The sequence below is a fragment of the Lolium perenne genome, chromosome 5 (assembly GCF_019359855.2).
Source record: "Lolium perenne isolate Kyuss_39 chromosome 5, Kyuss_2.0, whole genome shotgun sequence".
NCBI lineage: Eukaryota > Viridiplantae > Streptophyta > Magnoliopsida > Poales > Poaceae > Lolium > Lolium perenne.
Window position 1 is genome coordinate 232,353,913 of NC_067248.2, and position 60,948 is coordinate 232,414,860.

Genomic DNA, 60,948 nt, shown 5'->3' on the forward strand with positions numbered 1-60,948 from the left:
GCGGCGAGAAGGGAGCGTCCGTGCCAGGCGACGTTTGTCCATTCGGAGCTCAATCCATGGCGAATAAGGAGGCCGCGGATCTGGGCCCGTCGGCGTGCCCCCCCTGGACCGCTCTCCTGCTCCGGGCCATGAGCAAGCGCCAGCGCGTGGAAGCAGCGGGGCCGCTGTCACCTTCGTCTTCTCCAATCAGAACAACGAAAGAAAGAGATGAGTCTTTCTCTATGCTCTGTATTGCCAAATCTTGCTTATCTTGTTTGTGAGACAATCTGTGGTTGTTCTGTATTTGATCTTCATGCTTCCGATTGCTTCATGTAGTTTCTGTATTTTCCTGTGTGTACAATGAGGTTGGACTCTATCAAATTATACAATTACAATTTCATACCGAAAGTAGAGGAAGAGGTTGCCTTGTACTCCACCAGAATGCGTGATGGGGATAGTTTTTGTGAAGGGGTAGTTTTCATAAAACCGATACTCCACCGTAGTTATGAACTTATATACTCCACGAGTTTTCATAAAACTGTACAATTACAATTTCATACCGAAAGATACTCCTTCAAGTATGTGGAGTAGAGCATATAATTAGAAGTGGATTGTGTGAATTCAGTTTTTTTCCTAATGTCTACGATAAAGAAGTTAGTCCTTCAAGATGTGGAGTATGCAGAAGTTACTCCTTCAAGATGTGCAAAACAGTTAACTGAATTTGTGAAAATTACAGTCCATGGGAGAGTTGTTTTTGCAATGGTTTCATCGATGAATCATGTCCTTGCAAGCTTCTATTTCTATCTTGTGTGCTTTATGTGAAAAAGACATACTGAATTCTAACCAAATTTCTTTATCTATTTCTTTCCTCTAGGATCGTAAAGAAAGATACAGTTGGTGACACTTGAATTCATGTCGGATTGGTGGTCGCGGTGATTGGCGGTGAGCACCTCTTACCGTTCTCACAAAGCCCGGATCATTACTCTTCTCGCAGTGGCCGGACTTGCCTGGGAGGTAGCCACTTGTTGGTTTCTAACTGCCACTTCGATCTGCACTAATATGCCACTTGTTGGTTTCACTAAATTAATCCGGTCTTGAAAGTTTAAACTACATGAGCAAAATTAATCTAAAGGATTATATGAGCTGCAGAAATTTATACTGAAATTTCCAATACTGAACATTACTCAAATTTGCTCTAGCGCCTCCTGGCGAAGCCCTGGATGAGCTTTTGGCTAGAAGACGGCGGCCGGCTTCCAGAACCGCAGCACTGGCGAGCCGGGCGACGCACACCGATGATCAACCTGGAGGTGAACGAGCTCGATGGATCTATCGGACCCGGAGTGCACTGGGCGACAACATCTCCCGCATCGGGGACAACAAGCAGGCCTCCTGTGCATGGAATAGCGGACCCTTCGGGTATGCTTCCTCCCAACTCTCTCCCACTAGTCAATGCCAATCTTGCGTCGAGCTGTAATTTGCAATCTAAGCTTTAGTACTGAAATTGCTACCGATAATGTTCATTATTCTAGTTCTAGAACAAAGTGTAATGTGTTTACAACCTCAGATCTTATTTTGTCAACTACTGTATATAGATATAAGACGTATCCATGGTAACAAAACGTGTCCTAGTTTGATGATTATTTGTATCTACAGTTTGTGTTTACTTCTTTGAATTATGCTCTTCTAAACTCAAGTACTTTGTCTCATGGTAGGCTGGTAGTTCTGTGACATGAGTGGATTTTATTCAGACCTTTACTCTAGGTATTCTTATTCTAGTTCACGAGACTAACCTTGTATTCTGGTCCTCGCACTAGTATCATAGATGTTGTGACAATAAGTATAGGTCCTATACTGGAATATTTTTCTGGATTGTGTTGTGTTTTCTCCTGTCACTGTGTGTTTTGTATCAGAATATTCTGACTGGCACTACTGAAGTTCAATACTGCACATATGAGTTTTTCTCATGAATTATTCAGGCATGCTTGTGTACGACATTCATTAGCAGCAATCCATGCTTGTGCAGGACATGCGTGTTCATGTTTGTGTGTTGATTATCCAATCTGCTGGTGTTCACTGCAGATAACTTTATAGATAGTTCTACTCCTAACAACACTGCCGTTTCTTCCTCACAAGAACATGAACTACTGGAATTGCTTTCAATACTTGTTCACTTGCTGCTTGTTTACTTGCAGGATCACAGCGAGGCCCTCTCCAATGCTGCCGTCGACGCTCCCTGCCCTCACCCCGGACTCTGCTGCTCCCTACGTCCGCCTCTCCACTACGGCCTGGGAGACCTGGTGCTCCAGATCCGGTGTCTGCGAGATGTGACCTGGTGCAGCAGCATCCTTGAAGCTTGGTAACACCTACCTCGCTTGGTTGTTCTTGCATACCTGGTGGAGTGTGTGCTTGCAAATCGAAGCCATGGCACAAGATTCTCAGTGTTGTGCTCACAGGGAGAACAGGTTGCTGTGTCGTTGGTGGAGCGGAGAGATCCTGATGATGCAGCATTAAGAAGGCGACCTGGAGATTGGGTTAGTTATGACAGCCGAGTCAGGCTGTCTGGAATGGCATGCTTTGGTTCTTACGATTTGACTCAATAGATGTTGCGTGCTGTAATAGTCTTGCCGGTTTGTTTTCATTGTCTTTTGGATTCAGCTGCAGCCTCATCATTCCTGTATGTGTTTTTTGAAAAATACTGGAATAGACTTCATGTATTCATCTTTTGGCGTCTAAATATTATCAGATCGTGTGAAATAAATGCTGACAAGTGGGACCAATGGGAAATGGGACACGTGGGGTCTCTATATGTAATTGGCCAAAAAAAAAATAAGCTAAAAAGGCCGAGGTAATTGGGCCAGTTACGGGCCAAGGCCCAACAAAGCCGAAAAAAATAATCAGAACGTGGCCCCAACAAAGCTGAAAAAATAATCAGAACTAATGGGCTCAGCCCACATAAGGAGCTTAATGGACCGGGCTGAATTCAGATAAAGACGTTTCTAATTCGTCACAATTTTGCCACGTCGGATTGCCACGCTGGACTCGGGGGCAGGTGCCCATGACGTTTTGGGAACGTCATGCCGTCAGTGACATTTTAAAACGTCACAAAGCTCTACGACGTTTTCAAGTGGAACGTCTTAAGCAGTCACTGCTGACTCCCAGCTTTCGACGTTTTGAAAAGTGTCACCGTAACGTCACAAGTAGCCATTATTGACGTTTCAGTGACACCTTATTTTTGTCAACTTATGGCAGATTTCTTGTAGTTATTTAAATCATTAAAGTAGGATTTATTCTTAATTGTCTTCAAAAATTCTGTTTGGTATTTTATTCAAATAGAGAATTTTATGCTGATCCATTTTCATATTTTTAATTTATTTTTTGAGCTTCTAAGCATTTCTTATTAAATTTCAAAGTTTCAGCATATATATGAATTATGAAATACCTAAAATACCCTTGGGCCCCACCTGTCAGGTGGCCCAAAGGGTTGAGTCAAACCCGAGCCGCTCCAACCGGCTCGGTCGGACTCAGACGCGCTCCCCTCTCCTCGCACGCGAAACCCTAATCTCTCTCTCTCGCTCTAGCGACCAGAGTCGCCTCCGCCGTCGCCGATTTATCCCCGCCGCCCCAGGCCGTCGCCGGCGACGAGGTGCTGCGGATCTGGGTCGCCGTTCGACGGCGAACCAGATGGTCCGCGCCGATCTGTCGCGGGCGTCGCCGTTCGCTCGCCATCGTCGCTCCAGTGCGCCAGGCCGTTGGCGTCCGCCGCCGCCGCGCGTTGGAGAGGCCGCGGCCCTTCCTCCAGGCGCCTTCCCTGCGCGTGGTGCAGCGCTAGGTGCGGTGGTGATCGCCAGGCTTGGCTTGGCCAGGCCTGGTGCCGCCGTGCTCCGGCGCGCGCCGCCTTGGCCGCCATGACCGCGTCGGCCACCTCCTCCCTGGTGTGGTCGTCGCCTTCCCTTCTTCTTCTTCTTCCTCACCTCTTCTTCGTCTAGTTTGACCATGGCCTGCTTGTCCTCGTAGAGGTTCTGGCCGTGCTAGTTGTTGTCTTGTTTGTGTTCTTTGTTGTGCTACTGCCATGAATTCTTGCTACGGTGCTGCTCTATTCTGCCCATTAGCTATGCTTAATTCTTGCTATCTTGGTTGTGCACATTTCTGTGCATGTTCCAGAGCCTCATGCTTGTTTAATCTTGCATTTTTGGCTCGAATTCATCCCTGTGCCTCTGTTCTAGTTACTGTTCTTGCTAGACATTCATGTGTATTCAATTTGGCTGCCCTGGCTTGATTACCATGTGTATTCCTTGCAATTTGCAAGTTCCAGGGTAATGGTATGCTGTCTCTTGTGCTCAATTTCATGTGTATGCTTGATTGAGCATTACCGCCGGTTTATCTGTATGATTCAGTGATGAGCACCAAGTGCTTTACTTATTTATCTTGATCCAGTGGTTCATCCAGCCTTGGATGTGCTTCTGAATACAATCATTTGGTTAGCCATTTGGTTATCTGTGAAACACTTGTGGATTATCTGTGGCCAATTAAATACCTGGTCCATGCTCTGTTGCTTAGTGATGCTCTAGCATGCCCTAGCATGCTATGGCAAGCTCTGATGATCATGTGATCATCAGCAGCTGGTAATTGGCTTGCTTACCTGTGCCTGTGCATTGCTGTTACCTATCTATGTGTATGTGTGTGGCACAGATCAGTGCTAGTGCTTGCTCAAGCATCAGCTGACACTTGCAGTGATCCTTTGGATCATTAGCAAATGTTTATTTCAAGGTTTGCTTGTTGATATCAATTATCTATGTTGTTTTAATTGATGGAGTGGATAATTGATGTGAACTGTACAGTGATGATCATCACAATTGGTTGGATTAGGCTAGATGGATGCCCACAGTGGTTGGGAACCCTAGCCCTTCTTTGAACCCAATCAGGGTGATGATATTTGTATTTGGCTTGTTGGTTTGGCTGATCTAGGGTTTGAGGTGTCCCTGGCAGTATTCATATGCTGCCCTAGGGTAGCTCCCCTATTTGGTGGCTTTCTGTGATGGATAGATGCTTACTGGCTAGTCACTTAGTGAATTTCCAGTAGCCTAGATGTTGATAAACAGGATAGGCACATGTTGCCTGTCCATCTGATGGTTTAGCTAGGCTAATAGGTGCTTTGTAAATTTGGATGGCTACAAGGAGTAAATCCATGCTGGATTTCTCTGGTTTTGACACTGTGTTGTCAAAACCAGTGTTCCCTGGCTTAGTTTCCTTCTAGCCTTGTTTATACTTGCTGGCACCAATTGGTTTAGTAACCAAATGATGATACATCCAGGGTTTTCCTACCCTTCTGTGCTCCTGTGATGCAAGCATGCTTAAGTATGAGCAAGATATGATCTTGCTCGTGCTCTTGTGTGGTATACCTCACTCCAGCTCCTAGAAATAGGTGTTGGTGTAGAGGATTGCTTCTGTGATGCTTGGTTTGCTTGCCCTGCTCCTCCTTGCAAGCTTGTGGTGCTTTACTCCATCTGGTACTTGCTCACAGCTGACAGTTCTTGATGAATCTGTCCCTGGATGGTTTCTGGTGGCTTGTTGTTCTTCCTGTTCTAAGTGTTCTTGCTATTCTTGGTGAACTTACCCAGGAGCTTGTGTCGATGGAATGTTTAGGGTTTGGATGGAAAAAGATTTTATATCATCCTCTCTTTGCTCGCCTGGTCGACAGCTGAGCCTGGCACCATTTTGGTGACTCCCCTGGCTTGTGTGTGCTGTTGTGCATGCACATAGCCTGGTGAGCTGCCTGGTTGTGTGTGTGTGCAAGTGCTATGCACTTGGGCTTGATTCTATCTGTGGCATGGACCTGCTCGGCAGAAACTTGAGCATATCCATCTCATTTCATTGTTTGCTAACCTGCCAAGTGGCTATGCCACTTGGCATAACACTTGTTTTTATTTGCTTTGTGTTTGTGTGCAGGGAAACAACCTGATGCTCCAAGGATCAGGGAGATCATCAAGTACAAGGCTAAATGAAGACTAGATTGTAGTGTTAGGATAGAACATTAACTTGTACTTTTCTGTTCTTTTCATTTTCCATTTTGTCCAATTCTTGTAATATGTTGTAATATTCATTTGTTCCAATTTTGAATATTGTAAGTGACAATGTATCTTGTGTGATTATTAATAAAGCTCAAGTTTTCCTTAATGAGCTTTACTTTATTGTTGTGTGATTTATATTTCTTGATTAAGGCTAATTGTTTATTAAATTATCTTAAGTTTGAATAACGTGATATTCATTTGATGTTTGAATTTGAAATTCAAATTCAAACTTGGATTGAATTCAATCATACAACTTAATTTGGAATTCAATCATGCAACTTAAGTTTGTGATGCAAACTCTCGCCTCTCTTCTCAAAACCCTAGTTTAGTTGAATAAGGAACAGGTTTGTCGCACTCTCGAAACCCTAACCCTGTAAGGTGTCGAGAGAGAAACTTGTCCCCCTTCGATGCAGTTTTTGTTTAAAAGCGCGAAATTTCCCCAGAATTTGCAATGCAATGCACATCCCTTTCTAAAATCTACCCCTCGATCGTCTCTAAACCTGGGACATTACAGAGGGAGTCACCGGGATCGGTGTGGCGCCACCAAGCGGGGCGAGGGTTAGGGGTCGAGATGGTTAGCCCAGGAATTTTATATATGTGAAGCAATTATATATGCAAAGCTCTTCTTTATAGAGATGACTAGATGTAGCATACTAAGGTGAGTACTACTTGGTGTACTAAGAGCATCTCTAGCATAGCCCGTAAACAGGTAAACTGAAAACCCCGAGTTCAGTTCACCGAGCTCGTGTTTACGGGTCAAAAAATCGCTGGCGCAGAAGAGAGCCCATAAATATAAACTATAAATCAGAATATTCTATTTTACAGTTTTGCTTTACGGGCTCTATTCCACGAAAGCGGCTTCCTAACCCGTAAAGGCAGGCTTAAATGATCAAACTATCAAACACAAACAACTCATGCATAATTCATAGTTTTACATCAAATCACAGAATCATAGCAAACAGTTCATAGTTCATGGCAGAAAGTTGCTCAGTCTCCTCACCATCTCCTCTCACCACCGGCGTCAAATGGAGGTAGGATCATCGTGACCTTCATCGCCACCACCTCCATGCGTCACCAGTCCACCACCACCACTTGCCCCTTTATGAGCTAGTCTTCGACCTTATCATTTATCAAACTTGTCTCTCAACAATGCTACGTGGGCTTTCCAAACACGTCGCACAGGAGGATGCCTCTGCAGTAGTCGATCCAACACAGGCGGTCGCCAAAGGGGATGATGGCGTCTGTTTCCCAGCAGTTTCCCAGCAGCAGAGTTGCCAAGCATCATCAGGGTTGTCGCTGCTGAGGATTGATACACGCATGGAGTTCCATTTGTCGGCAGGTCCGGCTGTGCTGGAGCCCAACAAACAGATGTCAGCATAGGCCTTACATTGGGTGGGCTTGAAAAGCGTTAGCTCTGCCACCACGAACTCTTCACCGCCTCGGCACAAGACACCCATGGATGCGGTGTTCAGCAGACGCCGGTTGTTGGACTCCTCATTCTGGGCAGGGGGAGGACGGCGAGGCATGCGGCCATCACGGTGGGAACGGTCCATGTCCGGCTCGGTGCAAGGGGGAGCGCTTTGAGCGATGTAGGGTTGGTTGCAGAGTAGATGAAGAAGTCCTATACTAGTCCGACGCCGAGTTTCATGGTACCGACGCGCAGCAGGACGAGATGCCGGTGGGTCGACAGGATGGCTAAGGGCACCTGTTCCGTGGGAGGAGGAAATCCAGGCAGATGTGCGTAGATGCGGGAGATGGACGGGGATCGGCAAGGCAGAAACATAAGACGAAGGGGGCGTTCCACGAGGTGGTGCCGGACGCCCTGATGGGCGCTTTGCTGTCGTCTCGGAAAGTCTCGTCGTCGTCCCTGCGGAAGACGAAGCGGTCCAGCATCATCCAGTTGGGGAAGGCGGCGGCGGCAGGCATGGCCATCTACCTTGAGACAGACGGATTGGGAAACTAGAAGGATCTATGTGAGGAGGACGACGACAGACTTGTAGCAGCAGGTCACGCCGATCGATTGGTAATAATGCTCTTTCTGGGCACCGCTATAGTATTAAACCATGTGATTTGTTTTGTCTCCACCGTAGGATCGATGACCCAATAAAGTGTGGGCTAGCTGGTAACTTTTCTAGACGGAAACATGGGTTGTTAGACTAGCCACAATGGGAGTATCATAGGTAGTATCATGCATGCCATGTAGGCAAAAATCTGATGTGGCATATCAATTAATGAGGAGAGAAGTGAGAGTAGTATCATAGGTAGATACTGTATCATAGCACGTAAAACTAGAAATTTTAGTAGCAAATACATCATGTACACATATTTGCATTGAGATTCTACAAAACATTAAATATGATAGAACTATGATACTAATTCATGATACTATGCATTGTAGGTGTTGTATCATAAACTAGTATCATATGTATGATACTAGTCTATGATACTTCCCATTGTGACTAGTCTTAGTTAGCTTGAAACAAATTCCGTTAATCACGTTCTATCTAATTCTAATTAACTTCTCCAAATTATTAGGAAACTAATTCGGGAAGTTATGGAAACTAATAACTCCAGGAAAATCAGATTCCACGCCAAATAGTATGCTTCTTATGAACCGAATTGTGTTTACCTTGCTTAATTTGTATGGAGAAAAATATTTCTAGTCATGTAAAAAAACGTTTCCAGTTTTGGTAAACTTTATTTCCTGTGCAACTAAATTTTTGATTTCTACCAAGAATATTTGCTTCAAAGGCAGCCGGTGATTGATTTCCTAATTATTATTTCTGGCATTGAAAATATATCGTTTGAAAGATCAGAGAATTATTTCAGAGTAGCATCAATTTGCTTCCAAATGAAACAAATATTTGTCAGAAGTCGTTTGGAAGCCAGGCTTTCATTTCATTTGTAGAATTTTAAAATTTCATTTACATTGTAATTTCAGAAATAATTACTTGTTTGGTTGCCACAGGAATTGCAAATGACAGCAGAATTCAATATTGAATTTGTAAATGGCTTCCATAAAGAAATGCAAATGACATGTCTTAGCTCGGAATCGTGTTTACCCATGGCATCATTTTGCTGGATTTAATAAATGAAATGACGGTCCAATTCTGTGGCAACCAAACAGCCCACCTATGGAATTTCAAAATGAATTCCAGGATTCCGGGCCCAAATGATGGATACCAAACGACTTCTCAGTATTTATTGAAAACATAGAATGTACTTCAAAAGAAAATATTATTTACTTCCAACGAAACAAATACATGTTTCTATATCGTTGTTGATTAGTACAAAAAGAATCAAATTTGCATCCATAGTAAATAGTATTTGCCTCTAGCGACATCAGAATTTGCTTCCATATACAACAATGGTTCATAGAGAGGTCACGAATGACGTATGCTTGAACATGGGCACCGATGTGTAGAAAAATGTTTTAGAGAAGGAGCATCGACGAGACCATGCAACATCTGCGAGTAGCAAGGAAGGTGTCGACGAAGATCTGAGGGGGCTCATCAACGACCTGCAACTATCTCTTGGTAGAAAAAAAAATGGATGCATATATGAGGCAAGTGAGGCGTGGATGCTCGGACCCAAATATATGGTCCTGTCACAACATAAAGGAGACCTAGGAAGCATGGATTGTCGGAAGTAAAACTATGTAGCTATAACAACATGTATCATACTAACTGGAAGTATGAAGATTTGTATGTGCCAAACATTCCCACCATGGCTCGGCGAAACTTGTACGTGTACTTAATGGCAGTGGACTCACTCATGCGAAGGTAGTCGTATTGTGCATCGGCATGTGCTTCATATGCCAGCATCCTCATGATGGCGGCGGTGCATTTCTGGATCAACGAGAAGCCAACCGTGACAATGGCGGCATGCTTCGGCCTGAAGTAGGGCCGAACTCTCTCACGTCATGAAGGATATCCATGAACAAGTCCTTGCTCATCCTATAGTGCCGCCAACCGTCGGCATGTGTTGCAGTGTTGGAGAAGTAGTCGTTGTGCCACATAGCATGTCCCTCCAACCTTTGTTTGGGCTTTGACTTTCTTCTTGCCGGCCTTTAACCTCCACAGCTCGACCTCTTCTTCTTCTCCTCCTTGGCGTCATCAAGCATTTTTTGAAGGTAACCGATGATCGCCAAGTGCTCGCCAACGTCATCGTTGCAGGCTGTGTCATCATTGTCGCCGCTATCCATGTCTATGAGGCAAAATAAATAGTTATAAATCCATGGTGGCAATGGGACGGCGCTTACCCAACAAACGATCGAACACCTTCTATGTGCGGAGGAGGAGGGAGTGACCGCCACGTCCCCTATGTAGCGGGAATGGGCTCGGGGCCAAACACGCCGGATTAAAAAAAAAGGTTTGGGACGTATAGCTGGGAGAGATCAAGCTGGATGAATCCGTTCTGTAGATGAGCCTCGTCAGTCCGCTTGTTTAATTTTTTTGGTTGATTTATGATGTCCATTGGTCGAGGAGGAGCTGCAACCATGCAGGAGAAGGGTTGGGCTGACAGATTGGATTTGGGATGCAAAGCCGCTCTTGGCCTGTAGGTACCAGTAGTCACGGAGATGGTGAGCCACGGAGGAAAATTCGGCGTCCGGCGATTTCGCAGGTGCGAATGCGCGGTGTAGTGGTTGATCGGCCGGGGTGAATTTTCGTCAGTCCAGATGCTGTCTTGTGCCATTCAATCACGCGGACTTGTCACTGCCTGACCGCGCTGCGATCCAACGCCGGCGACCGGCGTGCGGCGAGGAGCCCGGACACGTACGCTTTCTTCAGGGACGCGTCGTCAATCGGGGGTCGTCATGTCAAACAAACCAAGCGACCTTCGATCGTTTCTACCGGCGCCGTGTACAAGTACGTCCGCGCACCCGCAACATTGACAATCATCACGGCACTTGGACACTTCCATTACCGGAGATAGATAATCTGTAGCCGGCAGCAGCACCTACTCTCGCATGTCTTCACCATCTTCTTCGAGGATAATGAGGGCCGTACAGTACCACAAATACGGCGGAGGAGCCGAGGGCCTCAAGCACGTGGAGGTGCCGGTGCCGTCTCCGAAGAAAGGCGAGCTGCTGGTTCGGGTGGAGGCCGCCAGCATCAACCCGCTGGACTGGAGGTTCCAGAAGGGCGTCGGGCGGCCCTTCCTGCCCAGCAAGTTCCCCTTCACCCCGGTCTGCGAGCTCGCTGGCGAGGTAGTGGAGTTGGGCGCTGGGGTGAGCGGCTTCAGGCCAGGCGATAAAATCATCGCCGTCAACTTTCCGGTAAGAAAACGCAAGCACGCGACGTGAGGCGCCTGCTCCGGTTTGGTTGGTTACTGATGTTTTTTTGGTGGTCTCAGGGTAGCGGCGGCCTGGCCGAGTACGCGGTGGTGTCGGCGTCGAACGCGGCGTTGAGGCCGCCGGAGGTGTCGGCAGTCGAAGGCGCGTGCATTCCTATCGCGGCGGCGACCGCGCTCATGGCGCTCAGGACGGCCGGGGTCGGCCTCGACGCCGGCGACGGCCCCGCAAAGAACGTGCTGGTCACCGCGGCCTCCGGCGGCGTTGGCACCTTCGCCGTGCAGCTAGCTAGCCTCGCGGGACAGCACCACGTCACGGCTACCTGAGATTGGTGGACATGGACGCACTGCTGGGATTGGTGGTGCAGGGGAAGATCCGGGCGGTGGTCGACTCGCGTTACCCGCTAAGCAGGGCGCACGAGGGCTGGGCCAAAAGCATGAGCGGCCATGCTATCAAAGTTATGATGATGCGTTACCCTAACCGGGCCGCCTGGGTTTATATTTATATAGCCAGAGATTACATACGGTTACAACACAGCATACAATACGTATACAATACAGACTCTATACGAGTCCTATACACAGCTAGGATATATCATCTAACTCTCCCCCTCAATCATAACTTATCCAAGTTAAGATTGCGTCTAAAAGATACTAGCTGTGCTGTAGACAGTGACTTAGTGAAACCATCAGCCACTTGATCTCTTGAAGGAACAAACCGTATGTCCAAAAGCTTCTTAGCAACTCTTTCACGAACAAAGTGATAATCCACCTCAATGTGCTTAGTCCTAGCATGGAACACTGGATTAGCAGACAAGTATGTAGCACCAATATTATCACACCATAAGCGTGCTGCACGAGGCTGAGGTACTCCCAGTTCTACAAGTAATGTTTGTACCCAGATAACTTCAGCTGTGGCATTTGCCAAGGCTTTATACTCTGCTTCTGTACTAGAGCGAGAGACTGTAGCCTGCTTTCTTGCACACCATGAGATCAAGTTTGACCCCAAAAACACAGCAAATCCCCCAGTGGACCTTCGATCATCCGGACAACCAGCCCAGTCAGCATCAGAGAATGCACTGACCAAAACAGAGGAGGACTTGCTCAATCTCAACTCGAGAGAGATTGTACCTTGCAGATAACGCAAGATACGCTTCACAGCTGACCAATGTACTGTAGTAGGCGAATGCAGAAACTGGCACACTTTGTTCACAGAAAATGAAATGTCCGGCCTGGTTAGAGTCATATACTGCAGAGCTCCAACAATACTCCTATAGCGAGTAGAATCCTCACTACTCAAAGGTTCACCATCAACTATTGACAGTTTTTCAGAAACCGAAAGAGGAGTATCAACAGGTTTGCATATAGCCATATTCACTCGTCTCAACAAATCATTAGCATATTTTTCCTGAGAGAGTATGATACCATCCTGTACCTTCTTTACCGCAATCCCAAGAAAATAATGCAAGTCACCCAGATCCTTGAGGGCAAAGTCAAGACCAAGATCATGAAGCAAAGCATCAATAGCCTTCTCTGACGAACTAGCAACAACAATGTCATCAACATAAATAAGCATAAATATGGTTACTCCCCCTTTGTTGTAGAAGAACAGAGAAGTATCAGCTTTGCTGGCAGAAAAACCAATGGCCTGTAGCTTAGTACTGAGTCGAGAATACCAAGCCCGAGGTGCTTGTTTGAGACCATAAATAGCTTTCTGCAGTTTGCAAACATAATGCCTGTGAGAGAGCTCCTCATATCCAGGAGGCTGACGCATATAGACCTCTTCTTCCAGAACACCATGTAAAAACGCGTTCTTCACATCTAGTTGACGAAGATGCCATCGCCGAGAAACAGCAAGAGACAGAACCAAACGAATAGTCGCCGCCTTGACAACAGGACTGAAAGTGTCCTCATAGTCAATACCATAACGCTGTTTGAACCCCTTTGCCACCAAGCGAGCTTTATAGCGATCAACAGTGCCATCAGCCTTCCGTTTGACCTTATACACCCATTTGCAGTCAATTACATTCCTGCCATGAGAACTAGGGACAAGACTCCAAGTATTGTTCTGAAGCAAAGCAGAGTACTCTTCATCCATAGCAATCTTCCACTGAGGATCCGAGAGTGCTTCATTAACAGTAGTAGGCTCCCCCGTACTACAAAAGTTACCAAACCGAATGCGATCATACCTGACTCGGCCATCTGTGACAATTTTGGGCTGAACAATACCATGTTGCGACCGTGTACATGGGCGCGTGATACGTCTCCGACGTATCGATAATTTCTTGTGTTCCATGCCACATTATTGATGATATCTACATGTTTTATGCACACTTTATGTCATATTCGTGCATTTTCTGGAACTAACCTATTAACAAGATGCCGAAGTGCAGGTTCTGTTTCTGCTGTTTTTGGTTTCAGAAATCCTAGTAACGAAATATTCTCGGAATTGGACGAAATCAACGTCCAGGTTCCTATTTTCACCGGAAGCATCCAGAACACACGAGAAGGACCAGAGGGGGGGCACTGGGCCCCCAGACCATAGGCCGGCGCGGCCCAGGCCCTGGCCACGCCGCCCTATGGTGTGGCCACCCCTTCAGCCCTCCTGCGCCGCCTCTTCGCCTATTTAAAGCCTCCGTCGTGAAAACCCTATTGCGTTCGACGAAACCCACAGAAACCTTCCAGAGCCGCCGCCATCGCGAAGCCAAGATCTGGGGGACAGGAGTCTCTGTTCCGGCACGCCGCCGGAACGGGGAAGTGCCCCCGGAAGGCTTCTCCATCATCACCACCGCCATCTTCATCACCGCTGCTGCTCCCATGAGGAGGGAGTAGTTCTCCATCGAGGCTCGGGGCTGTACCGGTAGCTATGTGGTTCATCTCTCTCCTATGTGCTTCAATACAATAATCTCATGAGCTGCTTTACATGATTGAGATTCATATGATGATGCTTGTAATCTAGATGTCGTTATGCTAGTCAAGTGAATTTTACTTATGTGATCTCCGGAGACTCCTTGTCCCACGTGTGTAAAGGTGACAGTGTGTGCACCGTGTGGGTCTCTTAGGCTATATTTCACAGAATACTTATTCACTGATGAATGGCATAGTGAGGTGCTTATTTATATCTCTTTATGATTGCAATGTATTTTGTATCACAATTTATCTATGTGCTACTCTAGCAATGTTATTAAAGTAGTTTTATTCCTCCTGCACGATGTAATGGTGACAGTGTGTGCATCCGTGTTAGTACTTGGTTTATCCTATGATCATGATCTCTTGTAGATTGCGAAGTTAACTATTGCTATGACAGTATTGATGTGATCTATTCCTCCTACATATGCATGAAGGTGACAGTGTGCATGCTATGTTAGTACTTGGTTTAGTCGAATTGATCTTTCATGCACTCTAAGGTTACTTAAATATGAACATTGAATTGTGGAGCTTGTTAACTCCGGCATTGAGGGTTCGTGTAATCCTACGCAATGTGTTCATCATCCAACAAGAGTGTAGAGTATGCATTTATCTATTCTGTTATGTGATCAATGTTGAGAGTGTCCACTAGTGAAAGTCTAATCCCTAGGCCTTGTTCCTAAATACTGCTGCGTTACTATCGCTTGTTTATCGTTTCACCGTGTTACTACCGTCGCAATACTACCACCATCAACTACACGCGACAAGCTATTTTCTGGCACCGTTGCTACTGCTCATATATATTCATACCACCTGTATTTCACTATCTCTTCGCCGAACTAGTGCACCTATTAGGTGTGTTGGGGACACAAGAGACTTCTTGCTTTGTGGTTGCAGGGTTGCATGAGAGGGATATCTTTGACCTCTTCCTCCATGAGTTCGATAAACCTTGGGTGATCCACTTAAGGGAAAACTTGCTGCTGTTCTACAAACCTCTGCTCTTGGAGGCCCAACACTGTCTACAGGAAAAGGAGGGGGAAGTAGACATCAAGCTATTTTCTGGCGCCGTTGCCGGGGAGGAAAGGTAAAAGGTACTCACACTCCGGATCTTGGCTACTAAGCTATTCTCGCCGTTGTAAGTACTCGAAGCTATTTCCTTTAGATCCTGCAATTGCAGCTTTTTGTTTCTTGTTTACACTAGTTTGGCATAATGGACAAGAATGATCTTCTTATTCTATTTCCTGATTTAAAACATGAATTGTTTGATGCGAAAATTAAAAAACCTATGGAATCTTATTTGCATGCTGGTAGTAATATTAGTATGAACGCTTTGAACACCATTGTTGATAATAATATAGAAAGTTCTAAGCTTGGGGAAGCTGGTTTTCATGATCTTTTTAGTCCCCCAAGCATTGAGGAGAAAATTTTCTTTGATGATACTTTGCCTCCTATTTATGATGATTATAATGATATTGGTCTTTTAGTGCCGCCTACTATGGAGAGTAATTTTTATGATGATAATACTATGCCTCCTACACTTGATGAGAATAATAATGATAGCTACTTTGTTGAATTTGCTCCTACTACAATTAATAAGAATAACAATGCTTATGTTGGGAGTAGTAATAATTTTATGCATGAGACTCATGATAAGAATGCTTTATGTGATAGTTATATTGTTGAGTTTGCTCATGACACTACTGAAAGTTATTATGAGAGAGGAAAATATGGTTGTAGAAATTTTCATGTTACTAAAACACCTCTCTATGTGCTGAAATTTTTGAAGCTATACTTGTTTTATCTTCCTATGCTTGTTACTTTGCTTTTCATGAACTTGTTTATTTACAAGATTCGTATGCATAGGAAGCATGTTAGACTTAAATGTGTTTTGAATTTGCCTCTTGATGCTCTCTTTTGCTTCAAATACTATTTCTTGCGAGTGCATCATTAAAACTGCTGAGCCCATCTTAATGGCTATAAAGAAAGAACTTCTTGGGAGATAACCCATGTGTTATTTTGCTACAGTACTTTGTTTTATATTTGTGTCTTGGAAGTTGTTTACTACTGTAGCAACCTCTCCTTATCTTAGTTTTGTGTTTTGTTGTGCCAAGTAAAGTCTTTGATAGTAAAGTCAATACTGGATTTGGATTACTGCGCAGAAACTGTTTTCTTGCTGTCACGAATCTGGGCCTAATTCTCTGTAGGTAACTGAGAAAATTATGCCAATTTACGTGACTGATCCTCAGATATGTACGCAACTTTCATTCAATTTGAGCATTTTCATCTGAGCAAGTCTGGTGCCATTTTAAAATTCGTCTTTACGGACTTTTCTGTTTTGACAGATTCTGCCTTTTATTTCGCATTGCTTCTTTCGCTGTGTTGGGTGGATTTCTTTGTTCCATTACCTTCCAGTAGCTTTGGGCAATGTCCAGAAGTGTTAAGAATGATTGTGTCACCTCTGAACATGTGAGTTTTTGATTATGCACTAACCCTCTAATGAGTTTGTTTCGAGTTTGGTGTGAAGGAAGTTTTCAAGGGTCAAGAGAGGAGGATGATACAATATGATCAAGAAGAGTGAAAAGTCTAAGCTTGGGGATGCCCCGGTGGTTCATCCCTGCATATTTCAAGAAGACTCAAGCATCTAAGCTTGGGGATGCCCAAGGCATCCCCTTCTTCATCGACAAATTATCAGGTTCCTTCTCTTGAAACTATATTTTTATTCGGTCACATCTTATGTACTTTACTTGGAGCGTCTGTTTGTTTGTTTCTATTTTTGTTTTTGTTTGAATAAATGCTTGTGTGGAAGAGAGACACGCTCCGCTGGTTCGTATGAACACATGTGTTCTTAGCTTTTAATTTTCATGGCGAAGGTTGAAACTGCTTCGTTAATTGTTATATGGTTGGAAACGGAAAATGCTACATGTAGTAATTGGTATGATGTCTTGAATAACTTGATATTTGGCAATTGTTGTGCTCTTGTTTAAGCTCTTGCATCATATACTTTGCACCTATTAGTGAAGAAATACATAGAGCTTGTTAAAATTTGGTTTGCATGAGTGGTTTCTCTAGAGTCTAGATATTTTCTAGTGAGGTGTTTGAACAACAAGGAAGACGATGTATAGTCTTATAATGTTTGTAATATGTCTTTTATGTGAGTTTTGCTGCACCGCTTCATCCTTGTGTTTGTTTCAAATAGCCTTGCTAGCCTAAACCTTGTATCGAGAGGGAATACTTCTCATGCATCCAAAATACTTGAGCCAACCACTATGCCATTTGTGTCCACCATACCTACCTACTACATGGTATTTCCTGCCATTCCAAAGTAAATTGCTTGAGTGCTACCTTTAAACAATTCAAAATTTATCACCTCTGATTTGTGTCAATATTTTATAGCTCATGAGGAAGTATGTGGTGTTTATCTTTCAATCTTGTTGGGCAACTTTCACCAATGGACTAGTGGCTTCATCCGCTTATCCAATAATTTTGCAAAAAGAGCTGGCAATGGGATTCCCAGTCCCAAATTAATTAACAAAAATAGACACTCCTCCATGGTATGTGATTGTTGGACGGCACCCGAAGGATTCGGTTAGCCATGGCTTGTGTAAGCAAAGGTTGGGAGGAGTGTCATCATAATAAAACTAAAATAAAAAGGCACTCCTTCATGGTATGAGATTGTTGGCAGGCACCCGAGGATTCGGTTAGCCATGGTTTGTGAAAGAAAGGTTGGAAGGAGTGCCATCCAAAAATAAAATAAAATGGGAGCCGCTCTTTGAAGGTTTGTCTGGCAAAGGGGTTAGAGTACCCGCTACCATTCGTTGACAACAACATACACCTCTCAAAACTTTATTTTTATGCTCTCTTTATGTTTGCAAAATAAAAGCTCTAGCACAAATATAGCAATCGATGCTTTTCCTCTATGAGGACCATTCTTTTACTTTCATTGTTGAGTCAGTTCACCTATTTCTCTCTACCTCAAGAAGCAAACACTTGTGTGAACTGTGCATTGATTCTTACATATTTGCATATTGCACTTGTTATATTACTCTATGTTGACAATTATCCATGAGATATACATGTTACAAGTTGAAAGCAACCGCTGAAACTTAATCTTCTTTTATGTTGCTTCAATACCTTTACTTTGAATTATTGCTTTATGAGTTAACCCTTATGCAAGACTTATTGATGCTTGTCTTGAAGTGCTATTCATGAAAAGTCTTTGCTATATGATTCACTTGTTTACTCATGTCATATACATTGTTTTGATCGCTGCATTCGCTACATATGCTTTACAAATAGTATGATCAAGGTTATGATGGCATGTCACTCCAGAAATTATCTTTGTTATCGTTTTACCTGCTCGGGACGAGCAGAACTAAGCTTGGGGATGCTGATACGTCTCCGACGTATCGATAATTTCTTGTGTTTCATGCCACATTATTGATGATATCTACATGTTTTATGCACACTTTATGTCATATTCGTGCATTTTCTGGAACTAACCTATTAACAAGATGCCGAAGTGCCAGTTCCTGTTTTCTGCTGTTTTTGGTTTCAGAAATCCTAGTAACGAAATATTCTCGGAATTGGACGAAATCAACGCCCAGGTTCCTATTTTCACCGGAAGCATCCAGAACACACGAGAAGGACCAGAGGGGGCACTGGGCCCCCAGACCATAGGCCGGCGCGGCCCAGGCCCTGGCCGCGCCGCCCTATGGTGTGGCCACCCCTTCAGCCCTCCTGCGCCACCTCTTCGCCTATTTAAAGCCTCCGCCGCGAAAACCCTATTGCGTTTGACGAAACCCACAGAAACCTTCCAGAGCCGCCGCCATCGCGAAGCCAAGATCTGGGGGACAGGAGTCTCTGTTCCGGCACGCCGCCGGAACGGGGAAGTGCCCCCGGAAGGCTTCTCCATCATCACCACCGCCATCTTCATCACCGCTGCTGCTCCCATGAGGAGGGAGTAGTTCTCCATCGAGGCTCGGGGCTGTACCGTTAGCTATGTGGTTCATCTCTCTCCTATGTGCTTCAATACAATAATCTCATGAGCTGCTTTACATGATTGAGATTCATATGATGATGCTTGTAATCTAGATGTCGTTATGCTAGTCAAGTGAATTTTACTTATGTGATCTCCGGAGACTCCTTGTCCCACGTGTGTAAAGGTGACAGTGTGTGCACCGTGTGGGTCTCTTAGGCTATATTTCACAGAATACTTATTCACTGATGAATGGCATAGTGAGGTGCTTATTTATATCTCTTTATGATTGCAATGTATTTTGTATCACAATTTATCTATGTGCTACTCTAGCAATGTTATTAAAGTAGTTTTATTCCTCCTGCACGATGTAATGGTGACAGTGTGTGCATCCGTGTTAGTACTTGGTTTATGCTATGATCATGATCTCTTGTAGATTGCGAAGTTAACTATTGCTATGACAGTATTGATGTGATCTATTCCTCCTACATATGCATGAAGGTGACAGTGTGCATGCTATGTTAGTACTTGGTTTAGTCGAATTGATCTTTCATGCACTCTAAGGTTACTTAAATATGAACATTGAATTGTGGAGCTTGTTAACTCCGGCATTGAGGGTTCGTGTAATCCTACGCAATGTGTTCATCATCCAACAAGAGTGTAGAGTATGCATTTATCTATTCTGTTATGTGATCAATGTTGAGAGTGTCCACTAGTGAAAGTCTAATCCCTAGGCCTTGTTCCTAAATACTGCTGCGTTACTACTGCTTGTTTAATCGTTTCACCGTGTTACTATCGCCGCAATACTACCACCATCAACTACACGCCAGCAAGCTATTTTCTGGCACCGTTGCTACTGCTCATATATATTCATACCACCTGTATTTCACTATCTCTTCGCCGAACTAGTGCACCTATTAGGTGTGTTGGGGACACAAGAGACTTCTTGCTTTGTGGTTGCAGGGTTGCATGAGAGGGATATCTTTGACCTCTTCCTCCCTGAGTTCGATAAACCTTGGGTGATCCACTTAAGGGAAAACTTGCTGCTGTTCTACAAACCTCTGCTCTTGGAGGCCCAACACTGTCTACAGGAAAAGGAGGGGGAAGTAGACATCAGCGCGCAGGAGCTGCCGTAGCAGTAGCTACAGGAACAATGGAGGCAGAAGATCTGGAGGAGCCCGGCACATCTGACGAGGCAGCTGCAGAGGATCCTGTGGCCTGAGAGGGAGCAGTACTAGAGGCCGCAGAAGATCTCGTGACTGTGGCAGAGGAATCAGTCGCTGCAGCCGAAGACGCCCCACTCCCACCCACTGGCGACGGAGGGAGCAGATCAAGAGACGCGCCACGGGGAAGGATGGCGGGTCCAGGCCGACCGGGCGCAATCCCGAAGCAGATTGCCCTGCCGATCCCGAGGAAGATGGCCTGGGGGAGTCTGGCGCCAATGATTGTGGAGAATCTGCCCCGGTATCTATGCCAGAAGCTGTAGACTCAGCAAAAGCATCATTTTGGGCAGAATTTTCACCTGTTTCCTGAACAAAAGACTCAGCTTGAACAGTATTAGTAGGATTAGCGTCAGGGTGCACTTGTAAATCGGTCGTGTTTATATCAAGGCATTTGTACCCTTTGTGAAGACCACTATACCCAAGAAAAGCACATTGCTTAGAACGGAATTGTAGCTTATGTTTGTTGTATGGACGAAGGTTGGGCCAACAGGCACAACCAAAAATCCGAAGAAGGGAATAGTCACCTCTATTGTCAAAAAGGCGTTGCATGGGAGTTTGAGACTGAATTACTTTGCTAGGGAGGCGATTAATCAAGTAGACAGCTGTAAGAAAAGCTTCGTCCCAAAACTTAAGAGGCATAGAGGCAAAAGCAAGAAGAGACAAGCCAACTTCTACAATATGCCTATGTTTGCGCTCAGCAGGGCCATTTTGTTGGTGGGCATGAGGACATGACACAAGATGAGATATACCAACACGTTGGAAGAAGGAATTTAATTTCTGATATTCACCTCCCCAATCAGTTTGCATAGCAATGATTTTCTTATTAAACAGTCTCTCAACATGATGTTGAAAATCATGAAACTTCTGAAACACATCAGATTTCTTTTTCAAAAGATACACCCAAGTGAACTTGCTATAATCATCAATAAAACTGACATAATATTTATATCTCCCAAAAGATTCAGAGGCAGGGCCCCAAACATCAGAAAATACAAGTTCAAGTGGAGAGGAAGACACACTGGTAGACTTGGGATAGGGAAGTTGGTGGCTCTTGGCCATTTGACATGCATCACACACAGACTCTTTATTTGACTCACTAAAAGAAATTTTATTGTCTTGAAGAACTTGATGAACCACAACCGAAGACGGATGACCTAGACGCCTATGCCAAAGCGAAGGGGAAGACTTGATCACACCATGAGCTTGAGGATTGGATGGAGAGGCCGAGGATGGTGGAATAGGGTAGAGGCCTCCCACACATCTACCTTGAAGAAGAACCTCCCTCGTGTCCTGATCCTTTATGAAGAAAGAGTTAGGCCAATACTCAACAAAGGCATGATTATCATGAGCTAGGCGACTAGTGGGAAGAAGACTTTTAGTGGCTTTAGGAACATGCAAAACATTTTTAAGATGCAGGTCATGACTAGGGGTACGAATAACAGAGTGACCAACATGACGAATATGATCCATACCTGCACCATTAGCTGTGTGAATTTGTTCGTTTCCATTGTAGCGATCCCTCACATGCAACTTGTCAAGTTCACTTGTGATATGATCCGTCGCTCCAGAATCAGAGTACCAGTTTGTATCAACTCCATATGATCCAACAGCTGCTCCTGCTGTCTTCTCCGGACCATGATAATTCTTCTGGAACCTTTTCCAGCAGTTCAGTGCTATATGTCCTTCTTTGCCGCAGACTTGGCAGACCGGCCTAGGACCTTGATTGCCACCGCCATAATTCTGCTGACGGTATCCTCCACGACCGCCATTGCCACGGTCGTTTCCGCGATGATCGTTGCCGCGATCGTATCCACTGCGCTGATCATAGCCACGTTGCTCGAAGTGACGCTGATCCTGGTAGTTGCCACGACCACCATTGCGCCCTCCACGATATCCACCACCACGGCCGCCCCGAGTGGCAGCATTGACCGACATATCTCCGCCGGTTGGACTCTGATCTTCAAGCCGAGCTTCATAGGTGACCAGCTGGGCATACAGGTCACTCAAACTGATTGTTTTCTCAGCTTTGATCAGGGCAGTGATGGCAGCGACAAAACCATTGTAGGTCTCATCATTCAATCCAGCCAGCACATATGATACAACGTCCTCATTGTCCAAGGGTTTTCCTGCGGTGGCCATCTCATCTGCCAGAGACTTGATCTCATTGAAATATACCGCTGCAGTTTTGTTTTCCTTCCTGGCCTTATTCAGCTGCGTGCGGAGCTGAACCACACGCGCCTTCGATTGCGAGGAGAACATCTCCGTAATCGCTGCCCAGGCGCCGGCAGCACTTGTCTGTCCAACCATCTGGGTCAACACCTCCCTAGACATATTCCGAAGGAGGTACCCTAGCACCGACTGATCACTTGCGATCCATCTGGCGTACTCTGGGTTCGGGACTTCAATCTCTTTCCCATCCGCATCCTTGCTGGTCAGAGTCTTCTCCGGCGCCGGCGATGATCCGTCCAGGAACCCGTACATCTGGGCGCCACGGATATCCGGCAGGACCTGTGCTTGCCAGAGAAGAAAGTTGTCCCGTGTGAGTTTTTCGGAAACCGACGCAGAGAGCGACGGCTTGTCCATCGACGAGGAAGACGATCCCAGCGACATTGTTGAGGATCAGACGCGACGGCGACGATCGATGTAGATCGATCAAGGGGATGGCGGCGGCGCTTCTCGGGACTAGATGTATTTTGGAAGAACCCGCTCTGATACCATATCAAAGTTATGATGATGCGTTACCCTAACCGGGCCGCCTGGGTTTATATTTATATTGCCAAAGATTACATACGGTTACAACACAGCATACAATACGTATACAATACAGACTCTATACGAGTCCTATACACAGCTAGGATATATCATCTAACACATGCCACCGGTAAGATCATGGTGGACATGGTAGAAGACGCCGAGTGATAATGATGTACCACGAGTAGTAAGATAGCCAGACTTTGCCATTTCTTTTGTGCCACTAGGCGGATGTGGGCCACCAAGCTCGCGGTAAGACTAACAGCCACCTGCGGCGCGCGCAACCTCGCCTTGGTCCAGGGCCTGGCCCAGGAGTCCGGACGGAGTAAACAGCTCGTTTTTCCATTTTTTAGCTTAGAAGAGTAAACAGCTGGTGGTCCACCAAGCACAAGACACGAACAAAGTGTCCACACCAAGCACATGCTCCGCTCCGCTCCGCTCGCTTTCGAGTCGCTAACAATTAAATCCTCAACCTCCTCGTATACATTAACATGGTTCGTACATACGCAGGAGTACAAAACATTGGTAATACTCGTACACGTTGGTATCGACGGAGGACACGAGGAGACGCGAGTCATGATTTTTCTTCTATTCTCTTCTTTTACCAGCTCGCATGACGACTTCTTTTTTTCCAGCTCCACATGCGTGCGTACAACAATTCCATGCGCTACTTAATCGGCAAAGTTCCATCATGCGTTCAAAGTTCAAACTGCTTCGCATTCTCGCGTACGCTCTTAAATAAATCCTCCTACCAAACAACGTTGCGCTGCAGCTCCGGATCGGTTACAAACTTGATTTCGATCACTTGCTTCACCTCCACCTGGTTTACCCATGTAGCTCAACCTAAAACTGAATTTTGGCATGTCCTTTCTGCCTTTTTTCTTAATTGGACATTATAATCACACAGCAAAATCATTCAGGTGCACAGAGTCTTACGCAACACACATATATAACCATCGGGTCTCATACACAGATTGAGCCAGCCAGCCACCCAGCCCAGCTTCTAAATTTGCAACCACTGCAAACAAAAAATCTACAGCAACGTACGGAATCAAGTCAAGGAACCCTCCTCAACGTAGTTTGGACCTTCCTCCATCACAAAAAGTCAAGGAATCAGGTTACCAAGTTTTCTCACCATGTCAAGCATACAGAACAAAGTGACCTCTGTTGCTGCGAAACAGGTTCAAATACACGTTACATGCAGTAGCATGAATCTAAATGCCAATCCAGGAAATTTACCTCTCGGATATGATGTTTCAGTGGTTTCGTTCATCATGCATACATCAATATTTCAGCGGACTGTAATGGAGGCATCATGACGATTAAGCAACAGCTGCTAATTAAGCCTAACGCTTACAGGAATCTAATTAAGCCTAGTGCTAAACAGGATTCAAATGGAGGCATAATGCAGAGGAACAAGAGCAAAAAAAAAAAAAAAAAAAATCGACCTTTGGATGTGACGAGGTCCTGAACGATTGAGGTGTCGAGGTAGCAGCGGTGGTGCTTGGGGGAGACCCCTGTGGACGACGTGGATGCGTCCTGCGCCCGGTCACTTGAGATCATGCGCGTCCACGGCCTAACGCAGAGACGCCGGGCGTCGGGAACTTCAGCGGTGGAGGATTCCGGTGAGCAGCGGCGTCCCGGGCGGAGACCACTGCCGTTCCCCTCAACCGAGGAGACGCCCGTCTTGCAGCGCGTCGCGTACGACGGGTCACCGCTGCCGGCGACTCCTGTTGGCCGGAGAAACCTCGCCGGCGTGGAGCACCACCCAACGGCCTCGGCCTGTGGACAGAGGTGAGGGCCTAACCTGAGGTAGGAGGCTGCAGGGAGGAACTCTCTCATCTTAGGGTTACAGAGATAGAAGCACCTTATATAGGTCAGGACTGGGCTGGGCCAAAAGGCCACAACAGAGAACAAGAAGACAGCCCAACAGATACACCAACAGTTGTCTAACACTCCCCCTCAAGATGGGTGATAAATGTCAATCATCCCCATCTTGGCACAGGCAAGATTACACTCCTTTGAGCCCAGTCCCTTTGTTAAACGATCCGCCACTGGTTGTCCCGATCTCACAGAAGCCAATGACATAATCCCCGCATCAATCTTTTCTTTAATAAAGAATCTGTCTATCTCCACATGTTTAGTTCGCTCATGCCGGATGTGGTTATTTGCTATGTTTATGGCAGACATATTATCACACCACACTTTCAAGCTTCCTTGCCTTAAAATTTTCAGCTCTCTTAGAAGGTTTCGTACCCACAACATTTCACCCAGGCCCTGTGACATAGCTCTGTACTCAGCTTCGGCTGTTGATTTTGAGACAACAGATTGTTTCTTACTTCTCCACGACACCAAATTTCCTCCAACAAAAACACAATACCCTGAGGTGGATCTTCGATCATCTAAGCAGCTAGCCCAATCCGCATCACAATATCCATCTACATTTAGGTGTCCATTACTTTTAAACAACACTCCTTTTCCCGGAGTGCCCTTCAAGTATCTCAAGATTCTTTGAGCTGCTTCCAGGTGTCCATCCCTCGGATCATGCATATAGCGACTCACTACACTTACTGCAAATGATATATCTGGTCTCGTGTGGCATAAGTATATTAGTCTCCCAACAAGTCTTTGATATTTCTCCTTGTTTATGGGTTCTCCAGACTCTGCTTTGTGATTTTAGTGTTACGGTCAATAGGTGTTGAAGCCACTCTTTGCACCCCAAAGATGCCCATATCATCTAAGAGATCCAATGTATACTTTCTTTGAGATAGTGATATCCCTTTTGACGATCTTGCAACTTCTATTCCAAGGAAGTATCTAAGTTTTCCCAAATCTTTCACCTCAAAGGCCCGACTCAAGCATCCTTTCGGTTTTGCGATTTCCACAACATCATCTCCCGTGATGATAATATCATCAACATACACAACAAGAATAGTGATTTTCTGCTCCGAATGTCTGTAAAATAAGGTATGGTCTCCATTGCATTGACCATAACCCATGCCACACACCACTTGTCTGAACCTGTCAAACCAGGCCCGTGGAGATTGTTTGAGACCATATAAAGATTTCTTGATCTACATACCTTCCCTTTAGTTTCAGGTCTAACAAATCCCGGTGGCATCTCCATATACACCTCCTCTTGAAGATCACCATGCGTAAATGCATTTTTGACATCAAGTTGATGCAAGGGCCATCCGAAATTGGTGCACAAGAGATCAAAATTCGACGGTGCTCATTTTTTGCCACTGGTTCAAATGTCTCATCATAGTCAATGCCATAAGTCCGACTATATCCTCTTGCCACAAGTCTTGCCTTATATCTCTCCACTTTTCCTTCGCATTTTGTTTCTGAGAATAGATCCACTTACCCTCATCGTATTCTTTCCTTTAGGGAGATCTGTTAACTCCCATGTTTTATTTTTCTTCAAGGCCTCTAACTCTTCCATCATAGCATTGCACCATCTCGGGTCCAACTCGGCTGCCTTCCAATCCTTAGGAACAGATACGCTTTGCGGTGAAGCAACAAAAGCCCGAAAAGTGGGTGACAATGCCTCGTAGGAAATATAATTTCCTATGTCATAGTCATCATAACTCGCCGCTTTGGGGGCCCAACATTTCTTATCCCTTTCCTTATTGCAATTGGCAAGTCTAGGCTATTATTGGACTCGGTCTGAGATTGATTCTCCTCTGCAGAATCTACACTTGTACTTCCTTGATTTCTGGTCCAATGGGTTGCTCCCCGCCCTCGGTCTTGTTGCTCCTCCCAGGTGCATCTATTTGTTCCCTTTGTACTTGTCTTCTAGAGTACACAAGTGGATTCTGCAGCCATCTTTGTGGTGGTACAGTCTAGGTGGTGTAGGTGTACCAGGAATTGCAGGAATCTCCGCAACAATAGGAAATTGTTGATGTTGTTGTTGGTCACCATCTTGTCGCTCTTGATCGGCACCTTGTCGTTGCTCCCCTCTTGAGCATCACCAAGATGGTCAAGCCCCCGGAACAAGCCACTAAGATCACTCTCACCGTCATAAAATGGTTCGACTCGCGAAACGTAACATCCATGCTTACAAATGTCCTCCTGTCGGTGGGACTCCAACACTTGTAACCCTTCTCGTCCGGAGGAATAGCCAATAAAGATACATTTGATAGCCCGATGATCTAGCTTGCCAACAGATGGCCTCGTGATCCCTTACAAAACATGTACACCAAAGAGTTTGGGTGGTACAACAAAGTCATTGTTATTTAGAAGGAGTTGGCAAGGGACCGCATACCTAGAATCTTTGAAGGCATTCTGTTGATCAACTATGTAGCGATCATAATCGCCTCACTCCATAAGAATTTTGGAACATTCATGGTAAACATAAGAGATCGAGCCACTTCAAGAATGTGCCTATTATTCCGCTCAGCAACTCCATTCTCGGGGAGGAGTGTCGGGACATGAAGTGCGGTGCAAGATACCTTGCGAAGATAAGAAAGCATCAAAAGGTTTGTTGATATATTCAGTACCATTATCGGTTCGATCACTTGCACCCGAACATTGAATTGGTTTTTCACATAGGCACAAAAACTACGGAAACAAGTGAACACTTCATCTTTGTGACGCATAAGATAGATCCAAGTCATTACGGAATAGCAGTCAATAAAAGTCACAAAGTACTTCATGCCACTTATCGACACAACAGGACACGTCCATACATCGAGTGCACTAACACAAATGGGGATACACTTCGATCCCTCTACTAACATAAGAGGTTCTCGTATGCTTAGCATATTCGCAGCATCACAACATAATTTGGTTTTGTCCACTCCATTCATTACATCGGGAAAAACTCGAAACATTTTATCAAACGCCATGTGACCCATTCGACAATGATGAACTAGTGCCATACTCTCCTTTCCTCCAACAATCGCAGCAAGCTACGTAACTAGCATCATGCCCCATCTTGTCACGATCTATGTGCCAAAGACCTCTATGCCTGGTTGCAGTCCCAATCTTCTTGCTGCTCTCCCTTTCCCGAATTAAACACATATATCTATCAACTATTATACGGTAGTCCCGCTTGATCAATCAAGGCACTTAGAGATAGCAGATTTCTTGGAAAAGCAGGAACATGTAGAACCGATGACAATTTTATGTTGGGTGTACATTGCACCGACCCCTCCCCTTTTATAGATTGTCTGTGCCATCACTGTTTGGATAGTGCCTCTATGTGTGGAAGGATACCGAGTATAAGAGTCAAACTCACTAATATTTCCAAAGAACATGTTTGGATGCTCCAGAATCAAGAATCCAATACGAATTAGCATTATGAGTGGCTATAGAAACTCTATCAATATTACCTTCATCTTTGTAGACATAGTGAGCAAAGTTCCCAAAGGTTGCTTCATTTTGTCCTTCTTCCTTTGATTGTCCCCGAGAGGTACCGGTAGTTGACTCTCGAAGTTTGTTGCCATATGTGCCTTGGGTGATATAGCGTCTTCTGTCCTCCACCCCTGCCATACCGATATCCATATGGCTGTCCACTACCTCTCGCCATAGTGCCGTCCACCACCTCTTCCATGGTGCCGTCCATATGGCTGTCCACTACCTCTGCCATCACCTCTTCCTCTCGTAGCTTCCTCTCGCCATGTGTGTATCCTCCTCTCCCCCTACCGGATGTAGCAAAGGAGGTACACCGATGCTTCAAGTGTCCCTTCGCCCACAAGTATAGCAGTCTCTCATCTCTTGTCTCTCGTTAGTGTAGAAGGTTGGATGAGGGACAGAATCGCTTCCCTTTGTCATATTCAGACGCACTTCCTCTCTCGGACATAGTCGCAATGGCTTCTTTGAGAGAAGGGGTAGTGGTTTGATGCAAGAAAGCAGCCCTTCTCCCCTCAAAATCTTGATTAAGACCCTTCAAGAACTTCATGACTCGCCGACGTTCAATCCAGCTTGCGGCAAAGACTCACACATTCCCCATGGGCAAGTTCCAGGAGGATCAACATGATCTAAATCTCCCCAAAGATGCCGCAACTCAGCCACATATGCCATCACGCTTTTGTTTCCTTGTTGCAAGTCATGCACTTTATCCTCAATCTCAAGAATCAACATAATGTTCCCCTTTCCGAATAAAAATTTGATAGGGTGTCCCATACCTACGAAGCTTGTGAGTGCCTCTACGAAAGCAATGTTAGGAACCAAAGAGTTAAGCAACCATGCCACAATCGAGAGAATTTATGGCATTCCACCGTTTCCATTACGGGATCGGTCTTGTCTCATGGTTCTGCAGCCTTCACCACTCACACGTTCATCCAGCCCCTTTCGAGTTCAAAATCAACAGCGCCCTCCTTGACCACCGGAGATAGTTGGCCACTCCTTCCAACTTGATTTCATTCGCGGCAGCCTCAAGTTTCGACCGATGATGGTATGGGGAACGATTGCTCCCCTCCAAAGCAGATCCTCCTCCATCTCCTTTGGTAGTGATAAGTTACTGCCACTTCTCCGAGCCTTGGCCAAATCCCCGTTGTCCCCCATGCTTGACACCAAACTAACCTCTCGAATCACCAAAGGACTTACCCGCAGGATGCCTCTTCGGCGCCTTACTGGTCAGTGCCTTCCGCTCCTTGCCGCCGCAGCGGCCTGCTCCCTTCCTCTTCCTCCCAGCCACGCAGCAGCCTACTCCCTTCCTCTTCCTCCTAGCAGCCACAGCAGACTAGGCTTCCAGATCGGCAGTCCTTCCCGTCGTTGCCCTCACTGCCCCTTGCTCTGATACCATGTGGACAGAGGTGAGGGCCTAACCTGAGGTAGGAGGCTGCAGGGAGGAACTCTCTCATCTTAGGATTACAGAGATAGAAGCACCTTATATAGGTCAGGACTGGGCTGGGCCAAAAGGCCACAACAGAGAACAAGAAGACAGCCCAACAGATACACCAACAGTTGTCTAACACGGCCAAACTGCGCGAGCCGGTCCGGCCAGCTCTACGGATCCGCGCGCATGGTTGCACGCGGGCGCCGGCGAGCCAGCCGGCCGCGTCGCCATGGTCCGTGCGGCGCCGTTCCTCCCGTCGACGAGTCTTGGGGGGGTGCAGGTCGATATGGTGAGAGGGGTTCGCGAGCGGGTGGAACTGGGACGGAGGAAGGTGGAGACGGAGGATGGGAGGAGGTTCGTGGCAGGGGGGAGACGGGGCGGCGGCTGGCGAGGGGAGGAGCGGCGGCGGCGGCGGCGGCGTTTGGGTTTCGCGTCAGGAGAATGGGCGTCTCGTTCGGTAGAGCTAAAAGAAAAATGGGCCTGCGAGCTGGGAAGGGTCACATTTTGGTCTCGGCCCAAAGCAATAACTTTCTGGCCAAATCCTGCGCGGGAAATATTTTCTGACACGACTTGATTAAATCGAACAGATTACATGGTACGTCCTCCACGCGTCTTTGATCAAAAAGTTTCTCTTTTAGCTGTGCGGGTCTACACATTCTACGTAAACTGAGTTGGTAAGAGAAAACCGTGTACCCGTATGCCATATTCATCTCTCCTTTTTCTCCCTCTTGAGGGATATGCTATATATGTACCTGCCGGACAACTCAACGACCTAATTTTATGACACGAAGATACCTTGAAATGGTCAAGGAATCACGACGAAGGCGTCACCAGGTCGGGCCATCGGAGTTAACATCGAAAGGGCGAATAGGCGCAGGCGGCGGCGGCGGGGGGACCGATCTGATCGTCAATTGAGGCATGCGGGTCGGGCGACTAAGGTATTAGCAACGCGGGATCGGTCCACGGAACATGCATGGAATTGGTAATAAAAGACCTTCTCTAGAAGTTCGACGAGATATAGAGGAGTGTCAGGACTCAGCAGCGCGGCGAACAAGAGTACAAAAGTTTCGATCTGAGCTTCACTAGATGTAGATAACACGAGGTTGTGGCCGGTGAATCATGTGATTGATCGCCCAAATGGAATCATGGTATCGATACCATTATGATCATGTGAGGGTTTGAACCGAGGCATCTTGGTCCGCCAAAATGGGAGTTTTTGGAGATGGCGGCATGAACCATGACGACACTAGGTTTTTGAAAGCCCCAACGTTAGGGGACACGAAATCCTTGGCTAGGATTGCATGTACCATTGTTGGTGCAAATGTGATATGAGATAGGATTTTGTCGAGTCATTAACTATTCTATTTTATGGAAGAAAAACTCTAACTTGTTCCTTGCGTTCCACACATGAATATGGGAAAAACCATATCCTTGCATAATTGCATTGACTCCATGAATACATCGGCACCATCAAGTCGGCCTCGGGTGATCACGGTTGTAGATGCATATATTTTAATTACCATATTGGAAACCCTAACCTTAATGCATATTGAAAGTTGGGGGTCGGTAGCCTTGAAGTGGGAGTTTTTCGCTATAAATGTCGAATCTCCCTACAGGATAGTCATGCATGTCTGTAAAACAAGTATGTGCCGCTTTAGAGTTGTGTATTGTTTTTCATGTGTAAAATATTGTTTCATGTTGTCCTTTTCACCATTGTGCTAGTCCCAGACTTCTAGATAATAATATCTGATATATCCTACTCGTTTGTGATAAATTGCTATCCATCTGCTTAAGTATTGATTTTAACCTTATAGTTTTTGTGGCTGGGAGTAGTCGCGATAGTAGAGCGACTGGAGATGTACCAAGGGAGCAGTGATGTTGGTTGGAGAGGCTGCTCTTTGAGTGCGATGTGGAGAAGCATAGTGAGCCGGGCATCGTGGTGGCCAAGTTCTTACAGCCTCTTAGATAATACAATGAGCTTACGAGTGCACCACCAAGGTACTAGGTTTGTTTCTCTCTGACTTCTGCTGTTTTATTCAAACTTATGCTCATTTGGTATGTACCCTAGAATTGCGATGGTAAATTTGTGGCTCTTCTATGTATGCTTCCAGATCTGCCTACCTACAATGGTTAATGTTGCTAGATAGTAATTAGTAGCTATATTATACTCTAAAGTACCAAAAAGATTATCGCGTAATCCTCTTATACCAATGCTGGTACTATGTGATCTCCTAGCTAGATCGTTTCATGTTTCGATGTTGAACTCCATATCGATGCCTGGATTAAACTTATTCTAACCTATCGCCACCCACATGTCTAAAATCCCCCATTCCTCCTGCGCTAGAACCGACCCCATGCTCACTACAAATTTGTATGAGCACATACGTTATGAGTTGCTACTGCAGGCTACATTGTTCTATATTACTCTAGATTTTCATAATAGTACTCCATGGTTCAAATTTCCCTTGTATACTCCATCCAAAGATTTTTTTTTTGCACCTAGAGAAAGTTGAGCTGGTTTTGCATGTAAGTTCACTTTAGGTGTCGATTGCAAGGGTGCAAAGCTATCCGTGAGATGTCGGTGAGATCACCATGACCTGCAATGTCAACGGTGGTCTTCTTGTCCTATGACTCCATGTTTTTAGCTAATGTTTCCGGTTCCTCTCCTTCGTCCTCTAGGTTCTGTGTGATAGCACGACCATCTAGCTTCCTATGGCAATTTGGGATCTTGTGGGTTTGATATGACAATTATGTATGAATGATGGTAGCTAGGTTTTGTTTAAATTGTTGCAATACCCTATTTTGCATGTCATTTCTTAATCACATGATCTAGACTTTTATAAACTGAGGTAGTGTCACTACTAGGAAAAGGGCTATAGCTGCACGGAATAGTGCCGGCGCACTATCATTGACGCACGCAGGTGACAAATACCACCGGCGAGCCAAATTAGGCCGCGCCGGCGAAGAACACATACTGCCGGCGCACAAAAGAAATTAGTGCGCCGGGAATAAAATTCGAAGAGGTCTGGCCGGAAGCAAAAAATCTGGGCACCTTACCCCCAGCGCACCTCTATGGTGGTGCAGGTGCGCCGGGGGTAAGGTGCCTAGATTTTTCTCTCCACACCCCCCCCCCCCCCCCCCCGGGAATCGCCTTTTCAGTTTTAGAAAAAATAAAAGAAAATGATAGAAAATTCAAAAAATAAAATCCTTTGAACTGCCCCCATGTATTATGTAATCTAGCTTTCATCAAAATTTGAAAAAATGAATTTCGCTATATTATGAAAAATGCCATCATCTTTCGGTAAAACGGGTTTTCTGGTTGCATACGACCTCCGATGAAAAACATTTTTATATCAAAATCGATCTACGCGAAATTTCCTATTCGTCATTTGGAGAAAAAATGGATTCGTCATTTGGAAAACAGAAACAGGACTTTTTTGAGATTTAAGATTTGGGTGAAAAAAAAAATTACCCCCGGCGCACCACCCTACTTGGTGCGTCGGCGGTAACCCAGACTATATAGTCAAACCGGCCCTCCTCCCTCTTCTCCTTCCTCACTTCTCCCCCTTCTTCTCTTTCCCTCCTGCTCTTCTCCTTGCAATACTCACCGATGGCCTCCTCCTCCTTATCCTCCGGTGACATCCCTCCTCCACCTCGGGCCTCCTCCTCCTCCGGCGTGAGCTCCTCCTCCTCCTCCTCCTCCACCTCCAGCCAACTCCACCTCCTCAACCTTCACCTCTGGCCAACTCCTCCTCCTCCACGTGCACCTCCGGCCTACTCCTACTCCTCCTCCACCTCCACCTCCACCTCAACCTCCGGCCTACTCCTACTCCTCCTCCTCATCCCGTCATCCTCATCCTCCTACTCCTACACCGGTGCGGCAACGACGATAGCAAGGTGACCCACATTAACACGCAAAACGAACCCGAGCTAGATCTAGATCTAGATCGGTTTTTTTTTTTGGTTTCGTGGATAACTTACTACCGGCGCACTAGGCAGGTGCGCCGGGGATAACTCGTCTTACCGCCGGCGAATTAGCTGGTGCGCCGGCAGTACCTCGTTATCACCGGCTCGTTCCCACCGGCGGGCTCTGGTGCGCCGGCAATAAGCAAATTTGGTGCGCCGGCAATAAGCGTTTTCCTTGTAGTGTGTACCTCGTAGGTAGCTAAGCTATCATTTGGTCTTCATTTGAAATTTTCTTCAACCATATCATTGCCTACTCTTTGGCGCGGTTGCTGCATGTACCTGACCAGTAGCTACTTGTTTGCTTGTCCAATTCTTACATTGGCATGGTCGTCTAAAGCCTCTCCATTTCCTTTGAGACTTTCCAAGCCTCCATCCCATCACCGGTGCATGCACAAGCGCCCCTTGTATTGATATTCTTTTTTCTTTGTGTACATTAAGTTCTATACCATCAAATCTAGTAGAGCTCCCCTGATTTGTTTGTCTTAAGCTCCGTTACAAAGTACATGAGTACTGGCGCAACTTATGAAGTTGTTTCTTGATTGTGTTGAGCTATACCACTAGTGATTTATCTGGTAGTATGAAGTAATTATATGCATATTATAAAGTTGGGTAATGTCCTTCATTTTGTTTGTGAATTTTGTGTTTCTGCAGTGTTGTTGTGTTGCTATTATATAACCAGCTGTGCAGTCGGTGCAAGGCGAAAACACCACAGTCGCTTGGGCGAGCCCAAAGTTGGTGCATCTTCGGATTACTTGATATCGACAATGATAAACAATTTTTAATATTTAATACTTCATATATGTTGTACGGAAGGAGACTACAACGACGACACAGGAGGTGGCATCCCTATTGTTTTTATGTCGCCTTCCTTTGGTAGCCCTTATCTCATGACATGCGGCTTTCATTCCCGTCATCTCACGTGCAACATGATGGTCGACACACAAACGGTTCTAGGCTTCATACCTCCGGTAGCCATTTTATTTCATGCACGCCAGCTAGCATAAAATGACGGCGACGATATAACAGAGGTAGATGCTAATACACACACACTCTCTATCTATGACAGTGTGTAGATTCACGTTGCATGTATGTTGTAAAACCATAGCCCCTGGAGTTGCCTTCGCTGGAGCCCATATGCGGAAGCTACGGCTCACAACACATGCTAGTGGAAGTTTTAGTGGGATAAACAACTGGAAATGAATTATTGCCCTCTGGCGAAAGGAAAAGATAGTTGGTACGAAAGCCGCTATTACACCACTTGAGGGCTCAACCAACCTCATGCTCCATCAGATATACAAGAAACAGCCCAACTCTGAGCTTATCGATCTGAAATGTACTTTTCAACCAATGCCGTAGCAAGAGAATGGGGGAGTAGACGCCTAACCCTAGAAAGTACGTGTGCCATCGTCACCGTCCAAATTTGGGCAGGAGCACAACCGGAGCGATGAGTTTGGGTGGGAGTACCGCTGGAGCCTAGACCATGCATGTGCTGAGATGCGACAAATTTGGCGTCCAAACTCCGTTCTCTTTGCCATGGGCTCGTTATATTATATACACTATATAAAGGTCAGCTGATTTTACGCTATCTGAACAACTGAGACACTGTAGATGTGCCATTTATCCACTCTTTCCCTGAATTATTGATTGACACGTAGCTATTTGTTTTGTCCCTTCCGTGATCACTCAGGTAATTGGTTTGCATCTTTTTTTTTTCCAAGCGGTCAGGCAACCGGCTACCGGTTGTTGCCTCTCTCCTTCCTCTTTTTATGGATCACTTCCGATTGCATCTATTGCCTTCTGGTTGATTCGGTCAAAGCGGCAGCTGGTCAAAGTGGCACCACACGATCCCCACAATGGAACAATTCGAGATGTCGTTTTGCCCTCAACTTTCTTCCTCCCGTCTTTCCCATGGCCGGCCTCCTCTTCTCCCTCTCTGGCCGCCGCCGTGCCACCTACCGAGGCGGCTGATGGCTTCCCTATGGCCGGCCTCCACTTCTCCCTCTCTAGCCGCCGTGAGCTTCCCTATGGCCGGCCTCCTCTTCTCCCTCTTTGGCCGCCGTGTCACCTACCAATCCCTAGGCAGATGGCGGCGCGGTGGAGATCTCAGAGAGCCTTCCTCTTCAGCCGCTGTGGAGGATAAACTCGGGGCTCTCATCTCCTTCCAGAGATAGATGTCGACACAATGGGGACCTCGGCGCCCTCCTCTTCCAGAGTTCCAGGTGTGTATCCCTCTGTCCCTCTATGCAAATAAGAATAAGAAAAAAGCAGGGGCATATAAGCTTCTGGACATTTTTTGGGAAATTAGTCTCTTTATTTCATATGATATGAATAGTCTTTAGAATCATCTTATTCGAGGAAGACCAAGCCGATTTGTTTACACGGAGCAAGAGCATGGCGTAACCAGGAACCAACCAAACCATTGGTTCTTGCATGAAAAGCTAGCTACTCTCCCTTCGCCTTGGTGACCTCCAGTCTGAGTGGTCAATCAACAACTCCAAATCATCTTTGTAAAGTACAACAGATATTCTTTATTATGCCAAAACTAAATATTCTTTTCTGGGCCTCCATGCAGGTGAACAAATTACAAGGAAGAAAGAGAAAGTGTAGACCCTCCATCAGAACAAGCAGAAACGGAAATTGTTGAAAATCGCAAAGAGGTGGAGTTAGGGTGCCATGGTCACATACCCTACATGTTGAATGATCACCTGAGAAAGATAATTCTCTTCAAATTTAATGCACGTAGTTCCTGTGTTATATAAAACCTTCTTTTTTTAAAATTGGCAATGCTTACTAAATGCTACCTATGTGTTGATGTAATTCATCTTTGTCACGTACATGTTAGTTCCAGTCTATCATGGGTATTACTTTGAATTTTTCGCATGTTTATAGGAAAAAGGACATATGCCAGTTCAAGCTTATATGTACTACTAATATCATAGTTATATGAGCTTATATGTACTACTAATAATAAAGTTATATGGTGTTCACTAGCAGCACACAGATGAGATATTCATATTGTGGGATTTACTACTTCGTTCATTTGTGGTCGATTAGCCAGGAGGATTCATGATTCTAATCTTTCTCGATTACTATGTTGAACTTGAGAAATTAGTGGAATGTGTATCATGTGCGGTTGAGGTTCTTTAATCCAAGCTGTTGTGTGACGAACAATACACATAAATCTTTGGACCCCAACCCTACCCGCAAGGTTAGACGCTAAGTTGTGTACTTGATTTCACATTGAATCATTATCCTTGAGACAATTGAGATTTGTTTGATTTGGTTTATTAATAAAAACCATTGTGTTATCTTCTGTTGTTTGTCCCCCTGTAGCGCTTCTTCTCTAGGTTCATTCAGTAATGATTCAAGCGGCTCTAGAAAGGCAATTAGTTCCTTATTCTTCAAATATCATGTTGTGTAAGCAAAGTAAATACCTTTTTAGCAAGAGACCTTTGGATTTCCAATGTGGGAACCCTACAACTTAATTGAGCGAGAAGTGATTTTTGTAGCCCTTGCTACAAGCCGCAAAAACATGCTATTATTAGTTTCTAGAATCAAATCATGTTAGAAGTTCTCGCCCGGTAAATTAAAATGCCACTAATATTTTTTGTGTATTTCCCATCTTTTCGTGATAGAGAGTTAGTTTTAGATGGTATTTCTGTCTAGGGCACAGTTGTTCTTCAAGATAGTATTACAGATTACATTGGTGGAAAAATATGGGGTCAATGATAGACCAAAGTGACATGGATTTGCACGAGAAGACATTCAAGATTCTTGATGAAAAGATGATTTTCGGGAGATTTTGCAAGGTATCCTTTGATTTTACTACTCATACAGGTACATGTGCATCAACAATATTGAGACCAACAGAAGATTATCGGTATCAAGATTGCCGGTATCAAAATTGCCACTATCAATCGCCAAACTGAACTACTCCCTCCGATCCATAATAAGTGTTGGGGTCTTAGTTCCAAGTGTTCGGGTACATGTCATGGCATCCATTTCACTGGAGAATTTTGCTATGTCAATGTCGGCAAACAGATGCAACATGATATGTACGCAATGCTTAGTAGGCAGACTTTTTAGTATTTGTGATAGCATAGTCTTTTATATATCTTTTCCTAATAGTGCCTAATAGTGGGATTTTAGTGAGCATTTTTGACATCTTGGTCATGTGTAGTATTTTTTATGTTTGAATATAAGGAAGTATTGTATTTTTAACATCGGTTGTTAGCCTCCTTGATACTACTCACTACTGACCAGGCTAATCCTGGGGTTAACTTTTCAGTGAACTTCACATGTAACCAATGTCTATGCTCGAAGAAACTGCATCGAACTTAAACGATCTGACGTCCAAGAAAGTGCATTTCTTCTTGCAACATAATTACCTACCATTGGCTTGCTAACTGAACATGCAGTTTGTGCTCATTTAAGCTCCCATTAGTCCATTATATATTATTTTCTGGGACTTTGTCTGTTCACCCAGGTAGACTGCATTACCTATCTACATAAAAGCTCATAATTTCTTTTCCAACTTTCGAGTTTAAAAAAAATTGTTTCCATGAGTTCTTAAAATTCACAGAAATAGTGGAACTTCATAATTACAGGGGCATACGATTGTTTGGTGTCCTTGCTTTTCCTCCTTTCACAGTGGAAACTAGGCATTAGTTTTCTCGACTACTGAATAAAGCGTACACCAAGCAGGTAGCTACAACTAATTAATCATAGCCCAACATTTAGAAATGCAAAGAAAGGGGCAGCACATGAACACATACATTCGGGACCAAAGGATGACAGATCAAGCACATAATAAAGAAGTTAGAGGCGCCATCTGACCAAACTAAAAGTTAGAACTGCAAGAGGGGTCGTCTACCTGCAAGTGCAAGCCTGCTATAGCCGCTGCGCCGATGGCGTCGCAGTTACCGTCACCGAGGATGCCACAGTGGCGGATCGAGCTCCAGTTCCGGCTCCGCTGCCCCGATGTCATACAGGGGCACATAGGCTGCGAGTAAAGGGAGAAGGGCATGTTGGCGGGAACGAATCTGCGGCGCAGGCTACAGAGAGCATGATTCTGTGCTCACCTGTGTCGATTGGCAGCTCCGGCGGACGGAATCGAGGAGCAGGCTCAGCGGCAGTAGCCTCACGGGAGAGCAAGGAGAAAGGGGAACGGAGGTGAATTTTTTTGTGTGAACAGATGTCGGAAGTCGGAACCAGGAGTGGAGTGGTACATGCGTGTGTCGTGGTTTGGCAAATGGGAAATGGCAAAGGATTGCTTTTGGGTTGTTTGGTCTTTCCGTACTTTTTAAGGGACCTATCTGTACAAGTGGACGCTGCCCTTCTTCTGAATGCATATTTGTGCTAATCTAATATAGTCCAATGTATTAAAAAAACAGCGTGTATGTGAGACTGATGATGATGCGTGTCTCCGGATCAGCGTGTGAGAAATGGAATAGAGCCTGCGTGGGATTTGTGTATATTAGATGTATGTGTTTCAAATGTTAAAAATTGAAATTATAATTTCAGATAAGGCAAACCATACCAAATTCATGTATAAATTTGCTTGCACTAATTCTTAAATTCTATTAAAAAAATCCAAAAATCGTGTTTGTGATGCCAATAAAACTTTCCAAATTGATTATTCGACATATTTCTAATACATGTACCTTTTAATTGTGTAAAAAATAATACTTATTCATTGTCTCTGCGATTGCTATCATATTTCTCCAATAGAAAATTATGATTCTATAATAAATATATCGTTTTCCTTGTGTGAAAAATAAAAATGCTTATTTCAGTCTAACAAACATGATTCGTGAAGAACATAATGAGTTCCAGGATAAAAATGAAACTACCTTATTACGATGCATTTAATTGAAAATAAGATCCATCTACGTTAGCAATGAATAGTCAACAATAAAAATAGATGTACTTCTATCAAATTTATTTATTTATTTACTATCGTCGAATTCTTATAGAATTGTGCGTAGCAAAGAGTCCGAGCCCTAGGTTCCTTCCGACGAACCTGTCAAGCTCACCCCAGCTCTCGATTTTCCTGTGCAATCCTAGACACAGAGTAGCAACAATGCCATCGTAGGAAATGTTCTCGCTTTTCTAGCGACAAAGGTGTAGACTAAAACCACTTACAATCTATCCCCTCTGCAATGCAACTCTATCCACTACACAATACACTCCAGTAGGAACATGTATATATCGTCACCGTCTGGCTCAGAACCAGTAGGAATAAACATCAACACCGTTTGGCTCAGTCCAGTAGGAATACACACCAATATCGTTTGGCTCAGTCCATCAAGAACATGTATAGGCGTCCTGTCTCTCGGTCCGGTGTGAATATGTGTCGGTGTGGTCTAACAAAATACTCAGCACCACGTAATCCAGTGTAAATATCATCCTCTTTCTTAAAGTAAGATAAGGCATCTTACTTTAAACAAATATCTAGATTGGTATCAGAAATTAATCCTACTAAATTTCTCAATTGTTACTCTTTCATCCACCTTTCCACAAGCACTCAAACCAACTACTAAGGCTAACCACACATGCTAAGAAAATACTACCACGGGCGCGGCGTGCCGCCGCGCCTATGCATCCTAGTCTGGGTCTACAAGTGAAGGTTTGTGTGTGCCTCCGAGAGCCTTTTCATCTCATGCATGGATGGAACAATCAACATAGATACTAGCTGCATTGAAAAGATCGTCAACGAAAAGGAGGGATATCAATCGATTTATTTTCCCCGCTAATTACTGGCCTTAATTATCTTTCACTTAATTCTGATGTGTAACTATGGATAGGAGAGTAGGAGTAGCATGCATCTGAAAGAAATATTTTCCTCCCTAATTTAGTGGGTGTCCATTGTTTTCTCCGCCAAATTAAGAGGGCCGAGGCATTTTCTGTTCTAATCTACCGTTTAATTAGGCAATTAATGAGAGAATGCGAAGCAATGGATCCCTTTGGAGTAGTTCTCAAAACAAAAAATGAAATTGCATCGTCATGACTCGTGATTAGCAGCAAACCGGGCTGTTTTCGCCCCATAATTGCAGCGCCTTCCCACGGATCGCCTCCTAAAATCTGATCTCAATTCTCCATGGCGCGACCCCCTCCAATCTCCCTGACGCCAATCCCTACCTGTGCCGCCGCCCTCCCCTTCAACTTCAAGCTCCGGCACGGCCCTCAGCATCCACTCCAAGTCCTGTAGCAGGTCGACCCGCCGGCGCAGGCTTCTCCCACTGCCGTCCTTCGCTTCGACCTCCGACAAGGACGCCGTGGACTCAAATCGAGCCGGCGCCTCCTCTCCTGCAGCGCCCCACGGAGGAGGAGACCTGGTGGTGGCCGACCGAGCCGTGGAACCCCACGGGCTGACCTGGTGCCTCGCCGTCGGGGACGACCTGGGTGACGCGACCGTTCCTCTTGCCGGCGGGAGCGGCGCAGGAATGGCGACAGGAGGCCGCTGGTCGCCTTCCTGAGGTGCTGATGCCGACGCTTGCCACAAACCCGAACTGCTGCTCCTCAGGCCGACCACCACTTCGTCCGCTGCTGCCTCCCCAAACAGGTGTTGCTCGTGAGCTCCCTCTCCTCCTCCTCCTACTCATCGACTAGGATTCCTAGTTTAAAATTCAGTTGTATCTTTTTTATCCGTATGTCTATCATTTCCGCTTTTTTTTTTATCATGTTGAATGAATTTGGTAGCAGCGTAAATTATGCATAATTCTCTTGTGCCATGGTGTTAGGGTTTGGTCCTGTACGGCCTGCAGGCGATTACTTGAATTAGGCCACGAATTTGCAGCAAAAAACTCTAACCTGTGTCGTTTTAGTCGCCCCCGAAAAGATTCATTTTTTGCATTCAGATTCTTACTTGTACATAGCTTCAAGTTTGAAGTGAAGTTTTTTTTTTTTTTTTTTGATTACCAAGGGATTGAAGTACGTCTTGGACTCCTGATTGCACGCATAGTTTATGTTTGTTGCTTTTTTCCCCTATTGATGAAATATGGGTCGGGATATCTATTTAACTTAATTGAAAACTTGGTCTGCATAGGCATCAGATTAATTTGATTTTTTTTTTGCTTACATCACGCTCATCCAGAGATGAAACTTCTATCTTGTCTGAAGCTATTACTAGTCATATCTGTTTTCAGTTTTCACTAAGGTTTGATAACTAATGTGCTGCAGCTACCCTTGGACGTGGCTTCTTGCTCTTCCTACCGTAACCTGTTTTTTTTTGTCTTGGCATTGACATTGGCAGCTGATGCGGGCTGCTGCTGGTGTCGCCGAAGAGGATGCCAGCGTCCTCGTGTCATGTTGCTTGATGGCAACTACAGCGACGAGGTAATCCCACTATCTCTAACCCTTCCGGTTTGCCATGTATGGTTGCTACAGATGGTGATCCGCCTTTTGTTCCTTGCCAAATGCAAGGAATAGGCTAAGAAATAGTAAGAGTTCCGTAAAAAAAATGTTGCCGGGAAATTTTTGTGAAATGGTAGGCAAGTCTTGATGTATGTACATGTTTGCACAACATAATAGCACATGTCCATATTTTACACTGTGTTAGTTGATGGTGCCATTTACTGTGTTTGGTTGCTGCCCCTGAGAGTTAATCATCATACCATGTGCCTTGTATCCAGTTGGTTGTGTACTGACTGAATTTTTGTGCAACACCTTTCATCATAGAGGGAGCATGGCAGCAACATGTGGTGACGAAGAGGAAGATGGATGATAAATTGGGTGAGAGGTGTGTGCCGGATTAGCGGATGGGTACTTCTCGTAAGCAATGGCCTGGAAGAGGGCTCGGTACGCGAACACGACGAATGGAGAACCCTTGTAGGTGATTTTGATTCTTCTAACAAACTTGTTGTTAAATAGGTTTGACATCTTGATATTAATCATTGAATATGCAGGCATACTTAACTGAATCTTGCATTGAATTGTCCATCTTGAATTCTGAAAGGGTTCATCTGTTAAACTGTGTGTTGGCAGTGCTTGTTGCACCGTGCGGTACTACTTCTATGTGGTAGTGGGAAATTTTAGTTTTGTACTCACAGTTTTTTGAATTTCTAGAGATATGTGTTTGCTAGCATAGTTTCTCAAACCATGATTTATGTTCTTTAAAACGCTCATAACCCTCTTCTAAGTGTGGTTTTTTTTCTGATCCATTCTTGTTAACTTTATCTATCAACTCTTAAGATCTCTCTTTGGCTCAGCATTGCAGTTGAATCACGTTTCTTTCTGCAGTAGAGGAAGTATGTGTGAATTGTGACCTTGTCAAGCTTGTCGACTCATGCGAAGAAGGAAACCTTTGGTCTCTTTGAATACCGTTGTAGTTAGCTTGTGTCATTGATGTAACTGAATGGAGCCTGACTATATATATAGTCTGATTGGATTCTTGTGCACTGCCCCTTGTCTATATAATTGAACCTGATATGGCGCCCAATTCACATTGCTAGTTATGTTACTTTTCTAGTTTACAATTAGAAAATGTTCTCTGTGTAATTGAACCTGATATGACTGTAATTTGTTTTGTTCTAGTTTACCTTTTCAAAATGCTAGCTTCAGGCTTCAGTCTTTGAGACAACGGGGACCGGGCACTTTATTATTCATGTAAAGCTAGCCATCATTTTTGTTTCGTGACTGGTTCCGTTGGATATTGTTCTCTACTATTCGATCTTTTTCTGACGCATTGACATCTCAATAGCTGCAGTGAAAACTAGCCCGTCTAGGATTAATGCTGGTCTGAATTTTGCAATTAGCTGTATGACTTTAAGCGTTCATAGATGCAATGTTGTGTCTAAATATGATCACTTGTTTCTTGAACCTGCGTTCGTTATGAAGTTTAGTTTTAATATGATCATTTGCCATGTGATGTACTCACATTTTTCGAATCCTTGGCATGATTTTGTTGATTCTGATCATATAAAAATTTGGGCCTTGTGATATTTACTTTTAAGTGTAGATTAGAATCTTATGCGAATTGACCTCTAAATTGGCATTAGGTAAATTGTACTATTATCTTTCATTAAGTTAGTCAATTGATCGAGTAAGCATTCAACATAACAAGTTTACGTAGATGGCGTAGTATCTTGCGGGGACTCAAGTAAGCTGGTGTTGTTTGTGAGTTAATATTGTCATACGTTTTTCATGCTTGATGAAATGGATGTGTTTTGGAAGTAATAGGCCATCCCCACTCCATTAAATTGAGTTTTGATCAGCCTGATCTAAGAGATTAGATTGATAGAATCTATGTTGCAGTGATATTTAAATCTAAATTTAATAACTATAAAATATTGGTACACACATGTTAAATGATAGCCCAGTTAGGGTTATTTTGACATAGTACACCTGCTAAGTCGAAATAAATTGCTCTTAATTGGCCGGGAAATCTACACTTGCTATGGTCAAATACTCAAGTTAACGTTGTTGCTTTCATGCTAGGTGAAAATAGTTTTCTTGCCATTGAAAGCGGCCTTTTACTGATGGTGCTATGTTTTGTTCTCTATTGCAGCAAGAGTATAATATATTATTAATACGAGTTATTTTTTGGTAACACAATAATACAATTTACAGATTAACTGTTGAGAGTAATTTTCACATTACTATTAAGAGGAGAAAAGAAAACTTACACAATCTATCTTGACCGTGCCTATTGGAAACTTGTACGTTTCCTGGTTCAAAACGTATAGTATTTTCCTCATGCGTAGAATGTTATGTAGGCAAATAATCCTATTTTCTTTGCTCATAGTATTCATGCTCGTGCTTGCGCCCTGTGCAGAAAACGTTGAATGACATCAACACCGATCTCCCTAAGCTCCTGGTGGTGGTCTTCCGGGAGCAAAAGTAGGTGTCTTCCGGGAGATGGTGGAGGGACTAATGGACGGTGATGCTTGTTTAGTTCAAGCCTTCCACCAGGTAATATTAATGATAGCCAATGTCTTTCTTTGGTACCGACTTGTCATGAATCATTTCTAGGTTTTAGGATATATTTTGCTACGTTAGATGAACCAGAGAGGTCTCAAGGGAGCATTTCCCTCACATATATATTGTTCACACGAATTGCAAGGATCATATACTGATATACATTCCAGCATTATTCAATTTTTTATTTAAAGAATATCTTCATTGGATTTTTTCTTGGATTCTCATGTATATATTTGTTCTTATGTGACACATCGGAGCTACGGACATAAACACGCGCTGACATAATACTATTGCTACATGCAGGGTTTGGCTCTCCGATGTAGCTCCTTGAGGATGCACCTGAAACTCTCTACTTCGCATGTGCCGCAGCAGGTACTCTTCCACTCCAGTTTTGAGGTCTCGTAGCTGAAGACCCCAGCTCCTCCCCTCCCATGTAGCCTTAGCTGATGGTACCCCCTGGCATTTGTTTGCATATGTTAGACACCTATCTTGCTCCTCGCCCTCTAACGACTCCATGAAGCTTTGCATCCTCATGATTACGATCTGGTATATCTCAATTCGTCGCGCGGCCTCTCTCGTGTTATGCCAGCAATTATACCATGATATTGATGAATCATGAATGTGTGCTTGTGAACGTCATTTGAGTTAGAATATTCTTGGTGTACCTGTGTGTTTTCATGTTCAATCTGGTGTTACCGCGGCGGTTTGCTCTACTTTTTTTATGGTTAGGGTGATTCAATCGGATACCAGTTAATTAGTTGATGATGCATATCAGCGATTTTTTGGTTTCTGTTTGGCTCCTGCATGTTTGCATGACATGTAGGTTTGTATTCAACTATGATACATGATGTTAGTTGTATTTATGCCTACCAGTTCTATTACTAGCTTGGTGATAGCTCTTGTTGCTGGCCAGGCATGTCCTGCTGGGGGTAGATTTATGCATATAGAAGAGAGGTACTCATAAGATGGTGGAGGAGGCAAGCTACATATAGAAGAGAGGTACTCATTAGAATCATCATATTGACTATGAGCTTAAGTTAAGACAACATGGATATCATTCTCAAGTTGCTGTTTCAGTACAAGTTACATCCTTTTATGTGTGGATTTCCTTGATAGCTTACACCCCCATTTTTTGACAAAGAAAAGTCTCAAGAGCATTCAGAAAAGTTATCTCGAGGTGTTGCTGTCCTCAAGATTTGTTAGTTTTGAAGTATGGTTGAACTGTCAAGTCCATTTTTTCTATGTTCTTCTGTCTTCCCAACATACACACTTATATTGTAGATTGGTGGAGCTAGTGAAGTTTAAGTTGGTGAGAAAAAAGATAGGGTCACAAATGCTCGAAATGCTGGAAGAGCTGTTGTTAAGGAGGGTATTGTCCTAGGTAATCACATTTTCCGTGAGCAGTCCATTTGTTTCTTAATACTTATTTTTCAACCCGACTATATGGTGTACTGATTATGATGATGCTTCTGCAATCCATGCACTTAGTTATTCCATAATTGGTAATTGAACATATATTAAATGTTCTTGAAATTCTGCAGGCTGATGACCAAAGCTGCAAATGATGGTGTTGATGGTCGGTTCCTCTCTGAGTTTGGTCAGCTCCACCTATCCCCCCCCCCCTCTTTTTACATGTACAAGACTCGTAGATCCCAACAACACCTACCATTAGAGGAATTTCATGTCTTTCCCTGTAATGCTAAGGTGTTGGAACTTTCCTGCAAACCATGCTTAAGCTGGGCAGAAAATATGAATGGCATGCATCATATCCCTCCCTGTAGATCCCCAACAACACCTACCATTTGAGGAATTTCATGTCTTTCCTTGTAATGCTAAGGTGTCAAAAATTTCCTGCAAACCACGCTTAAGCTGGGCAGAAAATATGAATGGCATGTGTCATTACTATTTAGTCCATTCCATGCTACAAATAGATCTTTCTTTCTCTTAGACACATGCTGCAATCATTTTTTCTTTGATGTCTTGTTCTGAGAACTGAGATGCCCTGTGTCTGGCCATGGCCGTTGAACTATTTGTGGAGCTTTTCTTATACTGGAATGTGTTGTCAATGATGCAATTTATATGGCGTGCAATATTTGAGGTCTTCAATTTTGCTTGAACTGAAGATGTGCATCTGCAACACTGTCGCTTATGATATTGTTGTTGGTTTTAACATAGTAGATCTTGTCGATTTTGTGTTGAGCTCCTATGTCGGTTGTGTGCTTTACGTATTGGTACTGCTAGCCAGTAGATGAGATTAATGACAATACAATTAAAGTGTTTATGGGCTTCGCTCGTTTCCTTAACTTTGTTTGATGTGTAGTACTGTTTTTGCTACACTGACATGGATGGTATTCCATTGCAGATCAGTTTTGAGACACGCGATGGTCTTTGTTATCAAATAGCTTGTCTTCTCGAACAGTGGGATTCGAGGTCATCAATGTGTGTGACGAGTTCATCATGCCGCAACAGTGGTGGTGATGATGCTCGGCCTCGTCTACAACTTCTCCAGTGAGCTACTAGTTTACCCTTTCGATCTCTGGTTCGCATCTGCTCTGTGATGACCTGTATTTGAATTATGGTGATGATGATCAATGGCCACCTATTTTCTAAGTGAAGATGTCAACATCTGGGCATGGTTATTGTCCCGGTGCTTGTATTTTCTATTGATAGATGATTTTGTGTTGTAGGCCTGAAAATGCTGCCATTTAGTTGTGAATAATACTGTTTGGTATTGTGTGGTTTTGATATTTGATTGATTTAGATCACTGTATAATTGGTTTGCTGCAACTATATATCTTGCTTTTCAGATAAGAATCTTGTTGTAGATATAATGTGTTCTTGTCCCTTCCTTAATCCGCAATGATTTTGTATCTTGAACAACAGTATCTATCTGCAACTTATAAGTTGAGAAACTGATTTGGCTTGCTATATCTGTTTGGTTTTCCGTTTTGTTGCCTATTTTTTAATGTGACTTTACTGTGTAATGCATGAGGAAACATTTAGCTTGGAACAACCTGATCTACCATTGTCCCTGGATACAATTGATTCCTCATATACGAGTTCTGTAGTTATTGCGACTGTACTTGGCTGATGTGCTCATCCCTTGTTCTGGCACTGTTTGATTTTATTCCTAGTTCTCCTTGATTCTTGGACCGTTTGGTGTATTTATACATGTATGTTTTTGTGCCTAGTGTAAATATTATGTCTGAATTACGTACATATGTGAGCTTTACTGTTTGCTCCCCTATTCTTTTTAGAATAGCAAGCTTAGCATGTAAGGTCCTCTATCTCGATGTTACAAATAGAGTTATACTTTTATCTTTTTTTGTTTCTTGCTCTGAACTCGCTTATATTGATTCAATCACAATGGTACAACTTTTATTTTCTTGTACTGATATTTTGATGTCTTAACTGCAATTTTTTGAAGCCTTGGAGCATAGGAGGCTGCTTTCTGATGCATGACTAGAGGGTGGCCTCGTTCTTTGACTACATGGCTTTTTTTGTAAGTTTCTTGTTCCACTCCTTTATCTTGTCTGTGTTGTGTGATGCCACGGTCATCTAGTTGTGGTTGTACCGAGTTCCTCTCAAATTGAGCCGATGAATGTGTATATTTTTGCCAGGTTCAAACTTGGCATAGAGAAGTGACGTTATTTTTGCATATATAATCGACTTAAGTTTTGTCCATATGCTTATTGTAGGCGTAGGGCAGTTGAAATTTGTGCTGAAGATGCATAAAGTGATACTATCATATTCCTATTTTAATTAAAGTAAATTAAAATGATTGAAGACACGTGTCATTCATTTTTTTTTTCATGGCGGACTTCACTTCTGTTGTTGATGATTCTGTAGTTGCTATAAACTACTTAGTGGTGGGTCATTAGTTTTTATAATTCGCCCCTCTTGCTTAATCATTGTTTTGTCTGGTCATGTAGACTGATCGTGATGCATCAATGTAAACTTCAAGTCCTTCTCAAAGGTGTAGTGACTAATTTGGTTTTGATTGGTGCCTAATTTAATTACCTCAAATGCTCATGTGTCAATGCGAGCCCCGTGTTGTGGTATTCTTCTGATCAATCTCATTATGATTTTTTTTCGCATGTAGGTGCTACAGTCATCTCTTATGTTAGTGGACGAGACTGGCAAGAGATTGTAGGCGAATATGGTTTGATTTGTGCCACTGCAAAACCCCATTTGAGGTCTAGTGTTGATGTGATGTACCCATCAGTTTTGCAGCTACTATCTTGGACGAGTACTCGACTTACGTTTACCGACCCAATGTATATGAATTGGTTATTTCAACCCTGGAAGACCAAGTGAAGTGATAGCAGAACTTTCCATGGGGTTGTTAGGATTAAAATGTGCAAATTTGGGTTCTTTCTCCTATGTATAATTCAATACTCATACTTTGGCATGTGGAAAGGTGCTGAAGCAGTTTTTTTCCTCTTAAGACGTATAACGTGTTTCTCTGTGCTGAAGATGCATATAGGGATAGCATATTTCTGTTTTGATTAAAGTAAATTCAAACAACTGAAGTCACATGTCATGAAACTGCAGTTTTTTTATTGTCACGATAGATTTCACTTTAGGTGTGTATGATTCTGCAGTTGCTATAGACTTCTTAGTGGTGGGTTATTGGTTTTGTAATTCACTCCTCTTGCTTAAGCATTGTTTTTTCTAGTCATGTAAAGTGATCGTGATGCAACAATGTAAACTTCAAGTCCTTAAAGGTGTAGGAAACTGAGGAATTTGTTGTCAATTGATGTTTAATCCATTAACTTGGCATGATTTAGTGTAAAATAGTGCACTCTCATTCTTAGAGAGAAAATATGAGAGTATGAAAATAATTGGGTTGCCTTTCCTAGCTTGTCACACTTTCTTACTTCCAAATTTACTTTGAGAAAGTTGCTTGTTGATTTGAGGAGTGTCGAGTTGTTATTAACTTCGGTAGAATTTTTTTGAGCAATTGTACTGTTCATGCTAGTATTTTCGAAATATTTTCTCAATCTCTTTTTTCCATCTTAAACAGGTTGAGGAGATCCCAAAGAATTTCCCTTTCAAACTCACCGACAGGAAGTGGCACAATTCTGGTTTCCATGCCGAGCCTAATCACTGGATGTTAGGCGGAAGGACAAGGACGACAAAGAGAAATACGATGACCAGGAAGATGGCGGGAATGCCCCACAAAGTCCAGCATTCTCCTCAGAGTCACAGTCTCCAAGAATGACGTCCCAAGCCTCGAGTTCACCTGCATCGCCTACCCGACGAGATCATGATCGACACCTTGCCCGTTAGGCAGCCGGTTGCGAACGACTTGGAGGAGATGATTGCATACGAGGGTTCTGATTTCAAGTAAGTTCACAAATCCATGGCTTGGCCGTTTTAATTTTCACAGCTAGCAGCTGATGCTGCAACCAAACTCTTTGATTGTTCACTGATTTCTGATGTTGTAAAAAGAACGCATACTGATTGGTTAACAACTGCTTTGTTCATGATGTACCCCACTTGGTCTTTGTCTTATGTAGCGACCTCGACGAGAACCTGCAGAGGGCATTCCACAAGTGCGTGGAGCTGTGGTCTGCTATGGGGTAGTCTCTTGTGCTTAATGTTGTGATTTTGAAGTCACTGCTTAACATGCAGTCGTTTTATACATGATGTGCATGATATCATGTTGTATATTGTCGTTGTCATGGTAAGATTCAGAGTGGTAGCTAGATGTGTGTTCTGTGTCGCGTTGGTCTAGCTAGGTTCAGGCTGGCATTTGCATTTTTGTTTCATGCTTGCTGTTGGCGGTTAATATGCTTGTTCCAAATCGGCATATTTCATGAGCCTACCTCTACTTGTTGGGATTTTTCTTTACCCAGTGTTCTTACTATTGGTACGGACTTGGAGTGTATGTCGCGGGCTTGGTCATTGTGCTGGAATTGGGGACCTTTTTCCTGGGCGGATGTTTCCATCGATTCTTCTCACGCATGGTGCCTACTTTAATTACCTCAAATGCTCATGTGCCATGCGAGCCCCGTGTTGTGGCCTTCTTCTGATCAATCTCGTTCTTAATTTTTTTCGCATGCAGGTGATGCAGTCCTCTCTTATGTTAGTGGACGAGACTAGCAAGAGATTGTAGGCGAAGATGGGTTGATTTTTGTGCCACTGCAAAACCTCGTTTGAGGTATGGTGTTGCCGTGATGTACCCATTAGTTGTGCAGCTACCAACTTGGACGAGTACTCGACTTATGTTTACCGAACAATGTATATGAAGTGGTTATTTCAGCCCTGGAAGACCAAGTGAAGTGACAGAAGAACTTGCCATGGAGGTTTGAGGATTAAAATGTGCAAATTTGGGTTGTTCCTCCTTTGTATAAGTCAATACTCCAATATTTTGGCATGTGGAAAGGTGTTGAAGCAACATTCTTTTTGTTTGTTTGTCAAGATGAATAATGTGTTCCTCTTCAGCTTTAGTGATTTGTAATATTAGATGGTTTCTTATTCTGCTGCTTAGGAATTGCAACTATGTTTTGCTAGAGCAATTATGTGCGCAAGGCTATTGTGTTATGATTAGTGAAGTTGTTATCATATCAACTATCATATCTTGTTCGAGACCCTACATTTGATGATGGTGAACACGTTACCTCTTGCAATATTCAGCAAGATTTGTTTATTTAATCAGATGAACCGAGTGTGCTTATGTATATCTAGATGTTGTGTATGATTACCTTTTCTAGCTAGCATGGTCAAATAAAAAATAAAAAAACAATTGAAGCATCATCTACCTATGGTTCCCAACCGTCATCAAAACGAGTAATCTGCTTGTTCAGGAAAATCCTGATAGATTCAACGTCTAGTTTGTGGCAAGCCCTGTATTACCTTTTCATCTTCACGTAGGCTAGCACTCAACGATCGATCCACTCTAGCTAGCTAGGTTTTAGAACAAAAAAATGGAAGCAGGTGCACGATCGATGGATGGATCCAACGGCGCCCCGTCCCGCGCTTCGATCGATCGGTGGAAGCCGCCCCGTCACCGCCTAGAGCCTTGCTTTGGACCTGTCTCCTTTGCTTTGATGCTCCACCCAGTCCAGGATCCTGGATGGACCACACCAAAACGGCAAAACCTGGCGACCTCGCACGTGCGAATGCGCAGTGGTCGATCGCCCGGACTTGCCACTGCCTGGTGACTGCCTCCTGGCGCAGGGGATATGATGGAAAGAGGCGTCTTGCGCGACCACGGCAAAAGAAGCGGCTGGGTTAACGACGACGCGTCCAAGGGGATAAGGGTAATGATGACGAAAAGAATAATGCAAACATGGATTTTAGCCGGCCGTCGCCGTCGGGAGGCTATTTGGTATGACTCAGGGCATCATGGGGAATATTTTGAGGGTGGCGCCGCCGTTGTTGGGTCGCTGGAGCCTTGCCGGCGGCAAGTCCGAGCGGCGGCGGACAGTGAACGACGACGAGACGGCGCTACGGAGCACGATTGAGCAGGCCAGGGGTACTGCAAGATTCGGGAGCTCACCGGGAGTCTGTAGAGCTTGATGACGAGGCCGATGGAGCTCAGACGGCGAGGATTTCTTCCCTGGACATGACGGCAGTGGTCGGAGAGAATGGCGAAATTCGTCGGAACGGGAGCTTCCCAGCTTGCACGCGTCGAAGAAAAGAACTAGAGGAGGACGGCGGTGCTGGGAGCATCCACGGCGAGGCTCGGGGCTGCCCCAATCGCCGGCGGTGAACGGAGGCCGGCGAGCTAGGGTTTCGTCACTGAGAGAGAATGGAGCAGAGAGAGGTTGAAATTAGGGTTAGGGTTCATCTGGCGGCGGCTCGTTGAGCTTTATAGAGGCCAGAGAGCGGCGGCGAGCATCTTGGCGCGGCCAGTGGCGGAGGAGCTGCCACCGAGCTGCTTGCCGGGATGGACGAAGACGATGGCCCCCTCCCCTGCGTGAAAAGAACGTGAAGAGGTAAGTTGGGCTAGGCTGCTGGTGGGCTTGGTCTGCTGGCTGATGCTGAGGGCTGCCGAGGTGGGCTGTTGGTGGGCTGCCATGGCCAGGTAAGCTAGGTAAGGTTTTTTTCTCCTCCTTTTCTTTTTCTGTTTTCATTTTCTGTTTTATAATTTACCAAATTGAACTCATATTTGAATTCTATTATTTTTTGCAGGTGTCTCAATTGTGTTATTTCAATGAGAATGTAGTACAGTAACTATTTCACCGCTTTCTTATTTGTAGAAAGTATTTTATATTTGATTAAATTTAATACATGTAGAATTACTCAAAATAGCTAATGGACATGAGTTCATTTTCTTATTTAAATTTCATTTTCCTTATAGATCAAAACTTTTGGAATGATTGGAGTTAATTTTGTTAACTCAGAGTATCTCATAGATTGTTATTAGTGCTTGGTTTCTATTTGACAAATTAATCACTTGCATGTTAGTTCATGTGAGCAACATTTTATAAAGGTTTTGTAGGTTGGATGATAATCCCATATTCATTAGCATTTGTGATATGGTCTATTAACACTTTGAATTTATTTAGAGTAGATATTATTCTCCTCAAGGTTGGGTCTTAATTATATAGATCAGTGGTTGGTATGAGTCGTTATTCACCACACATGGGTTTTAATTGTGAGTACAAACATTAGGTGGTTCTTTTATTTTATAATTAAGCATGAGAGTGCAATGCTAGGGTTCTAATTCTATGTGCTGGCTGACATATGGTTTGAAACTCAAATTTGGCTTCATTGGGTTTTAGTTGTGCTCACCCAAGTGGTATACAAACTAGGTTAAGATATAATTCTAGGTTGTAGATATGGGATGACACCATAGTGCATGTGCTAGGGTTTACCCCTAACCATGATAAGGTGGTTACTTGCTTAATATTTCATGTGCTTCCCTAATTACTAAGGATTTGAGAATTGGTATCTTCTACCAATTAACTTCTATTATTCCCAACTTATCATTAAAGTAACTACATTGATTATAGTTCTTTTTATAGTTAACTTTGGTCATATGGATGTATGGTTTCTCACCATATGAAGTATAGTGTTTAACTCTAAGTTTTCTTAGGTTTATTAATTTATGAAATATAGATATGGTAGGATTTTATTTGTGATCACCAAGTGGTTCACAAGTAAAGGTTGGGATATAAGTCTAGGTTTGCTTACTAGTTACATCCCTATAATTTCATGTGGTGAATGATATCTACTTATCTTATTAAGATTTAACTTATCCTCACATAACTCAAGAGCATGATCATGGTTAGACATGATCAACTTGTTCTTGATATCATTACCTCAAGTTCTTAGGGTTTATGATCATCACTCAATTTATAATGATCAAGGTTTGGCTTCCTAAGGATCTCTCATTAAATGGGGTTCTCACTTCCATGATCAAGCATTGTCTTGATCAGCTAAGGTATAGTACTTCTAATTTACCTTCTTGAATGGGACTACTATGGTTGCCTCATTAGTTTATATCCCAGGAGATTCCCTGAGATAATTACTTAGAGTTCTTCTCATGAATGATGATATAACCATTTGGATATATATAATAGGTCTCTCCCTTAAATCCAAGTGTTTCCTCAACTAACTTGAGTGTAACACCATATCTTGAGCTCCCTTATATAGGAATGGATTATTCTAGGGTTTATGGTTGTAGGATAACGTTGCATAGAAAACAAAAAAATTCCTACCGCGAACACGCAATCCAAGCCAAGATGCAATCTAGAAGACGGTAGCAACGAGGGGTTTATCGAGTCTCACCCTTGAAGAGATTCCAAAGCCTACAAGAGGAGGCTCTTGTTGCTGCGGTAGACGTTCACTTGCCGCTTGCAAAAGCGCGTAGAAGATCTTGATCACGATCGGTTCCGGCGCCACGAACGGGCAGCACCTCCGTACTCGGTCACACGTTCAGTTGTTGATGAAGACGACGTCCACCTCCCGTTCCAGCGGGCAGCGGAAGTAGTAGCTCCTCTTGAATCCGACAGCACGACGGCGTGGTGGCGGTGGAGAACTCCGGCGGAGCTTCGCTAAAGCTACGCGGGAGATATGGAGGAGAGGGGGGCGGCTAGGGTTTGGGAGGGGGTGGCCGGCCACTTCAAGGGGGGCGGCCAGCTTGTGGTCTTGGGGTGGTCGGCCCCCTCCCTTGGCCCCTCATTATATAGGTGGAACCCCAAGTGTTGGTCTCCAAGTCTTCGAATAAGACCCGAACCAAAAACCTTCCATATGGTGGGGAAACCTACCCAAGCTAGGACTCCCACTAGAGGTGGGAGTTCCACCTCCCATATGGCGGGGTGGCCGGCCCCCTAAGGGGGAGTCCACTTGGGACTCCACCCCCACTAGGGTTGGCCGGCCATGGAGGTGGAGTCCCATGTGGACTCCACCTTCCTTGGTGGTTTCTTCCGGACTTTTCTAGAACCTTCTAGAACCTTCAGCATCATTTTAATTCACATAAAATGACATCCTATATATGAATCTTATTCTCCGGACCATTCCGGAACTCCTCGTGATGTCCGGGATCTCATCCGGGACTCCGAACAAATATTCGAACTCCATTCCATATTCAAGTACTACCATTTCAACATCCAACTTTAAGTGTGTCACCCTACGGTTCGTGAACTATGCAGACATGGTTGAGTACTCACTCCGACCAATAACCAATAGCGGGATCTGGAGATCCATAATGGCTCCCACATATTCAACGATGACTTTAGTGATCGAATGAACCATTCACATACAATACCAATTCCCTTTGTCACGCGATATTTTACTTGTCCGAGGTTTGATCTTCGGTATCACTCTATACCTTGTTCAACCTCGTCTCCTGACAAGTACTCTTTACTCGTACCATGGTATGTGGTCTCTTATGAACTTATTCATATGCTTGCAAGACATTAGACGACATTCCACCGAGAGGGCCCAGAGTATATCTATCCGTCATCGGGATGGACAAATCCCACTGTTGATCCATATGCCTCAACTCATACTTTCCGGATACTTAATCCCACCTTTATAACCACCCATTTACGCAGTGGTGTTTGGTGTAATCAAAGTACCTTTCCGGTATAAGTGATTTATATGATCTCATGGTCATAAGGACTAGGTAACTATGTATCGAAAGCTTATAGCAAATAACTTAATGACGAGATCTTATGCTACGCTTTAATTGGGTGTGTCCATTACATCATTCATACAATGACATAACCTTGTTATTAATAACATCCAATGTTCATGATTATGAAACTAATCATCCATTAATCAACAAGCTAGTTTAAGAGGCATACTAGGGACTTCTTGTTGTCTACATATCACACATGTACTAATGTTTCGGTTAATACAATTATAGCATGATATATAAACATTTATCATAAACATAAAGATATAAATAATAACCACTTTATTATTGCCTCTAGGGCATATCTCCTTGATCTCCCACTTGCACTAGAGTCAATAATCTAGATTACATTGTAATATACCTAACACCCATGGCATTCTGGTGTTGGTCATGCTTTGCCCTAGGGAGAGCTTTAGTCAACGGATCTGCTACATTCAGATCGGTGTACTTTGCAAATCTTTACTTCTCCATCTTCGATGTACTCGCGAATCGAGTGGTAACGCAGCTTGATATGCTTCAGCCTCTTGTGTGACCTTGGCTCTTGTGCATTGGCGATGGCACCCATGTTATCACAGTAAATGATTAATGGGTCCAATGCACTAGGAACCACACCGAGCTCTACAATGAACCTCTTCATCCATACCGCTTCTGATGAAGCCTCGAAGCCGCTATGTACTCGATTACGTTGAAGACTTCGCCATCGTGCCTTTGCTTGAGCTTGCCCGACTATCATAAAGCACCATTCAATATAAACACGTACCCAGATTGTGACTTAGAGTCATCGGGATCGGTGTTCCAACTTGCATCGGTGTAACCACTTACAACGAGCTCTTGGTCACCTCCATAACAAAGAAACATATCCTTAGTTCTTTTCAAGTACTTCAGGATATTCTTGACCGCTGTCCAGTGTTCCATTCCTGGATCACTTTGATATCTGCTAGTCGAACTAACAGCATGTGCTATATCCGGTCTAGTACATAGCATGGCATACATGATAGATCCTACTGCCAAGGCATAGGGGATTGTACTCATCCTTTCTCTTTCTTCTGCCGTAGCCGGTCCTTGAGTCTTACTCAAGACTTTGCCTGGTAACATAGGTAAGAACCCTTTCTTACTTTCGTCCATTCTAAACTTCTTTAGAATCTTGTCCAGATATGTACTCTGTGATAGCCCTATTAGGCGTCTTGATCTATCTCTATAAATCTTGATGCCTAATATATACGATGCTTCACCAAGGTCTTTCATTGAAAAACTATTATTCAAATAACCTTTAACACTGCTTAATAGTTCTATATCATTCCCGATCAATAATATGTCATCTACATATAATATCAGGAATGCTACAGAGCTCCCACTCACTTTCTTGTAAATACAGACCTCTCCATGACACTGTATAAACCCGAAGTCTTTGATCACCTTATCAAAGCGTCGGTTCCAACTTCTCGATGCTTGCTTCAGTCCATAGATTGAACGCTGAAGTTTGCATACTTTGTCAGCATTTTTAGGATCGACAAAACCTTTGGGTTGTACCATATACAACTCTTCCTCAATGTCTCCATTAAGGAACGCCGTTTTGACATCCATCTGCCAAATCTCATAATCGAAAAATGCAGCTATTCCTCACAGATTTTAGCTTCGCTACAGGTGAGAAAGTCTCATCGTAGTCAACTCCTTGAATTTGTCGGAAACCCTTTGCGACAAGTCGAGCTTTATAGACAGTAATATTACCATCAGCATCTGTTTTTCTCTTGATGATCCATTTATTCTCGACAGCCTTTCGGCTATCAGGTAAGTCTACCAAAGTCCATACTTTGTTATCATACATGGATCCCATTTCGGATTTCATGGCTTCTTGCCATTTGTTGGAATCTGGGCCCATCATCGCTTCTTCATACGTCGCAGGGTCCTCATCATTGTTATCCACAATCATGACATTTAGACAGGGATCATACCAATCAGGAGTGGTACGCTCCCTTGTCGATCTGCGAGGTTCAGTAGTTTCCTCGTTCGAAGTTTCATGATCATTATCATTAGCTTCCTCTGTTGCCGGTGTAGGCGGTACAGGTACAACTTGGATTGCGCTACTCTGATCAACGAGTATAGATTCATCAATCTCATCGAGTTCTACTTTTCTTCCAGTCACTTCTTTAGTGAGAAATTCTTTCTTAAGAAAAGTTCCGTTCTTAGCAACAAAGATTTTGCCTTCGGATCTGTGATAGAAAGTGTACCCTATAGTTTCCTTAGGGTATCCTATTAAGACGCATTTCTCCGCTTTGGGTTCTAGCTTGTCCGGTTGTAACTTCTTTACATAGGCTTCGCAACCCCAAACTTTCAGGAACGACAACTTAGGTTTCTTATTAAACCATAATTCATACGGTGTCGTTTCTACGGATTTTGATGGTGCTCTATTTAAAGTGAATGCGGCTGTCTCTAATGCATAACTCCAAAATGATAACGGCAAATCAGTAAGAGACATCATAGAACGAACCATATCTAAGAGAGTTCGATTACGACGTTCGGACACACCGTTACGTTGAGGTGTTCCCGGCGGTGTCAATTGTGAAAGTATTCCGCATTTCTTTAAATGCATGCCAAACTCATAACTCAGATATTCACCTCCACGATCAGATCGTAGAAATTTAATCTTCTTGTTACGTTGATTTTCTACTTCACTTTGGAATTCCTTAAACTTCTCGAAAGTTTCGGATTTATGTTTCATGAAATAGATATACCCATATCTACTCAGATCATCTATGAAGGTTAGAACATAACGATAACCACCGCGCGATGCTACGCTCATTGGTCCGCATACATCGGTATGTATGATTTCCAATAAGTCAGTAGCTCGCTCCATCATACCAGAAAATGGAGTCTTAGTCATTTTTCCCATTAGACATGTGATACGTCTCCGACGTATCGATAATTTCTTATGTTCCATGCCACATTATTGATGATATCTACATGTTTTATGCACACTTTATGTCATATTCGTGCATTTTCTGGAACTAACCTATTAACAAGATGCCGAAGTGCCAGTTGCTGTTTTCTGCTGTTTTTGGTTTCAGAAATCCTAGTAAAGAAATATTCTCGGAATTGGACGAAATCAACGCCCAGGTTCCTATTTTGCCCGGAAGCATCCAGAACACACGAGAACCGCCAGAGAGGGGGCACAGGCCCACCAAACCCTAGGCCGGCGCGGCCAAGGGGCCGCGCCCCTATAGTGTCGGCGCCCTTCGACCTTACGACGCCGCCTCTTCGCCTATATAAAGCCCCTCGACCTAAAACCTCGAGACAGAAAAAGCCATGAGTACGAGAAACCATCCAGAGCCGCCGCCTGATACGTCTCCGACGTATCGATAATTTCTTATGTTCCATGCCACATTATTGATGTTATCTACATGTTTTATGCACACTTTATATCATATTCGTGCATTTTCTGGAACTAACCTATTAACAAGATGCCGAAGTGCTAGTTGTTGTTTTCTGCTGTTTTTGGTTTCAGAAATCCTAGTAAGGAAATATTCTCGGAATTGGACGAAATCAAAGCCCAGGGGCCTATTTTTCCACGAAGCTTCCAGAAGTCCGAAGATGAAACGAAGAGGGGCCACGGGGTGGCCAAACCCTAGGGCGGCGCGGCCCCACCCCTGGCCGCGCCGGCCTATGGTTTGGGCCCCCCGTGCCGCCTCTTGACTTACCCTTCCGCCTACTTAAAGCCTCCATGACGAAACCCCCAGTACGGAGAGCCACGATACGGAAAACCTTACTGAGACGCCGCCACCGCCGATCCCATCTCGGGGGATCCAGGAGATCGCCTCCGGCACCCTGCCGGAGAGGGGAATCATCTCCCGGAGGACTCTACGCCGCCATGGTCGCCTCCGGTGTGATGTGTGAGTAGTCTACCCCTGGACTATGGGTCCATAGCTGTAGCTAGATGGTTGTCTTCTCCCCATTGTGCTATCATTGTCGGATCTTGTGAGCTGCCTAACATGATCAAGATCATCTATCTGTAATTCTATATGTTGCGTTTGTTGGGATCCGATGAATAGAGAATACTTGTTATGTTGATTATCAAAGTTATATCTACGTGTTGTTTATGATCTTGCATGCTTTCCGTTACTAGTAGATGCTCTGGCCAAGTAGATGCTTGTAACTCCAAGAGGGAGTACTTATGCTCGATAGTGGGTTCATGCCTGCATTGACACTCGGGACGGTGTGAGAAAGTTCTAAGGTTGTGTTGTGCTGTTGCCACTAGGGATAAAACATTGATGCTATGTCTAAGGATGTAGTTGTTGATTACATTACGCACCATACTTAATGCAATTGTCTGTTGCTTTGCAACTTAATACTGGAGGGGGTTCGGATGATAACCTGAAGGTGGACTTTTTAGGCATAGATGCAGTTGGATGGCGGTCTATGTACTTTGTCGTAATGCCCAATTAAATCTCACTATACTCATCATGATATGTATGTGCATGGTCATGCTCTCTTTATTTGTCAATTGCCCAACTGTAATTTGTTCACCCAACATGCTGTTTATCTTATGGGAGAGACACCTCTAGTGAACTGTGGACCCCGGTCCAATTCTCTTTACTGAAATACAATCTCTTGCAATACCTGTTCTCCGTTTTCTGCAAACAATCATCTTCCACACAATACGGTTAATCCTTTGTTCTGACAAGCCGGTGAGATTGACAACCTCATTTGTTTCGTTGGGGCAAAGTACTTTGGTTGTGTTGTGCAGGTTCCACGTTGGCGCCGGAATCCCTGGTGTTGCGCCGCACTACATCCCGCCGCCATCAACCTTCAACGTGCTTCTTGGCTCCTCCTGGTTCGATAAACCTTGGTTTCTTTCTGAGGGAAAACTTGCTGCTGTGCGCATCATACCTTCCTCTTGGGGTTCCCAACGAACGTGTGAGTTACACGCCATCACCGGCATCGCGAAGCCAAGATCTGGGGGACAGGAGTCTCTATTTCGGCACGCCGCCGGG

General features: G+C 44.2%; 1 protein-coding gene and 2 long non-coding RNA genes across 3 annotated transcripts; 2 read left to right on the top strand and 1 right to left on the bottom strand.

The window, feature by feature from the left end:
- The first annotated feature begins 10,925 nt into the window (after window positions 1–10,925).
- LOC127302244 (quinone-oxidoreductase QR1, chloroplastic-like) lies at window positions 10,926–11,799 on the top strand. The gene is made up of 2 exons (XM_051332664.2): window positions 10,926–11,325; window positions 11,403–11,799. The coding sequence occupies exons 1-2, from the start codon at window positions 11,017–11,019 to the stop codon at window positions 11,664–11,666; spliced, it is 573 nt and encodes a 190-aa protein (XP_051188624.1). The 5' UTR covers window positions 10,926–11,016; the 3' UTR covers window positions 11,667–11,799.
- Window positions 11,800–35,128: 23,329 nt separating this feature from the next.
- LOC127302245 (uncharacterized) lies at window positions 35,129–39,180 on the bottom strand. Its single transcript, XR_011745630.1, has 3 exons — window positions 39,027–39,180; window positions 38,819–38,947; window positions 35,129–36,184 (listed from the first exon to the last, which is right to left on the bottom strand). It is a non-coding gene; the product is annotated as an uncharacterized lncRNA (long non-coding RNA).
- On the top strand, window positions 36,326–36,941 carry LOC127302256 (uncharacterized). The gene is made up of 2 exons (XR_011745631.1): window positions 36,326–36,416; window positions 36,518–36,941. It is a non-coding gene; the product is annotated as an uncharacterized lncRNA (long non-coding RNA).
- Window positions 39,181–60,948: the final 21,768 nt, after the last annotated feature.

Excerpts from the sequence above, each read along its gene's own strand:
- LOC127302244 (XM_051332664.2), top strand. The coding sequence starts at position 11,017 with ATGTCTTCACCATCTTCTTCGAGGATAATGAGGGCCGTACAGTACCAC. Across the intron at positions 11,326-11,402 it reads TCATCGCCGTCAACTTTCCG|GGTAGCGGCGGCCTGGCCGA; the intron begins GTAAGAAAACGC and ends TGGTGGTCTCAG.